This window comes from Barbus barbus (assembly GCF_936440315.1).
Source record: "Barbus barbus genome assembly, chromosome: 27".
Taxonomy (NCBI): domain Eukaryota; kingdom Metazoa; phylum Chordata; class Actinopteri; order Cypriniformes; family Cyprinidae; genus Barbus; species Barbus barbus.
In genome coordinates, this window is record NC_136755.1 from 4168949 (window position 1) to 4241037 (window position 72089).

Genomic DNA, 72089 nt, shown 5'->3' on the forward strand with positions numbered 1-72089 from the left:
GTGGACTGACGAGACAAAAGTTGAACTTTTTGGAAGGTGTGTGTTCCATTACATCTGGCATAAAAGTAACACAGCATTTCAGAAAAAGAACATCATACCAACAGTAAAATATGGTGGTGGTAGTGTGATGGTCTGGAGCTGTGTGGCTGCTTCAGGACCTGGAAGACTTGCTGTGATAAATGGAACCATGAATTCAGCTGTCTACCAAAACATCCTGAAGGACAATGTCCGGCCATCTGTTCGTGACCTCAAGCTGAAGCGAACTTGGGTTCTGCAGCAGGACAATGATCCAAAACACACCAGCAAATCCACCTCTGAATGGCTGAAGAAAAACAAAATGAAGACTTTGGAGTGGCCTAGCCAAAGTCCTGACCTGAATCCTATTGAAGGATCCTATCCTCAAAAAGGCGGTTCATGCTCGAAAAACCTCCAATGTGGCTGAATTACAACAATTCTGCCAAGATGAGTGGGCCAAAATTCCTTCACAGCGCTGTAACAGACTCATTGCAAGTTATCGCAAACGCTTGATTGCAGTCGTTGCTGCTAAGGGTGGCCCAACCAGTTATTAGGTTTAGGGGGCAAGCACTTTTTCACACAGGGCTATGTGGGTTTGGATTTTGTTTTCCCTTCATAATAAAAAAAAATCATTAAAAAACTCCATGTTGTGTTTACTTGTTTTATCTTTGAATATTTTTTTTATTAGTTTGATGATCTGAAACATTACATTGTGACAAACATGCAAAAAAATAAAAAGTCAGGAAGGGGGCCAACACTTTTTCACACCACTGTATAACATACATCAAATACCCCCCATATATATCATAACCTGTAGCAGATCAATACAGCTGGAGCTGTATGTGTGATGTGTGTAAAAAATACATATATAGCAAGACAAAAACTGGACTGCATGTAATAGCTTTACTGAAACACTCAATTAATTTCTCTTTTTTTTTCCAAGAGTTAATGATTGGATTTACATAAATCTGAACACAAATCTCATTTTACTGTTTGCAAATAACACACCTGATATTTAAGAAATATATAAGAACAATCTGTTTACACATTCACACAATAAATATAAAAAGTTGTGGATTTTTACAAAACTGAAGTGATACAAATGTAAGTGTTTATTCCCTTTCAGCTCAAATCATTCATCATTCATGTACTGTAAACTCATGCTCAAATCAAATAAGGTGGCACTTCAAGTCAAGTCAAGTCACCTTTATTTATATAGCGCTTTTTACAATGCAAATTGTGTCAAAGCAACTGCACAATATCAAAAAAGGAAAATAATGTGTCAATGAGTTTAAATAGTGTCTTTGCAATCAGGTCGACGATATCGCTGGAAATGAAGCGTCCCCAACTAAGCAAGCCAGAGGCGACAGCGGCAAGGAACCAAAACTCCATCGGTGACAGAATGGAGAAAAAACCTTGGGAGAAACCAGGCTCAGTCGGGGGGCCAATTCTCCTCTAGCCAAACAAACCAGCAGTTCAATTCCAAACTGCAGCAAGTCAGATTGTAAGGGCTCAGCTGGTTCCAGTGGTCTTTCCCGATGGCTGTCTATGTGGCGGGGTCCTCAATGGGGATCTGTCTCTGGCGCTCATCCAGGTGTCTGGCCTCCGCCTACGATCAGGGCCACATACGTCATCTCCCGGCACTGATCCTTCATCTCAGGTGTTCGGTCATCTCAGATCATGTAATGGTTGGATCCAGACTGAAGTTCTGTAATTCCTAGCTACCACCGGATGTTAATCCCGTGGCAGAAACGGAGAGACAAGAAGAGACATGATTAGCGTAGCTGCTCTTCCATCTAAGCAAAAATGAATTGTTCAAACCAAGCTAAAGAATAATAATATTGTACGTCTGATCAGATATAACTGCAGTACAAGATTATAAAATGCATTATGTGAATGCTTGGCTAAAGAGATGTGTCTTTAATCTAGATTTAAACAGAGAGAGTGTATCTGAACCCCGAATGTTATCAGGAAGGCTATTCCAGAGTTTGGGAGCCAAATGTGAAAAAGCTCTACCTCCTTTAGTGGACTTTGCTATCCTAGGTACTACCAAAAGTCCAGAGTTTTGCGACCTTAGAGAGCGGGTTGGATTATAGCGTGGTAGAAGACAAGTTAGGTACGCAGGTGCTAAACCATTTAGGGCCTTAAAGGCAAGTAATAATAATTTGTAAATGATACGGAACTTAATAGGTAGCCAGTGCAGAGACTGTAAAATTGGAGTAATATGATCATATTTTCTTGATCTGGTAAGAACTCTAGCCACTGCATTTTGGACTATCTGTAGCTTGTTTATTGAAGATGCAGGACAACCACCTAGCAGTGCATTACAGTAGTCCAGTCTAGAGGTCATGAATGCATGAATTAGTTTTTCTGCATCAGAAACAGGTAGCATGCTTCGAAGCTTAGCAATGTTCCTGAGATGGAAGAATGCTGTTTTTGTAACATGGGAGATGTGATTTTCAAAGGACAAGTTGCTGTCTAATATATCACCCAGATTTTTGACTGGGTGTTATTTTTGAGGACGTAACAGTGCATCCGTCTAGTTGCAAATTATAATCCACGAGATTCTGTGTACTGTTTTTTGGTCCAATAAGTAATATCTCTGTCTTATCTGAATTTAGTAGGAGGAAATTATTGGTCATCCAATCTTTTACACTTTTTACACAATCTATTAGCTTAGATAGTTGAGAAGTTTCATCTGGTCTTGTTGAGATATATAATTGAGTATCATCAGCATAGCAATTAAAACTTATCCCGTGTTTTCTAATAATATTTCCAAGGGGCAACATGTATATTGAAAATAGCAGAGGACCTAGGACAGATCCTTGTGGTACTCCATACTTTACTGGTGATAATTGAGATGACTCTCCATTTAAATGAACAAAGTGGTAGCGATCGGACAGGTAGGATCTAAACCATCTTAAAGCCTGTCCTTGAATACCAATATAGTTTTGTAATCGATCTATGAGTATATTATGGTCTATAGTGTCAAACGCAGCACTAAGATCAAGTAATACTAGCAATGAGATGCAGCCTTGATCTGAAGCAAGTAGTAAGTCATTCGTAATTTTAACAAGTGCAGTTTCTGTACTATGATTGGGCCTGAAACCTGACTGAAATTCTTCATAGAGATAATTTTTTTGCAAAAAGGAGCATAATTGAGTAGACACAACTTTTTCTAAAATTTTAGACATAAACGGAAGATTTGAAATGGGTCTGTAATTTGCCAGTTCATTTGAATCTAGTTGTGGTTTCTTAATAAGAGGCTTAATAACCGCCACCTTGAATGGTTTTGGGACGTGACCTAAATATAACGATGAGTTAATAATATTGAGAAGCGGTTTTTCTGCTACGGGTAACAACTCTTTCAGTAATTTAGTAGGTACAGGATCTAATAAACACGTTGTTGGTTTAGATGCACTGATAAGTTTATTTAGCTCTTCCTGTCTTATAGTTGTAAAGCACTGCAGTTTTTCTTTGGGTGCGATGAATGAAGCTGAAATACTAGACACAGTAGAATCTACATTTTATATTGTATTTCTGATGTTATCTATTTTATCAGTAAAGAAATTCATAAAATCATTACTATTAAACTGTGGGGGAATATTTAGATCGGGTGGTGTCTGTTTATTTGTTAGTCTAGCCACTGTGCTAAATAAGAACCTTGGATTGTTTTGGTTATTATCTATGAGTTTGCGGATATGCTCTACCCTGGCAGCTTTTAGAGCCTGCCTATAGCTGGACATACTGTTTTCCACACAATTCTAAAAACTTCTAAGTTAGTTTTTCTCCATTTGCGCTCAAGAATACGAGTTTCTTTCTTAAGAGAATGGGTATAACTGTTGTCCATGGCGCAGTACGTTTTTCTCGAACCTTTTTCAATTTGAGGGGGGTAACAGCTTCTAATGTATTAGAGAAGATAGTGCCATGTTGCTAGTCATTTCGTCTAGTTCATGCGTATTTATGGGTACACAGAGCAGTTGAGATAAATCAGGCAGGTTATTTGTGAATCTGTCTTTGGTGGCTGGAACAATGGTTCTGCCCGGACGATAACGCGGAGCCATATAACTAATATCAGTAATAGGCAGCATGCACGATACAAGGAAATGATCAGTAACATCATCACTTTGAGGTACGATATCTATACGAGTGATCTAATATTTAGGAGCACACGTTTTAAAAATTGTTTTTGTTCATTTATTTTGCGTTTTTCTGGTTTAATCACGGTCAGATTTTTTCTAGATCCTGCATTAAATTTATATTTTGACCTCGCTATTCGGGGAACAGACACAGTCTGTATAGATTGGACAACGCAAGTACTTCTATCTTTTAAGTGGGTAGAACAAAAGTCATCATAGCAGTTTTTTGAGAATTGGCTTACTAGTCAGATGGAGCGTAGCGTCCTGGAGATGTTGTCACAGGAGTTCTGCTCCGACTCTGCTGGGGTGCAGGCCATCAGCAGAGCCTAGGACGCTCCCAGAAAAGATTCCAATTATTAACAAAGAGCAGTTTCTGTTCTTTACACCATGACGATAACCATTCGTTTAAAGCAAACAGTCTACTGAACCTTTCGTTTCCTTGTCGATACGTGGGAAGCGGTCCTGACACGATGATCGTCGCCGTGGGCGATGTGCTGCGTACCGTCTCGATCAGGCTCCTGTAGTCCCTCTTCAGTGTCTCCGTCTGCCGCAGCTTGATGTCGTTGGCCCCCGCGTGCAGCACGACAGCACCGATGTTCTCGTTGCCCTTCAGGATCGCGGGTATCTGCGCAGAAACATTGAGAACACGAGCACCGGGGAAACAGTGAGTGTGCACTTTACCTTCAGCTGACGTAGCACGGACGTGCCGGACGATGGAGCCTCCGACGATCACAGCGTCGCGTTCCGTCTCGCGGAGGGGGGGCGAAGCAGTTCCGGGTGGAGATGAAGGACATCTGGGAAGATCGCGTTCTGGGTGCACAGGGTCTGTGCAGAGAAACACACGGAGTAGAGGTGGTGGGGATGTTAGAAGCGTGTACTTTACCTTCAGCTAGCGTAGCACGGACGTGCCGGACAAAGGAGTCTCCGACGATCACAACGTCGTGATCTGACTCGCGGAGGGGGCGAATCGGTTCCTTGTGGAGATCTCGAAGACGAGGGGGGGGGGGGGGGGGGGGGGGGGGTCGTCACCCGAGGCCTGGCTCGCGTCCTCCGCTGCTGCAGTACCCAGGGTCCGTGGTGTCTCGGCGCTGGAATGAAGGACATCTGGGAAGATCGTGTCCTGGGTGCACAGGGTCTGTGCAGAGAAACACACGGAGTAGAGGTGGTGGGAGTGTTAGCAGCATGCTGTATACCTACCCCGGACTTGTGAGCGTCAGCCCGGGATGTTTCCAGCGCGGCTCTCCGCTCTCTCAGCTGGGCCTGCTTCTCCACCAGGTCGCGGATCTGCTTCTCCACGGCTTCCAGCTCCAGCTGCACCGAATGCAGCTCGAACGTGTCCTCACCTGCACTCAAAGGTAGACACAAATCCGCCATTTAAGCAAGTAACAGTGAAACGATAGTAATGTGTGTGAATAGAGGATTTGCAATGTAAGCGAGATTAGCGGCAGCCACGCTGCCGATGCTAACGGGCTATAAGCTAATAGCAGACTCGAGAAATCTGAATAAAACTAGTGATAACAAGGCGCTCTGATTGGTTTTGTTCTAGAACGCTATAGTGGATATATTCACACGTTATAGAAAAACCGTTTGACTAAGGCTGTCAAAGCCCCACTGTCGTCATTAAAGCAGGTTCAGTGGCAAACGGTTCCGTATGCAATAATTTTATTGCATTGAAAGTCGAGCGAAATCACGGAATAAAAAGGCGAAAAAGATGAAAAAGGGCAAGGCCCTGTATGTGTGTGTGTGTGTGTGTGATCTCAGTCTGGGTGTGTGCCGGAACTTCAGTTTCATCAAACGTGAGTGTGTGTGTGTCAGGTAACTTTGTAAAATGTGTTGTGAGTTTCTGTTCCACTCAGTTGCACTTCATCCAACTGCTTTCTAACGTAGGAGCGTGTGCTGTGTGAATTATTTATCTCATTACTCATTCATTCTCTGCTGTGGTGTGGTTCGTGAGCTTTGGAGCTGCGTTGACTTTGAGCTTGCCAAAACATGAAAGGTGGCATTTCAATCTTGAATTGCTCATAGGGAAATTCCTTGTTACAGAATTTACTTAATGATGCATAGACACAACTAACAGTGTTTTTATTTTATGAATTCATCTTAATATGTATAAAATATCTTATACTACAGTCTAGTGGACATGGGAAGGCATTCAGGGAATTTGGCAGCACAAGCACATAAACATGACTATCCATCAGTCATAGCAGATGCTCACTGATGAGAACACAAATTTTTCATGAATATGAGCCTATCTTTTTTCCTGAGAAATAAGTTTGCTTTGAGCCAAACTACCCATTGGATGTTTTTGAGGATGCATTCCGTACTCTTGCTGTCTTTCAAATTTGGTCTGATATGCATGTGTATGCGCCAGTTTTGGAGTGTGACATGTTTTGTTATGGTCTCCTTATCCCAGCTCAACATTTCTTGCCTTTCATTTTCTCTTTCCCCCTTGTGTCTTCTGCAGCTGGGTAACCCTCATGAATAATGCATCCTGCTGCCTTCTGATAACAGTTAAAGCACCTGGTTGTCAGGAGGAGCTGCTATCATGTTTCTTGTTTCCATTTGGATCTATTAAATGTTTTCTCTTCAGCATTGGGGGATGAAATATTAATACACATGGTTATTAATTAGGCTTATAGTTACTGTATAGGCCTATAAAAAATCAATGGAAGTGTATTTGGAAAGTTAATGATTGATTGCACGATTGGTTGGTATTGTTATGAAGTACCTTTTAAACTAATAATAATTAAAAAAAATAATACATACATATATATATATATATATATATATATATATATATATATATATAAAATGTTTGTAATCAATTTAAGGTAATATTTCTACAAAAAGGTACACCACCAGTCAAAAGTTTTTGAACAATAAGATTTTAAATTATTTTTTTTAAATAATTAGTTTTTGCTCACCAAGCCTGAATTTATTTGATCCAAAATACAGCAAAAGCAGCAATATTGTGAAATATATTTACTTTAAAATAACTGCTTTCTATTTGAATATATTTTAAAATTTAATTTATTCCTGTGATGTAAAGATTAATATTCAGCATCATTACTCCAGTCGTCAGTGTCACATGATCCTTCAGAAATCATTCTAATATGCTGATTTTCTGTTCAAGAAACATTATTATCATTATTATTATTATTATACATTATTATTATTATCATTATTATCAATATTTAAAACAGTTGAGTATATTTTTGTCAGGATTCTTTGATGAATACACACCTGAACAAAATCTTAAGACCAGGGGAACATTACAAGCAATCACATTTCACTCTGGTGGATCGTAACCAGGTAGTAAGTACTGCTTCAAAATGCCAAAAGAAGAAACAGGAGCAAGAGACAAAAAAAAGAGAGCAGACAATTTATTGAAACTGCATTTAAACTCAAACAGGCTGTTCATCAGCTGATCACAAGTTTAAGACCATATCATTAAAAAGTTAAAGGTGCCATAGTATGGAAAACTGTATTTACCTTGGCATAGTTGAAAAAATAACAGTTTTGTACATGGAAATGACATACTGTGAGCCTCAAACACCCTTGTTTCCTCCTTATGTAAATCTCGTGAATGCAACAGGAAAATAGGCGAATCAAAACATAACACCGACTGTGACGTTACAGTCGGTATGACTAATATGTATGCCCCCAACATTTGCATATTACATTTTCTATGCCAGCCGGCAGCCGAAGCTGCACAGCCAAATCATCGGAAGTTCTGCAGGTATTGTGAAGAAAAAAGCGAGGACAACAGTGAAAATGGCAGATCATAGAAATAAATGTTATGTTCCAGGCTGTGCAGGGGATGTGAAGTGCAGGGATGGGTTGGTGTCTGCATTCAGAAAGGCACGGAAAGCAAATTATGCGTTCTAATAAAATAATGCGGGCCACGGACATGGTTAGCTTCTTGCTAGAGGTAGCCTGTTACATTACAGTACATACGATTTCACTTACTACAAAAACAGAGTAATGAGAGATGACTGAGGATGATGGCAAATTATTTACAGATCCTGAGCACCACTGACAAGCATCTGATCTTGTAAAATGTGTGGTAAGTACTACCACTACATAGTATAAACAGAGTACGTGCGATCGCGAATCTCGAAAGTAAAAGTGAAACTAAAAGTGATTGTGCATTCGAAAGCAGTTTCAATACCCCGCATATTAATAGTTCCATGACTGCAGCCCAATGACCATGAGACGGCATCTGCGAGAGAAGGGCTTAAAGAACAACAACAATGAAAAAAATGTTTTCAAAGGAAACGTCTCCTCCCATGCCACAAATTTGCCTGTTTGGAATTTGCAAGGGAGCACCAAACATGGGACACTGAAAGTTGGAAGAAAGTTTTATTCTCTGAGAGGAAAACAATTAACCTGGACAGTCCTGATGGCTTCTAACGTTACTGGAATGACAAGGAGATCCTACTGGAGATGTTTTCTACGCGGCACAATGGAGGAGGCTCCATCATGATGTGGGGTGCTTTTTCCTTCAATGGGAAAATGGAGCTTCAGGTTGTTCAGGGGCGTCTAACGGCAGCTGGCTATGTGGACATGTTTCAGCAGGCATCCCGCTTGACTGAGGGCCCTGATCTGTACTGTAATGACCGTGTCTTTCAGCAGGACAATGCTGCAGTTCACAATGCCCGTCTGACTAAGGACTTTTTTCAGGAAAGTAATGTCACTCTTTTGGACCATCCTGCATGTTCCCCTTCTTTCAAGTACCTGCGTTGTGTGTCTGTATGTAGCTAAACTACGGCAAGAGGATGGAGGAACCAGGAGCAGTGCGAACGTTGAGGTCATAGAACCTGACAAAAGTGAGCGGCATAGACCAACCTGCAACGTTACAAATATCCTGCATAGCCACACCCAACACGCTTCAACACGCGGTGGAGTGATCCTTGACCCCCAAGGGCGAGGGGAGACCAGAGGACTCAGGACATGGAGATGGCATCAATGATCCACCGACTGAGAGTCTGCTTAGTAGCAGGCAGACTCCTCTTGGAAGGACCATAGCAAATTAATAATTGGTCAGACTTCCTCGCACTGGACACATACAATCAAGCTTCTGCTGGTCTGGATCCCAGACGGTCCGTAGCACAGAGGAGGGCACTTTAGGGATGTACCCCGGCCTGGGGTATAGAAAGCTTTGGCCAAACCAGGTGCAAAATCTAGGAAGGAGGGGGCCACTGACAGGGCCTACAAGTCAGTCATAAGTGTCAGAACTCGATCTGAAACCTCCTCCAGTGGTTCAAATGGAGGTTTGCAGAGAGTCTCCTAGACCATGGCCAGGTCCCACGGGGGAAGACGAGAGTGTACCGTGGGCCTCTGCCTCAGCGCACAGTGGAGGAATTGTGTAATCAGGGAGTGTTTTCCCACAGACTGACTACCAAGAGGGGCGTGGTAAGCAGCTATGGCCACCGCATACACCTTCAAGGCCTGCAGGAACTCCAGCACTGAACCAACCGGGCAGTTAACTGGGTCGAGCTTGCGATCTCTGCACCAAAAAGTGAAAAGTCTCCACTTCAGGGCATATAGTTTCCTTGTTGAAGGAGCTCTGGATTGGAGGATGGTCTCAACAAGAGAGAGACCGGAACAAGCTACAAGTTGTGCCCCCTCAGGGGCCACACCCACAGCTTCCACAGCTCCGGGCACCTGAAGTATCATACACTCGGCCTGTGAGAGGAGATCCCTCCTGATGGGAATCTCCCATGGAGAGCCGTCGAGAAGTGAAATCAGGTCCGAGAACCATACTCGGCCCGGTCAGAATGGGGCTACTAGCAGCAGACGGACCCTGTCCCGGCACACTCTCGCCAGAACTCCCGAGAGCAGAGCAATCAGGGGAAAGGCGTGCAGACGAAGCCTCTGTCACGTCTGTACCATGTTATCCAGTCCGAGAGGAACTGGATGAGTCAGAAAGAACCAGAGGGGACAGTGCAATGTCCCCCGAGTCGCAAACAGATCCACCTGAGCCTGGCCAAACATTCTTCAAATCTGACACACCACATCTGGGTGGAGTCTCCATTCCTCAGGCCCTGTCTCAACAGGATGTCTGCTCCCTGATTGACATGCCCAGGGATGTGAACTTCTCTCAGCGAAAGGAGTTTCCCTTGGGCCCACACAAGGATCTGGTGCGCCAGCCTGTAAAGGGAGCATGAACGCAGACCTCCCTGGTGGTTGATGTAAGAGATCATGTTCGAATCCCACACCCCGCCCACACCAGATAAGTGGTCCTCTGTAATGGAGAAAGCACACTTTTCTTGGCATTCAGTCTCAACCCCAGCTCTCTCATGTGGATGAGAACGACATCTCGATGCCGAACCACCTGTCTGCTCCGACGGAGCTATAATCAACCAATCATCAATATAATTGAGTATGCGGATGCCCCGGAGTCACAGTGGAGCCAGAGCAGCATCCACACACTTTATGAAAGTGCGGGGTGAGAGTGCAAGGCTGAATGGAAAAAACTGATATTGGTAAGCTTCGCCCCCGAAAGCAAACCTCAAGAACTTGACTGAGCGGTTAATAATAATAATAATAATTCATTACATTTATATAGTGCTTTTCTGCTTTTTCTAAGCACTCAAAGCAGTCTACATTGTGAGGGGTGGTGTCTCCTCGTCCACCACCAGTGTGCAGCATCCACCTGGATGATGCGACGGCAGCCATAGTGCGCCAGAACGCCCACCACACACCAGCTTACTGGTGGAGAGGAGACAGAGTGATGAAGTCAATCATTGTAAGGGGATGATTAGGAGGCCATTATGGTCAGAGGCCAATGGGGAAATTTGGCCATTTTTGGGATTTTTAATGACCACAGAGAGTCAGGACCTCGGTTTAACGTCTCATCCGAAAGACGGTGCTTTTTGACAGTATAGTGTCCCCGTCACTATACTGGGGCATTAGGACCCACACAGACTGCAGGGTGAGCACCCCCTGCTGGCCTCACTAACACCTCTTCCAACAGCAACCTAGTTTTCCCAGGCGGTCTCCCATCCAGGTACTGACCAGGCTCAACCCTGATTAGCTTCAGTGGGCAACTAGTCTTGGGCTACAGGGTGATATGGCGGTTCAACTGACATGGATCTAAAATGGGACACAACTCTCTCTAACGTAAAAACGTAATATGTTATTTAAAGCAAATACTTTAATTTAGCTCAAAGGGAATCATTTATGATTGTATGACAGCTGATCACTGAGGCGGCAGCGATTCATTGACCAAACCATATCACATCAACTCTGCACTGGTTTTTAAATCCAAAATATATTGAAAACACTATTTAATAGCACAGTAACAAGATCGGCAGATTAAGACATTGACTTGTAAGCACAAAACACAAGATACTTCTCTTTTCAATATGAATAAGATTTTATTTATATAAACCGAAGACATAAACTAATCTAACACATGAACACAAGCATTCACACATTCACATGTTGCAGAAAGAGAGAAAGTGAGGAAAGGATGAGTTTAAGAGAATGAAAATGTGATATCCCAAGTTTACAGCAATATGTGCTATTGCATAGACCTGAACAACCATCAATCACTTAATTAACCCTCGCTTTGAGTTTCTCAATGAGGCTAAAATTTATATTAAATGCACCAGCGCAGCAAAATTTTGGAAGCTACTTGCTTGCATTGCCTTTGTGTTAAGGGGTTCCCTTGTGTCATCGTCGTTGCGGGAAAGGGGGTTTCCCGAAGTGGCTGATTGGCTGAGACTTCAGTAGTCGTTGAAGTGACGTCTTGGGAAGCTAATGGTTGAGGTTGGCTGAGGATGCAGAGTTGTGGCTGGTAGAATTTTTGAGGCGGTCACAGACTCGAGTTGAACTCGGAGACGAGGCGTGGCAGCAAAACTTAACCTCTCTCTGGTCATCACAGAACATGCCTCTTATTCTCCGTAGAACTACACAGAGACAATCTTTTCATATGCACTAAAAATCATCTTAAAGGAACTTATGAGTTATTTCTCTGCATAGAAATAACCTATATTATGTTTGTAACCCACACGTTAGTTTTTGATCTTTTAATCAAATATTATGTATGTTTTTTTTTTATCACTATTGAATAGCTAAAGGATTCAGATGTGTGTTTGGTATGTATGAGTTTGAAAAATCATGCTTTAAATGCTTCTTCCAATCAATTGTTTGTCAAATGTCAAATCATAGTCTTGTTATAGAAATCAGGTTCAAAAGTATACTTTGCAAGAGCCTGTAAAGTTCGGACCTCTGACTGAACAGGTGACATGTTCATTTATTGATTGGGTGGAGGAACAGAGCAACACCCCAAGCAAGGACAGTATCTAATTGGTCAAGACATCCAGATGGGACGGTCCAAAAGCCGAGTTTAAAAACTCAGGACACAAACTCTTAGTCCTCTTCTGCTCTCTTTTGCCACCGCGTTTGGACGCTGCTCTTTGAGCGTGCTCTGGCCCACGTGCCAGCTGCTCCCACAATGAGAAGAAAACCCACCTAGTCTCTTTACATCCCTTTATTCTTTTACTTTAATTTATTTTCTTTTCCGTAGCGAGTTTCGTGTACTCCGTTAACCTGTTAACCTTCAACCCCATTTAGGGCCTCGCAGGTGAAAATAACCTACCTGAATTAAAATGGTAACAGTTTGTGACAAAGTGTGCTTACACAAACAAATTAGGTATCTTTGGAAAGAAGAGACTCTGGGCTTTACTATCTATCATCCAGAGTTGATAATGCTCAAAAAGATAAAAAGTTATAGACACTGACGTGCCTTGAAAAATATTTTTCCACACTGAATGTTTTTTTATTTCATATACAAATACATGAAATAAGTCCTGGAGCAATCCAGAAAAGTAATGGATCGAAAGCCATGTGTCTCATCAGTTCATATTTCAAATTTGAAGAAGATACCATGAAAAATGAGATTCCTGCAATATTTTTTCTGAAACTATTTATAGTCCCCCCACCCCCCTGTTTGAGGAAAAATAACCACCAAATGGATTGCAGAATTATACAAGCTATTTTAGTCATTATACATGTTCCTGCATAGTTTTTCAATTATAAAATAATAGACAGATTTATTTGAGCACTAAAAAATACAAAAATAATTATTTGAGTAATAAAAAAGGAAAAAAAATAGAAAAAAATGCTTTGTATATAGTATGTATACTGAAGTATTCTTCGTTATTCGTTATTACAATGATAAATATCACTGCCAGACGTGAAGTGATATTGCCAGACATGGTCATAGAGTCAGTAAACACACGCTGATGTGCTTCCATTCAGATTATAATCAAACAGATGGGCCATATAATCAATAATAGCTGATCAATGAATCACAATGATAGCCGTCATAGAGTCGCTAATAAACACGCTGATGTGCGTCCATACAGATTATAATCATGCAGACACGGCCACATTCCCCACACAATACACACACACACATATAAAAAATGTAGAAGAAAAAAAAAACAGTTTTTTATGGATAAAGCAGATCGCTAAGTTATGCCCCGCTCAGATGACAGCGTGCGTCACAGAAGCGTCACTGCCGGCAGGAGGGAGCGCCAAATTCAAATAATCTATATTCCGCTTTTCTGAGACTTTTTTTTCCGTAGACGGTCTCATTATGTTTGTAAGACCGTATTCTACAAAATCGTTTTGTTTTTTTACCACCAAGACGCTGTTTTTGAGCGTAATTTATTCCATAACGGACGCGAACAATAACTCTCTGAAGAAATGAAACGTAAACAAAGGAATATTCATCCTTATTACAACGTTATTGTTTCGCTGGACTAAAAGTGCTCGCTGGGATGTTTTTCTGTGGACCCTTACCTCTCTAACTAAACTGGGATTTCAGCAGTGGACGCGTTTGTGGCTCGTTATTACAATGATAAAGGTACGTACGGCTTTTTTACTCTGCGTGTTTGGATGTGTACTGCTTACACAAATGTAGCAAATTTGTGCCACTCATTCCTTATAAGCTTTCCATCGAAAAACAGCGATCTGTCGTCGATGCTTGAGGCTTAGACCCTCAGAATGATATAGAGTTTGACAAGATTAACTTTGTCCCGTTTCATTTATTCTATTAGAAAACAATGACACATGCAAACAAAGAGCGTTCAGTGCGAGGTCGCTCTGGTGCAGGCTAACAGGTTAAAAGGTCTCCTAAGGAATTCCAGTCTTTGTCTTGTATGGAGGGAGACCGGCCTAAGAGAGTCTGTAGCTCGTGATTTTCTATCACAGGCCATCTCTTTGACCATCAGTCTTGATTACTTGCCCCAAATTTGACAGTCTCCTTCCTGAGTTGGAATTATCAATAAGTGTTCTTTTGTCTCAAGGTTATAAGCTATTCTGTGAAAGAGGCTTGCTGGTTAGTTTGCTTGCTTCAGAGTAGTTGGAGCTAGGAATCTGATTTACGGCATCCTGTTTCCTTGGGCCTCTCTGGAATTCTAGCTCCTCATGTTTCAATGTTCTGATCACATCTTAAATATGTCTGATTCAGTCTCTGATATTCTACATCTCCATCCTTCTTTGGAGCAATAAAGTATCGGCTGTAATACCCAGACTCTCTGTCGAGAGGAGGGACCACCTCGATGGCCTCCTTCCTCAAGAGAGTGTTTACTTGTTGTTCTAATACCGGAGCCTACTCGGGACCCACCAGGGTGGGAACGATCCCGTTGAAATGAGGCGGAGGAGAACCAAACTGAATTCTCTAACCTTTTTCTATGGTCTGCTGGACCCAACGTGAGATATTTGGCAGAAGTTTCCATGCTGCCAGAAAATATACTAAGGGAATCAGTCTCTCGAGACTGACCTCCGGCATAATAGGAGTGGCCCGTTCAGTGCCCTGAAATGGAGGACTGGCAGGGGACAACCAAACTAGCAACTCTGGAGATCTCTTTAGAGGCAGCGGGCCTCCAAGAGCCGCTACGTTTCTTGGCGGACACTGAGATGTGCACTTGCTGGAGACCGCTGTGCCCTGAAGCACCGGCAGTGGCAGGGGTTAACAGCACGGCCTCCTGAGGTCACTAAGGAGAGACAGGCACCGTGTAATGAGGTGTACACCGCTCTTCCCCAGCCGGGGCTGCCCTCAGAAGACCTGGAACACAACCATCAGGGCTTCTTGAATGAAGAATTCTTAGCCAAAAGGACAGTCCTCAGATCGGCCTTCAGATTCGAAGCCTTTGACCACAAGCTCTCTACGTGAGCCCCAGCTCTCTACGTGAGCGCCCAAACTCTGGAACAATCTACCTAACAATGTTCGGGAAGCAGACACACTCTGTCAGTTTAAATCTAGATTAAAGACCCATCTCTTTAACCTGGTTTACACGTAATACACTGTCACATTTCTATAACTCAAATCCGTTAAAGGATTGTTAGGCTGCATTAATTTGGTCAACCGGAACCGGGAACACTTCCCAAAACACCTGATGTACTTGTTACAATGTTAGAAGAATGGCATCTACGCTAATGTTAGTCTGTTTCTTTTTTATTCCGATGGTGGATCAGCACCTAGAGATGACCTCTACAGCCAGGACACCTAGATGAGCCCCAGAGACTGATCCCCAGTGAAGACCCTGTCTCCAAGACGGCCATCGGGACAAGACCACAGGAACCAGATGAGTCCTTTACACAATCTAATTCTGCTTTAGCCTAGATTTAAACTGCTGATTTTGTCTGGCCAGAGGAGAATGACACTATTCCGACAAACTATTTCCCTGTTTAAATACTGTAAATCTGATATTAAAGCCACCCAGCTTTATATCAAGCCGATGTAAAGCTGCTTTGACACTGCTTTGACACATTTGCATTGTTAAAAGCGCTATACAAATAATATTGACTTGACTTGGCTTGACTTGACTAAACCGATGTTTGCTTTTATCATCGCCCTTACACTTTTCTTTTGACGTTGGCAAGGTTATTGGAGATAGTGGCAGACAATGGTAAATAAGACATGCACACACAGAGCGCTTCGATGAACGACAGAAGCTGCCGCTGCTTCCACCGAACGTGCTTTCACAGCTTACTGATTGCTACGTCACCCCGTCCGTGACGTCTCGCCCATCCATTTGACTGATTACACAAGTGATTCAGAGCGTGGTCACGCTGGAGGCATTCCCAAAGCATTTCGACACAGCTTGAGTTCCTGAAGGGAAATGAGTGTTAGAATTGATCAACAAGAACGATGGGGCTACTCACTACTGAGTCCTCTTTTGACAGTTTTAGTTCAGTTGTGGGGGTTTTTGGGACTATGATTTTAAACATTTGATCAGCTGATGAACAGCCTGTTTGAGTTTAAATGTAGTTTTCAATAAATTGCCTACTCTGTATTTTTTGTCTCTTGCTCCTGTTTCTTCTTTTGGCGTTTTGAAGCAGTACTTACAAACAGTTTACAACCCATCAGCGCAAAATGCGAATACTTGTAATGTTTCCCCTGCTCTTAAGATTGTAGAAGGATCCAAAGATCAGCATCTGAAATAACCTGGATGTTTCCTTTCAGAGCACTGCCCTCCTTCACAAACCCCACAGCACGATGTGTCCAGGGATGAAGAAGCCACTCGAATGAGGAGCAATACATTCTCATACAACAGAACATCAGTCCAGTAAATGAATTGTTGATATTCTATGATATAATATGTGAAAGGATGCGGTATATGTATTAAAATGCCCTCTTGTTAGAGTCTTTAGGGCCTTCTAAAATATGTATGCTTACATCGTAACACCAAAATATACTGTACAATGTTTGTGTATATCAATATGCAATCAAAATAATTATTCTGCATTTTATCTCCAGCGCATCCTACAACATAGGTGCAATATACACTAGTTCCTACATGCAATATTATATGCTTACTGCAAATGTTCCTAGAGCAAAAACGATTTTCAACACACAATGGCAAATCAGCTATTCAATGTTTGTGTACTGAAGCTCTGAATATAGTGGTCCTAATGCTGTCACGTAATAGGGTGGCAGGGACTATGTGGACCTTGGGAGCAAAAACTCTTAATGGAGCATGCGGCATTACTAAAAGGACTTGAGGGTCGAGGGAATGAACTGAGTCATTTTGTTGTTCAGGGGCCGTATGTATAAAGCCACTCAAAGTAAAATTTTAGTCTTAAGTGAGTCAAAATTCTAAGAATGACGTAATTTTACTCTTATTCCTAGACTTAAGAATAAAGGCCGCACACTGAGTCTGAAAATGTCATCCAAAATTTTTGCAAATTAAAAAATAAATATGACCTCACGTTATCTCAATCACGTTTACACACTGCCTCCAAAATGTTCGTCCGTCATAAAAAATTCTGATCGGGTTCGATTTTTTTTCAGTTTTTCACATCCATAGCAAGCATTTTGAAAGGTGTTTTGACAGATCAGAGCCACCGTATAAGCGGACACCAAAATCCAGAATGGCGATGGTCAAGTTCATCCGCAGCACAATGCACTGTTTATACATCTTTGCACACTGAGTTCACAGAAATTGGTGGTCTTCTTTTTAATATGTGGCTCTAGTATCACAAGCAATGCATCAAACTGAGCCACTGACATCCTGAAGTAAATTTTGAATCGCCTGTGATAGTCCCGCTGCTCCTTAAGGAAAGGGAACTCTCCGTCCTCTCTATATCTCAGGATTGGATGGACCCAATATTTCCTTTCTTTTTCTTTTTTTAAGAAGCGAGAGGACAACAAAATCCTACTCAATGCTTGAAAACTCCATTTAGTAAGCTACTGTTTTGCGAATTTGTTCGCAACGGATTAATTAATATGTGTCGGACTCAGTGTGCAAGGTTTCTGTGCGGGACGAATACAAATTTGTAATTTAGGATTACGAATACGAAAAAACGCATGCGAAAATTTCGGACTCAGTGTGCAGATACCTTAAAGGTTCCTATGTGTTAAGACTAGGTCTCAGCTCCTAAATTATTTAAGAGTGATGTAAAGGTAACGAGTAACAAGATGGCAGCAAAGACGAGGAAACAAACACTTTCCAACGAAGATAACATATTGGAGTTATATGATGATATGGAGTTGATAAAACAATACAAACTTGATTGTCAATATAGTCAATTTGTTTTTGTAACTGACAAAATAATAAATGTAACAACCTCTTCCGCTTTACAAGTGAATGCTCTAACTGTAGAAATGAAAGTAGTAATTATATTCTTTGGCTGGAAAATTGTAAAAATGCAGCAATGCACCGGTGATGATACAGTAAACAGGGTCTTACATATTGTGGCACTAACCCCACAAAACACAACAGTGGCCAAAAGTGATGTTGAATAATTTTTTTCAAATGGGTGGGTTCAAACAAAAGGTGCTATCTTCTAAGTTGTGTATCAGATCCAGATGAAAATACCTGTAAATAACAGCTGAAATGTTAATCTCTCATTTCATATTCATCTTTTGATGTCGAACCCAAATGTTTTCAGTCTACAGCAAAAATAAAAGAATTGGCCTTACTATGCCAATACTTTTGGAGGGCACAGTATATATATATATATATATATATATATATATATATATATATATATATATATATATATATATATATATAAAGCAAAAAAAGACATTTTATATCTGCAAAACTAATTATTATTGTTTAGAAAACAAACAACTATGATTTTGTAGTCATATAGCCTAGTATGTATGATTTTATAGTAGCTGTTATGATTCTGTAGCCATAGACTCACTTATGCTTTGTACTAAAAAAGGATGTACTTTGTACTATAAAAAAATATATATTTTATATCTGATAAACTAATTAATATTGTTTAGCACGCTGTTAAATCTATTTATGAACATTAAACAATCTTCTAAACATTCTTAGATTGCGTAGCATACATCATATTGTCGTTTGGGAAAACCCCAACTAAACGTGTTCAAGTTTGTCACAATATGACACAATATGTCACTTCCTAGGTGCGTAGCTATCTGAGGATATCTATGTGCTAGCTCAGGGACTCTGCTTCCCTTCCTAGAGTTTTAAGTAGCGGTCTCCCTGAGCCCTTGCCTAGAGTGTGCTATCTCCCCTGCTAGGGTGTAAGTCGATAGCCCACTCTTGTGGCAGCCTCATAGGAGGGCTTACCAGGTTTTTCAGGCTAGCTGTGTGGGACCAGCTGCTGATAGCTCAGTGATTGCTCCCCTTCTTAGGGTTTTAAGTGGTGGTCTCCTTGAGCCCTACCTAGACAGTGCTGTCTCCCCTGCTAGGGTTGTAAGCAAACAGCCCACTCTTTGTGGTCTGGGTAGTCTCAGTCAGTCCCCTTCTGGTAACCTTCCTAGCTACATGGCTATCTGAGGATATCTATGTACTAATTCAGGGACTGCTACCCTTTCTAGGGTATTTAAGTAGCGGTCTCCCTGAGCCCTTGCCTAGAGTATGCTATCTCCCCTGCTAGGGTTGTAAGTAGATAGCCCACTCTTGTGGCAGCCTCATGGGAGGGCTTACTGGGTTTTTCAGGCTAGCTGTGTGGAACATTAAAAGTGGTCTCCTTGCCCTACCTAAACAATGCTGTCTCCCCTGCTAGGGTTACAAGTAGACAGCCCACTCTTTGTGGCCTAGGTAGTCTTAGTCGGTCCCCTCCTGTTCTACTATTCCTAAAATCCATGTTTATGGTAAGCGCACACGCTAGCTACTGTGCGCTTTCTAAAATCCACATTGTGGTAAGTGTGCACGCTAGGTACCCTGCGCACTTTCTAAAATCCTGTATGATATGGGTTAAGCACTCAACTTTGTTCCCATTCTCTGAGTTGGTTCTGGCCCCGGTTCACTTTGGGCCCCACTCCACTTATGTATCTCTGGCGATACTTCTGAACAGGTCTTCCTCTCGTTTTAAGAGAGTCATTCTGCTGAAGCTCCACTTAGGCAGTACTGTTAGTATGTAGGCTCTATTGTGAACCTCACTAACTGTCTCTAGCGCTGAGTGTAGTCAGGTCTCCTCTCGTTCTAGAGAGTCGTCATGCTGAGACCTCCAACCTTAAGAACTCCCCTACAAAAAGTAAAACTTCCTAGGTACATGGCTATCTGAGCATATCTATGTGCTAGCTTAGGGACTGCTCCCCTTCTCTGGGTTTTTAAGTAGTGGTCTCCCTGAGCCCTTGCCTAGACTAGGGTCCTTGCCCTTGCTCCTGCTAGGGTCATAAGTAGATAGCCCACTCTCTGTGGTCTGGGCAGCTTCACAGGTAAGTTTACCAGGGGGTTTTAGTTTTTGGTCCGGTAGCCACTTCCTAGGGATATAGCTATCTGAGGATAGCTATGTGATTGCTTCCCTTCTGGGGGTTTTTAAGTAGCTGTCTCCCAGAGCCATGGCTTAGACAGTGCCATCTCCCCTGCGGGGTTTTAAGTAGATTAGCCATTCCTTTGGTCTGGGCAGCTCTTTAGGAAGGTCCTTTTTCATAAGATTCTTTGGATATAGCTATCTGCGGATAGCTGTGTCCTAGCTGGGATTGTTGGTAGCAATCTTGAGAACTCCTCCGGGCTTCCAGCCTCTCAGTGGTCTTATGTATCTGGCTACTATCGTTCACATAGCATAGCTATCTGAGGATGTTCTTAGCTTGGTTAGGGTGTTCAACCTTATCTGGTATTGGGCTCCCTTTTTTTTCCAAGTTATGTGAGCGGCCTGAGGCGTCAGTGGCTTGGCCACTTTCTGAGGAAAGGTTTGGTGTATGTCTGTCACCTCCTTGGTGCTCTCTCACCAGGTGGACAGGCATGAGCCTCGGCATGGCGTGATTGGATATCGTTCCCCAAAGTGTCCACCAGGACGCAGCGTTGCGTTCCCTAGAAGGGGAACGTCTCGGGTTACGCATGTAACCATGGTTACCCGAGAGGGAACAAGACGCTGTGTCCCCTCTCTATGCCTTCGGCCTGCCTGTTTACGTCTCCTCAGACAACTGAGTTGGTGATGCATTCAGCAGGTGCCCATTTATACTTTCGGGTACCCGCCTATGACGTCATGGGCCACGTGGACCAATAGGATTGGAGTTGTTTTACACATGCTTCAGGTACCGGTCACGCAGACAGCGTTCCCCAAAGTGTCACATACACAGATTTACCTTTAATTTCAGCAAGCTGAGAGCTCACTTAAATCCCTCATTTAACGATATTTATAGTTTGATTGGACATGAGAGGAATTGGTGATTTCTGAGTGGGTGAGCTGTTTACATACTTAGTAATTAGTCTGGGCATTACAGCAGTTTGATTAATTCAGTCAGATTTGTGGATGCGACATGCTCACAAACATAACAGATGTGATTTATTGTGCAAACAACTTATTATCAAATCATAGTGTGATAGGGCCATTGCTAGAGACGTGCTTCATCCAAAATCACATCCCATCCGGATAGGTACTACATTTGGTCCAAAAACTGACATTGTGACTCTTAAAAGAAAAACATATTCTTTATAGTATGCATGAGTGTAGTATGAATGAAATACAGTTGTACTACATCTGCTGTGTTGGCTTTGTCACATGCCATTATAAATACAGTGCAAGGAAGCCAGTAAACAACTGATTTGCTATATATATTTGCTGTGATATTGAGGATTATGAAATCTGTGAGGTTTTGGTTTTAAGCTAACATTTTGGTGCAGTGGCAAATTTGCTTTAAGGTGATGGTCACAATTAAATTCCACATTTAGATTTTGGTCAAATCACAGGCCCCTTAACAGGGAAGGTATTTGAAAGTCATGCCATAATAAATTTATCTTTAGTCACCCAGCCCAGTGTGCAAGCCACAGCCAATTATGGCAAGGGATGAAAAACTGATGTTTGAACTTTGATGATAATGGAGAAAGGCGATATTAAACACCTCACTGCTTGCTGCCCAGGCTCAATGGACAAATGTGCCTCTGGTGACATTTCTGCAAAATTATATTATGTTGCTTCTTGCATGTTTCATGACACTTTCAAAGTGAAATGTCAAGTAAGTGGTCATTCAGTTTATAAGAGAAAGAGGAACCAAGCCAGAGGGGGGCCAAGCCTCTTCAGATGTTCGTTTTTATCCATACCATATTGTTTTCTACTATCTAGACAGTAGAAATGATAGGGTAATATTGGAAAACATGGAGTTCTGCAATAATTTGCAGAACCTTCATCTTTAACTAACACTCATGCAGATGCTGGAGCTGCTGGTGAAAATTATACACTGATGCTGAGAAAGGCATGTGGCATTCAGGTCCGATTTGAAAAATATATCTGCCTACAGTAAGGTCCAGTAAGGTATGTAATTGTACCTACCTGCAAATAGATGCACCTTCAGTTTCCTGAATGACAGATGGCATTTCTGGTAGGTAGAAGTGTGAAAGACACTAGGGCTGTCTGACAGACGTCAGACTTAGGCTTTTAACACAGGCACAACACTAGCTCATGCCACCTGTGGAGGTTCTTCTCCGATTACTGGTCATTATAGACTGCATACTGATGTTTTTTATTTATTTAATTATTTTTGTTTGTTTGTTGTTGTTTCTTTCTTGTGTGGATGCAGTTGCAGTGTATGTATTGGGAGGAACTAATAAATGTTGCTGCAATGCTCTATTTCATTCTTTGTCCATTGCTTATTTTTATTGCATGTTTCATTGGAAGTCTCATTTCAGACTGTTCAGTTGCATTATTGAACGTTTTACTATTTGTTACCTAGACGCAATGGAAAAATGTGCCTGTGGCAACATTTCTGCAAAATGATAATACATTACGGCTTGCATGGTTCGTGACACTTCCAAAGTGAAATGTCCAAAAAACAGATGAACTTGAATGCAGTAATGTTTTATTAGATTGGTCGTTATACGTATCATGACAGTTCAGAAATTAAATGTCCGGTGAGTGATGTTAAACAATAAATGCTCTTTATCGCCTTTGAAAATAATATAACACTAACACATAATAGTGTTGACAAAAGCACATGTGAGATAAAAACACATTTGGCAACTATGCCATTTTAGCTTTCTTTTACAAGTCTTTGATATTTGTATTGCTTCACAGGACTTCACATCACAAGTGCAATTCTGTATCAGGTGAGCTACCAAGCAAGCTTACTATGTCAGAAAAGTCATACGTAGGAAGCTGGTCATAACGTAGTATTGTGCAAGGAACTGTGTGAAAGTATGTTTTTTATTCATGGCAAATCTGCACTTTAACCAAAATTTGTGTGAAAAGAAATAGAATCTGTTGTTGTTTTACTGCCACAAGTGTTCATTACAGCTATAAATTGTAGGTTGTGGCACATTCAAATAAGCCAGTTTTGACTATAAGCATTTTTGTGTGACTTATTGAACGTGTTGCATTAGTATTTGACACTATGGTGGTTTAATCATTTCTGAGGAGATCAGTTACATTGTAATTTACAGTTGGGTAACAATGGCTTACTGAAAGGATTTAAACAGTGGCTTAGTGCATATGTTTTAGACACAGGAGAATAAGCATAAATATACATGACAACCCAGTCTTAATAATATATTCCCTTTTTCTCCTTTGTCCAGCCATCCCTGCTTCATTTCATCTTACTCAGCCTCAAGCTTTCTTGTTTTCTTTTGTTCATGGACTTTTAAGAATCTGAGAATTTCATTATCTATATTTCATCATAAGGATCTCTCATTTACATTCTTTTAATGATCTGTCCTCACTTAGATCAATGAGACGTGTTTTGTGTTACTGGATTATGAACATAGCTGCATGTTGCTAATGCTCTTCATTAGGTGGCATGTTGAGCTCATTTATCTTCACTGGGATTTCTTGCCATTCAATAGAATGAGGAAATATACTGTATGCCTACTCTCAGAATGAATTACCTTTTACACATCACTGTGGAGTGTGCATTGCTCGTTCCAAAACATGCCCCATTTATTTGGATGATGCTGATGCCGTTGTAGATGTGGTTGTTTTATCAAGAGACTTGTTGCTTAAAGAGAATGTTCTAGTGTTTTTTGAATCCATTCAGCTAAATCCCCTGTGTAAAAGAACCTAATTTCCATTAGGTTGTCCTCAACCAAATGGTGGAAAGGCCTAATTAATAAGCTTGCAGCAATTTGAAAGTGATACAAGAAAGTCACCCTCTCAATTAAAAAAGAAGCACTTCAACAAGTGTCAGGAAACAGTCATGTGCTTCATTATGGTGTCATCACACAAAGACCATCATGATCTATGCTTTTGCGGTTTGATTTGCTCATACAAGAAAACCAAATGACACCACAAAATGAATGCAACCCACAAAAAGTACAAGAAGTAATAAAATCAACTAGGGGGTATTCCAGAATTCAGGTCTAAAGACTTGACTATTACTCAGAGAAAATGCAAAACCCAAACTTGAGGGTAAGTATTCATAGCAACTTTAGTAAGACAGGAGCAAGTAAGCAATGTTTAATCAACTGGGGGTTCATATATTTTGGTAGTCAACACTCACACAAAAAGCCTTGTAGCATATGCTTTTATTTATTTTAATATTATTTTTTTACAAGGATTTATACAATATAAGCAGATCTTGTGCAAGCTAATGAGAAATTCTACAATTATGGCCTGTGGACTGACACAGTTATGCACTGAGCACTGCAGCACGCCCGGTCTAGAGATATGCAAACAACATAAATATACCTTCAATTCTGCCAAGTATTAACAGCAGCAAAGATAACAGGAATCAGACTCTTTTGATCAATGCAGTTTTTTTTTTTTGATTGCTTACAAGCATTGTTCAATACTGAAAACACATTTTCAAAACTGTTCATACAATCTGCATTACCAACATGAATCTTGGCCAAACGGTTCATTTCACCTCCAAAACGCACTCAGACCAACAAAACACTTCATATATGTCTCAAAATAAGCTTGATTTCCATGCTATTTCTTTATATACCAAAAACAAAAACCCATCAACATTTACAAAATGTACTTGTGAAAAATAAAAATAAAAACATAAAAATAAATATAAAAATTTGAGAATAATATATATATATATATATATATATATATATATATATATATATATATATATATATATATATATTATACTAGACTGATGATGTTTTTTTTTTTTTTTTAATTCTGAACCAATAATCAAAAAAACATCATCAGTCTAGTATAATGAGGTGCTGTATGTGCAGTATCGGAGTCCCAGCTGCTGCAGGAGTCTTTCTGTGTGGAGTTTGTATGTTCTCTGTGTTGACGTTAGTATCCTCTGGGTTTCTCCCACAGTCCAGAGACATACTGGAGACTGTAGTGAGTGTGAATATGAATGTGTGAATATGAATGGACTGGCCATCTGTCCAGGGGGTTTTCTGCTTATGACCTAGGAAAGGCTCCAGCCTCCTGACCCTTCATAGGACAAGCACTAGGGAAAATGTATGGAATAGATGGATGGATGGATTGATGTACAGTACTGTGACGGTTGTACTCCTCCCTCTCTCTGCCACTGTTTTTCCCCACCAATGTATCTTACCTGATCCATGTCTCCAAACAAAATCATTCCAAAGCAATCCATTTATCAAAAGAAAAAAAAAAAAAAGAGAGATAACCAAGAAAGAAAGAAGAAGAAGACGAATAAGAAGAAGAAGACTAAAAATAGAACATCCGGCTTCGCTTACAGCTGAAATTGCATGAATTGTGTTTGGAAAAATTATTATTCAATTTCATAATAAATATTCTACTAAGATTTTATATTTCAATATAATTCCTGCAGAAATGGACAGAGTTTGCCATTGTTCAGATTTGAATGCGCTTTTATCAGTTGTGATAATGTGCTGAAAATGTATAGTGTTTTGCCAGTTGTGGTGTATGAATGACAAAAAAGTTTGTGGATTTTGAAAAATGTGGTCATTGCATGCATTTTGTCTGAAAGCAATGAAAAATGATTCACAGTTTGGTCCACATAGACTTCTGTATCGCTGAATGAGACAGATTTGAAAATGTGGCTTCAGTATTGAACAATGCTTGTTAGCAACTGAAAACAACTAATAAAAAATGAAACAAAAAAAAAAAACCTGTGCAGATCACTTCACAAAAATGTAGAAGCTTCTCATGAAAGATTTAACAAATCCATAAATTATACTGAATATTCTACTAAATGGCAGGTACCATGATTTCAAATACAACATCAGTTCAGAATACAGAATAAGCAGTCCTTATGAGTTTTATTGTAAGTGTATAGATGATTTTGCATTGAATTCATACATATTAACTTGTGTTTTTAAAGGGATAGTTCACCCAAAAGTAGAAATTCTGTCACCCTCATTTTGTTCCAAACCTGTATGAGTCTCTTTCTTCTGTTGAACACAACAAGACAAGCTTAATAATACTTTTTTAAACAAACGGTTGAGTTCTATGGGGGTGAATGTTTGGTAACCAATATTCTTCAAAATATGTGTTCAACAACCAGAGGTGTAAAAAGTACTCAAAACCTTTACTCAAGTGAAAGTAAAGATACTCAGGGAAACTTTTACTCAATTAAAAGTACAAGTATCTGGCCAAAAACATACTTCAGTAAAAGTAAAAAAAAAGTACTACTTTAAATTGTACTTTTTTTTTTTTTTTTTTTTTTTCTGACAGACATTCAGAAGTTTGGTTAAAGGGAGAAAAGAAAACAAAATGCAATGCAAACACATATCTAGTGCAGTAATAAGAATTAAAATGCACCACAGCGGAAGACACACACACACACACACACACACAAATTGCAGGGAAAGGGATTAAAAGGAAACTCCATCCTTTCCAACCTCATGCCATCCCATATGTATATATATATGAATGAATGAATGAATGAATGATGTGTTTATATAGAGCTTTATTGTGTATTGTTGTACACCCAAAGCGCTTTACACTCATGTGGGGGTCTCTCCACAACCACCACCAGTGTGCAACATCCACCTGGGTGATGCGACGGCAGGCACAGTACAATGGCGCCAGTGCGCTCACCACACACCAGCCACATATACATATATATATATATATATATATATATATATATATATATATATATATATATATATGACTTTTATTTATCAGATGAACACAAACTAAGATCTAAATCATCTAAACTAAATAATCTCTCTTCTTATAAGACAAGTATGGGACGTTCAAAAATGACACTTCAAAAACTACACAAAGGGAATATTACAGTAACTCATAAAACCCCTATTAATGAATTAATATTTTAAACTTGACCGTCGTGTTCACTTTGTGTGGTTTCTGAAGTGATCCTGTCCCCTTGCATTACACGGACTAAAAATCTTTGCTTGTGTTCATCTGAAGAAAGAAAGTCATAAACATCTGGGATGACATGAGAATCTTAGTTTTTTTTAATAACAATCACTTTTAATAACAATGTGATGACAAGCTTAGAAACATATTCCAGACAGAATGCAAGAATGGGCTGAATTAATGAGGAGAGTCATAGAACAAAAACATACAATATTAACGTTTTGAAAGGCCACTTTTTTGTGTGTTTTCTACGCCACTGTCTAAAAGGATAATTCATCTTTTAATTGTTTATTTGGGCTTTTTCTCAGCAAATATTGCAACAAAATTATGACTAATTATATGAATTAATGAGCAAATTATGTAATTATTAAAATTAAAAAAATATTCACTGAGAGTCCAAATTCCTACTCAATGTGTCACATAATGGTATTATTAAAACAACTTATCCACTACCTGGTAAGAACATCACAACATGAATTACAATTAAGTAAACATACAATGTTCATTTAAACACTTTTTTGGAGATTTGTAACATTTAATAAAAAGAAAATCCCACAAAAATATTAATTATATTAAAATTTTCATCACTGATTTTATTTGCACTCAATCTTGTGCATTCAGCCAATATATTACACAGCTAATGGCTCTATCAAAACAGAAATAATAATGAATAAACTTTTTTGGGGGAAACAACTTAGTACTGTTTTTTCTTCAGAAATGTAATCAAGTAAAAGTACATGTAGTCAGTTTAAATTGTACTTGAATAAAGTAAAAATCCCTCAGAATAATACTTAAGTAAAGTAATCAAGTAAAATTCCTCAAGTATTTTACACCTCTGTCAACAACATGAGGGTGAATAAATGATGGCAGATTTTTTTCATTTTTGGGTAAACTGCCCCTTTAACGCACAATGTTTTAAAACAGCAGTTCTCAATTCCAGTCCTGATGCATTTTGTATGTCTCTTTGTTATTTGCAAAGGCATATGTCATCATACCTCAAACTTTTATGCACTGCTGAATTGTATGCAGGGTGTTCCAAATGAATGCATCGTGTCAAGTGAACATGCTCAGGGAATATGGAGCATTGAGAACCAGCTCAGTTCATGGAGCATGAAATTTGGAATCGAGGACCTCTGTTTTAAAATATATGACTATGAAAATTGTATGTTGTAGAACAAAAAGTGTATGTCTGTTCTGTAAACCATGGACCCACAAACTGATGCCTAAACAAGCCCATAAATAATTTGACCATGTACAAATCAGATTATATTTCTGCAGATGTTTACTGTCTTGCAGTTTCTAACAAACAACTTTTTATATATTTCTTAAAAATGCAACACAAACACAATTTCACTAAAATCACTTATCAACAACATTACAGCTCAATACATTTGTTAGTATCATAACAAAAAACAGTTGACTCAATGAGCTAGTACAACGAGAAAATATCCAGAGGCAAAGCATCAAAAAACACTTGAGTTGTGAGTCATAGGCCTATACTATTTTTGGTTAGACCAAAATCAATCCAGTTAATTGACTGAAAAGATATACTGCAATTAAAATTTACCAAGCACTTATGAGGAATGTTCAATCCACTTCTTAAATGGAAAAAATTCATATCTTGAGATTTTAAATTAAATTTAACAAAATGGAGCTGCCAACCACAATTAAATAATAAAACGTACATATCTACAGACATTCCTCTTTTGCTACACTTCTGACTTGACTGTAAAAGCACAGTGATATATATATATATATATATATATATATATATATATATATAAACGCTTGCTGTTTTAGTAGGAATATTAGATATACAGCTTATCAAATTGCATTAATTACAGATCAAAACCAAGACATTCAGAAATGATTGTAGGGTCGAAGAACTGCAATGTTACGTTCAACTAACACACATAAAGGCAGTATATATAATGTTTATCTAAATAAATATATATATCAGGAATGCCAGAGAAAAGCTTCCTGTGAATTCTGACCTTGCTTCTGGACACAATCAATATTTCTTGTAAAAGCAGAGCCAAGCCACTTTAATGGAATTTGATGTGACATTTAATGTATCATTATTCCAACACTCTTAAATGGTAATTTATTGTGTTTCTTCAGTAGGGTTTACTTTCCGCTTCAAGTAAACCTTATTGGGAATGTCCTGAAATGGTGGATTTCAGATGTCTGTCATTCCACCTCTTCACTGTAATTGAAAAAGGAATGGCAACATTAGAAAATAAGTTTGTTCAGGGTGTAATGGACTAAGTTGGAGAGGAGGCCACAATTGATACAGAGTTTGGTATCATTTCCCATGTTTGTTTCAGTTTTTTTCTATTTCCCCAAGGCTTGTCCACTACCAGTCCAATATCTGAGAGATGGAGGAAATGAAATATATAACCAACTGCTGAAAATACTTTTCATTTTTGAGCCAGTTTCCTCCAAATGGAACCCATCTTCACTATTTGCTTTTGTAGCCTGTCTTGGATTTCATTTTTGATTGTAACAGCAGTTATTTTCCCTCACAGTGAATTGAATCATCCATTGTTTGTAGACTTTTGGTGAATGGTCCTTCATCCAGATTTTTGGGTTATGTCCTCAAAACCTGTAACATTTCAGACCCTGAAAATCCACCGGACCCCGAAAGTCTGTTTTGGACATTGGTCTCAGAAGAGGCTCATCGTTGTGTTAGCAGTTCTTCCTAATGAATACTGGGGCCAATCCACAATACAAAGTAAAAAATGGTGCAGGAGAGGAGCTTATGAACTCAATCTCTCTGGTTATCTTCTGAATATGCAAAACTTGAAATAGAGTTGAGTACTGTGGAGCTTTATGCTTTCCAAGATGTAGGAAGTGGCTCTTCCATTCTGTTCCTAGAATTCAGTAGTGGAGATTTGAGTCACCTCAGATTGAAGGTCCTGCTGAACTCTTCTGGACTGGGACCCCCGTGGGATCCTCTCCAGGCCTAGTCATACTGGCTTCTTTCCTGTCTCCGAAAGTGCACAAACTGACACTGGCTCCCTTGTGGCATTCCTCGCTCGGTTAAGGCTATTCTGGTCAGCTCTGGTTCGGAAGGGTGGGCAGAAGTCTCGGAAGCATCTCTTGAAATTCTCATCCAAGAAAGCATAGAGGACAGGATTGAGGCTGCTGTTGGTATAGCCAAGTGCGATACACAGGTGCCAGCTGGCAATCACAAATGGGTTCTTCTGGTTGACGTCTACAAGTGTTTTGACAATGATGAAGATGTGGATAGGTGTCCAGCAGATAATGAAGGCGGCCACCACTACCAAGACCATTCGAGTGATTCTACGCATGTTTCTGTCCTTCTCCTTTGAGCCTGAGAGAATACGGACACTTCTCAAACGTAGGATCATCAGACCATAGCAGATTGTGATGACTAGCACTGGTACCACAAATGCAAAGATAAACACACAAATCTTTGTCACTGTGTCCCAGTACCAGTCTGGATCAGGGAACTTCAGCATGCAGACAGTTGCACCTGTTATGGAATAAATTTAAACAGTTCTAGAATCAGAATCAGAATTCTATTTAGATTTTAAAGAAGATTAACTTTTGATTGCTTGTTTTTTATCAAGACACATCTTCCAACAAATAGAACTAAAAATCTTGCATTTAAATACGTACTCACCTTGGTTTGTCACTCTGGTAACTGCCATTATCATGATTGGCACTCCAACAGCAGAGGAGAGAATCCAGATGCACACATTGATGATTTTGGCATTGATTGGGGTGCGAAATTCCAGTGCTCTCACAGGGTGGCACACGGCAATATAACGGTCCACACTCATCATAGTGAGGGTGAAGATACTGGTAAACATGTTATAGTAGTCAATAGCTATGACAATTTTACATAGAATTTCACCAAAAGGCCAACTGTTCATTAGATACTTGGCACTCTGGAATGGAAGTGTACTAGTGGCCAGAGCATCTGCCAGTGCCAAATTGAAGATGTAGATATTGGTGGCGGTTTTCAGCTTTGTGTATCTGTAGACACAAAAACAACAGAGCAGTTTGTTAGGACACATGTATATTGGCTAATGTGGTCTTATTCTGTCACTTATGTCACCTCATAGCAAGAAAGTTCTTGGTTCAGGTACCAGCAGAGCTAGGAAAACTTTCTTTGTGGAGTTGCATGTTCTCCCTTTGTCTATTAGGAGAACATGCAAATCTGTCTCAAATCGCCAGGTGATCTGGTTTCCCTCACAATCCCTGCCTGTGGGGAACAGAATAGCAGCTAAATATGGTTGTACTAGTTTTCACCACAAAAACATTTAATAGTCGAACGTTTGGTTAGAAGTTGGTTAAATTCAATGCCATCCAAGTGACCTGTCTCCAATTCTTTCTTATTTTGTACGACCTGCTACCTTTGAAACCCCAGACCCTTATGTACACTGCCTATAAACTCGACGTAACAGGAACCACACTTTTAGGTAGGTTTTAGGTTAGGTCCAACTTATTTTAGAGAACAGGAGATCACATCAGCTAACCATGCGGTACCTCAAGGATCAGTGCATGGCTCTTTCTGTTCTCACTATTCAGAAACTCACTGGGCAGAATAATTCAGAACAATAATTGTATAGAGATTATTGTATTGTGGCCGAGTATTGTATAGCGTATATTCTAGCGATAGCTACTCTACGGAGCCCACTCAGTTGTTATGGGAAGTCGTGGCCTAATGGTTAGAGAGTCGGACTCGTAATCCAAAGGTTGCAAGTTCAAGTCTTGGGCCAGCAGGGATTGTAGGTGGGGTGAGTAAATAACCAGCGCTCTCTCCACCTTCAATACCACGACTGAGGTGCCCTTGAGCAAGGCACCAAACCCCCAACTGCTCCCCGGGCGCCGCAGCATAAATGGCTGCTGCTCCGGGTGTGTGTTCACGGTGTGTGTGTGTTCACTACTGTGTGTGTGTACTTTGGATGAGTTAAATGCAGAGCACGAATTCCAAGTATGGGTCACCATACTTGGCCGTATGTCACTTCACTTTCACTTTAATGCCATTCAAATCTGGCAGGAACCAAAGGTTAGTGAGCTGAATGTTTTTTTTGTTTGTTTGTTTTTTTCAGCTGATTTTTGAGCTGGCCTTTGATCAGTTTTCTGTATACCACCTTTACTATCTCTTTTAATTCTTGTGACTCGATACCTGGAAACATCAACCAGGCAAGTACACATTTTGCATGTCTTAGAGTCTCTACTAACAAGTTAAAGAGTTAAATCTGCTCTGTTTGAGAGTTCAAAAAGTGTACTGTTGGAGTGCCTTCAAAAACAGGGTTGGAAAATATTGGGCTATTCTTTGTGGCCTGATGGACAAAAGACATGTGCTAACCAGCTCTTTGGAGTATTGCAGCATCTGGGGGCTGCAGAATCTGTATTGCAGCATCTAGGGAGTATTGCTGCATCCTAAATTGTCTTATTTAGGGACAGTCATGGCCTAATGGTAACCCGAAGGTCGCAGTTTTGAGTCTCAGGTCCGGCAGGAATTGTCGTGGGGGGAGTAAATAACCAGCGCTCTCTCCACCCTCAATACCATGACTGACTTGAGCAAGGCACCAAACTCCCAACTGCTCCCCAGGCGCTGCAGCATTGGTGTTCACGGTGTGTGTGTGTGTGCCCTTGGATGGGTTAAATACAGAGCACAAATTCCGAGTATGGGTCACCATACTTGGCCACACGTCACTTCACTTCACTGTTCTCTATCGTTATACTGGGTAAAGAGCTCGGGAAATCTTTGGTTCCAGTGCCAAACCAGAAGTGTCCAAGAACCCTCATGGACTTCGGTCCAATTGTTTTCACATTACACATCATGAAATTGTTACCCACAACTGAGGCATCTAACCTCCAATTGCTCCCTAGGCATGGTAGCAAAAATGCTTGCCAACCGCAGTGAGTGTTCACTACTCAGTGCTGTGTGTGCACTTTGATGGGTTAAATGCAGAGGACTTTATTGTTGAGTTTGTGCAAGTCTAGTCAAATCTCGAGTCATTGAGTGAACAGCATAGAGCCAGTAAGTGGCACCAAGTGACTTTATTTATAAGTCAGCAGACTATTCAACCAATTCACTCAACAACACTTATTCATTCAGAAATGAAACTTTGGGAACCAAACAACAGGGACCAAACTGCTGCTTCATTTCACTGAGAACAAGGATGACATTTTTTTTTTTTTGCACTGGCCAGTGCTGATGCCAATCATGTGAAATCACCTTAGTCATTGAAAGGATACTATGACATATGTATTGCTTTCATAAGTGAACATGGCAAAGAATGAAAGCGCTATCAGACCCAGGTAAACACGTCTGCTCAGTAGATCTCTATTTTACACAATACTCTATAAAATAAATACTAATAAGCCCAAGCCATCATTGATAATTATAAAGTGGCATTTTAGAATTTGTAATAGAAGCTTGCTCTCTTTGGTTTGTCCTTATTTATTTACTTGAACATACTTGTTCCATCATACAGTTGCATAAAAGCAGTATCAAACACACAGTTGTGTGATTGCACTCCTGCTCATGTAGGACATATGTGAACAGTGTATTGTACAGTTTATTGTATTGCATAGTGTCTATTGAACATTTTCTACATTTTCTATCCACTCATCCATCAAAGCACTTCAAAGCATATCTCCTTGTGGTGATTATTATTATTATTATTATTATTTTGTATTCCTCCGATCTTAACATTAATTTTAAATAAGTAAAAGGATCTGCTAAAAGAGCAAATTTATGTAAATGCATCTTATTAACAATCATTCAAATATGGTTATGGATACTAAAGACACCCCATCCCCCTTCCCCTCCCCCATCTCTTCATTATCAACTATTTTGCTGTCATCTTGCGTGCATCATGTGCTTGTAAAGTGAAAAAATAGTTTACCCTGAGACAATATCATAGAAGAAACATTTAACGTTATGCAGCAAGTGAAAACTGTTTTTGTTCCAAATATTTATTCAAGGTAGCACAATAATTTAGCCTTAATAAATCAGATTAATTAGAATGCTTTGCTAAGAGCATAACAGTAAATATAAATTGTTCATGCTTTTTGGACTAAATGTCAAAGCTTTCAAAGCACTCTATCACCATTTCCGTATTGTGTATATATCAGGTGGAATGAATAAGCAAAATAAGCAAAACCATGCAATGGAAAAGAAAGCACCAAATATGTAGGTATATTGTTTTTGAAATGCAATTTATAGTATTCAATTGAAATATGACTCAAAACACAGCAAATAAATGTTTCATCTTGTGCTAAATCTAGGCCTGGTGCAGGTCAATGAGGTGTAACATAACAGCTACAGTTATTAACATGAACACAGCTGGTATTATATAATAGTTATGCAAGTGCAGATCTCATATCTTGCGGATCATACGCTGAATTGTGCTACAGACCACAGGTTGTGGGCAGAGGTTTTTTTGTGAAATGCTGGAGAGATGTGATTTCCAAAAGGAGAGGAGCATTTTCACGGACTACGCTTATTACAGTTCCATTTATTACTCCCAGTTGTATGTCAGGTTGGCATGAACCTTAACCTCAAAACCGCTGGAGATTAAGACTCACAGGAAAGTCTTTTAATCATACATGGTATTTGAGGATGTATTTGCAGGGTTTTTTAGTGTTAATTGGACAGGACACAAGAATGGTATCAACATTGAATTAAATTCTTCCTTTTGCCCAAGAACAAAAGAATACTTTAAAATGTGGTTCAGCAAAAAAGAGAAAAAACAAATTTAAAATAAATTTTAGCCATCCCCAAGGCAGACAGTTTGGTTTTTCCCAGGTATCTGGTAGTTATGTAAATGTCTATGAATCACATTCAGTCCGTAGAGAGAGCTCTAGAGAAAAACCATCTCATCTCATGCCTATTCCCAGAGCAATCGTCCAGAACAATTGGTAGTGCAATATAGGCTCTTGCATTCTCCACTTTTTTATCTTCATCTGTAGCTATCAACACAAGCCTGCTCATTGCTCAGCGAGATCTAAAGCATTTGCAGTACTGAAGGTGTCTGAAAGGAGAAGAGCATGAGAAAAAGGCATGAGCTGGCTTTGGCTGAAAAAGAACAATATCGCTTAATTTGCGTTGATGGCGACATTCAGTTTATTGTATGTTTTTATTCTTAATGTGTGTAGAAATAAGCTGCTAAAATGACAAAAAAAAAAAAAAAACTTGTCTTTGGTGAATGTCAAAGTTCAGCTCAAAAGCATGAAAAGCAAATGTACTGTAATGACAGTGTCTGAGATGTTCCAATTACAGTTACAATCAATATGTTACAATCATATTTTCTACATTTCCTTGTAGTGACTTAGAATGTACAGTACTTCAACTATTTTAATATGTCTTATTTAGAAACTAAAATGCAGACAGTCCTTTATAGATATGGATATAAATGTAACTTGCCACTTTCAGCTTAGTGGAGCTTAAATGTGAAAGATGTTAAAAAATATAGAAGATGATAATGATTAAGCTGAGGAGATAGTTTGGTATACCTGCAATCAAGTAATTACATCTGTAATAAGGCCAAAAAAGGTTCATTTAAGCCTGCTGGTTATGTCATTGTTCTACAACGTTTTAGTTTAGAAGTTAATTAGAAGGGGTAAACAAGACCATTCAATTATGATTAAATTATGCATATTCTTTATTATACAAATTCTTCAGATAGTGTTCTATTCTTTGCCACATTAATTAAGACTTTTCTTTTACTTGAAACATCACATCAGATATCATCTTGCATAAATATTTCCCCCCTTTTTTTATTAATGCAAAAGTATGCTTCAATATCTTCTAAAACAAGTCAATAAAGCTGAACAGCATGTGCTCTATTGTGTTTTCTCTTGTTAACCTTCACTTTGAATCACTAACAACAGCTGAAATCTTCCTTACTCTGTTCTAACCCAGCAGTCAAGTGTGTTAAGCCACTGTCAAGTAAGCATTCATCTCTAGACGTTTCAAACATTCAGCTGCCTGTGTCCTCAGACCACAGGTCATCCAAATCTCTTCATCCCACGGGTGTTTAGAGGAACTGCTCAATATCTTACGACCTGCTGCTCAATATCTGTGCCAACCCAGCAGTCAAGCGTGTTAAGCCACTGTCAAGAAAGCATTCATCTCTAGACGTTTCAAATATTCAGCTGAGACACAGGCTGGGTGGATTCACAGAAAAACTGCAGAACTTTTTGTGATCGTGCAGTACTTTAGCACACACACACACACACACAAAAAAACTGTTGTGATGTGTACTCAAATTTAATGTTGTTCTGCTAATTTTCATTGGCAAAATCTAGTTATTTCAATAAAAAACCCATGGGATATTACATGAGGATGAAAGACTCCCTTAAAATTTGGCAACACTTTATTTTGATAGTTCACGTCAGACAAGTAATTTTGCAACTAATTTGATTTGCCACATTGAAAGCTACTTTGTTTGAAAGGGACGTCTTCCGCTATTTGTCCTGGCAAGATGTTGCACTATTTCTGCCTGTGGAAAGCATGTGGTAAATGCGATGTTAGCTGAAATAAATATTTGTGTACATTTTGTATTATGGCAGTAATTTTAGGTAGTTTTGTGTATTTTTGCGACTTTGAAGCCCCCTACTGTTAAGTGAGCAGAATTCACTGTCATAAATATGCCACTGCATAACTACAGCGGATCGTTGTACATGTGCATTTGAATGATTTTGAAACTGATATTTCAAAGTAAAAGAAAACTTACATGCAGTTGCTTTATCAACATGATCAGAGAGTGCAATTCATTCTCTGTGAATTCCCCGTCTGTTTCCAAGATTTCCATGATGTCTTGTATTGTTTGCATGTTTAATCTAAACTCGAGAGCTCAAATAAACTGCCTTACAAGTGTTTTGTGCATGAAAATGAACAACAAATGTGGATTAATAATCATGGGCTTCCAAATTTTTGGATTAGCATCCCTTAGCAAATAATTTCAGCTTGTATTTTAGCCCCATCAGTGCAGTGTCAGATGAAAATGCCTCCTGATGTCTGTGATCATGCTGAGTGTGGGAAGATGAATTATAAAAAGTGGTTTTGTTCAGAATTAGCTCAACGTGAGGTTTGTTCGGCTTGACTCTCCCATGAACATATCCGTTATCACAGAGGACCAGAACAAAACCTGACAATACATATCATTTTATGATAATACATCAAAGATGTACAATGTATTTAACTTAACCTGTAAAGGTTATATGCATTTCTTAATGAAATGTCAAATGGTTTAAAGGTAGCACTGCTGTCTCACAGCAAGAAGGCATCTGGTTTGAGTCCTGACTCCTGACTGAGTCAGATGACCTTTCTTATGGATAGAACTTTTATATTTATTTTTATCCTCACAGTCTGAAAGACTAAATTGTGGATTTATTTTATTATTATTATTTATATATTTTTTTTTAACAATGAGCACATCTTTCAAAAGTTTATCTGCATGCTCTGTGTTTACACACTGTTTTAATTTATGTTCAAAAAGAATGGTTACACTTTATTTTGATGCTCCCTTTAACACATACTGTATAAGCAGGGCTCGAATTGAGGGGGGATGCAAAATGACAAAAAACATCCCCTCTGTAAAAACACATTTTTATTAATTTTGTGTTTTACATAAAACTTATCATGCACATGAAATGTTAAAATTCTCTAATTATGATCATTTATGAACTAAATAATGGTGATGGGCCGATCAGAACTTGGTACTGTAGCAAGCTGCGCACAAGCGGAAGCAATTTCGTCATTTTTCAAGCAAAATCGTTAAAGCGCAATTTTTGAAGTCCTTTAAAAAGAAGACAACGGAAGGTATGATTTTTCCTTGATTAGAATTTAAATACATTATCCTGATGTATGTGTGACTGTAGGAGAGCTGACATTATCCAACTTTGAGAAAAAAAACACGTCTTGAGAGTCCAAAAGCATTCACTGCGTGATGAAGCCTGTTACAATACAGTTAGAATGCCCTCATAATTCCAGCAATGAAACAAAAAATCCCCATGTATGAGTTTTTACGTTTTTATTATTCATTGCACAAGCAATGTACTTTTCTTTATATCAGCACATGAGCACAAGGCCACAAGCACAAATGTGCTATTAGTTTTATACAACAGTGCATAGCAACACGGTGTTTCATTTCGTGAATGAATAATTTTTTGAAGGAATTGACTGAGCCAGTGATTCAGCGGTCCATTCAGATGGTCTCACTTGTTTTGTTTCTATTGAATCAGCCGTTTTGAACGAATCGTTTGATATGAATGATTCAGTAAGTTATTTATTAAACCAGGGACTTGCTGCCACCTACTGGCGGTTTTATTGTCATATTTATTTATCCACGACAAACCTAAATCAGCCAAGGTGACAGCACAAAAACACATTCGGCAAAATATTGTTTGATTATCAATATTGACCAAAATTCCTCTATTTCAGGCCCCAGAAGAAAAAAAAAACTTTTTACAATTCGACCACATATCTACTAGCTCTCAATAGAGTTTTGGTGGAGTATTAGCAGACTGTTAGGGTTAGAATAAGTTAACGTACTTGCAAAGTTACTGATAGTCAGCAGAATGTCTGTTGGGCCGCCATCTCAAAAAAGAGTTAGCAGATATTAATCAGACAGTCTAATACTCTAATGAGAGTTCGTTGACATGTAGGTGCAACATTACTTATTGTCAACAGGATGTTCGAAAGCGACCATCAAAATAAAGTGTTACCCATTTTTCTGAACTACATTAATCTTAACTTTTTTTTAAGTCAGTTTCATCTACTCAAAAGAGGCCTTCTTTGTGATGTCAAGTAAACATGCCTGACAGAGATGAATCTCACATGCCAAGAGATTCCTCCCCAGGTGTTTCACCAGAGGGCACAAACAAAGTGATGTAGATAAGCAACACGCTCACCATCCTGCACCACCTAAGCATCACTTTTATAACAAATGTCACTCTAGTAGAGGATTCCATCACTTTACCCAAGGCTAAACTTTAAAATGTTAAAAATAATGGAAATTCTGTCATCACTTGTTTACCGTGGGGCAGTAAAGGAGTTTTCTGAATATCAGAGCAGCTCAAAAATGACAAAAGTACCATAAAATCCAAGTCATCCATTTGTGCACTTTATTCCAAGTCTTCAGGAGCCGTATGACAGCTCAAAAGACTGCAATTTAATCTTCATGCACCAATAATCATCACCATCTACCATCACTCTCAAATTGTATTATTTACACTTATGTAAGCATTCAGAAATTGTAGTCTCCAGAAGTGTTATTAAACAGGTCTGTCTTTTTAAATGAGACATGATTTGCCTTCACTGAGGATATCATAGGAAGATTTAGAGATTTATGCTTTGGAGAATTTGGAAGACAAAATATTACTCAACTGGACTAATGTTTTTTGTCATTTTTGTGAATAAATGATTATCACTGCTATAGTCATTTATCTGTCTGTTCTGGTTTGAATATTGTTGAGAAGTTGTTTTGTTTAAGGGTAGGGGTGGGGTTAGGTGCTTAAAATATATATATATATATATATAATATAATGAAAGCTCTTCAATAAATATATTTACTACATAAATATAATAAAACATATTGCAGTTGCATCATGCATGATAACATTCACAGACATTTGTCTATGACAAAACACAAGGGACAAGGGAAGTCTTAGCCAGAATAACAATTCAAGGGTGCAGAACATTAGTCACAACAGTGATGTTTCATTTATGGGATGATAAAAGCCAAATGAAGGAAAGCTGAGTTGAGTTGACTAGCATTGTTATGTTTAGGTATGATGTATTAGCAGCTACGGTCACAAGTTTGTCATTACCAATAGAGTTCAATGGAACTTGCTACCATAGTTAGCTAACGATGCTTTTGGGAAACGCACCCCAGACCGGATTTAGTGTAGCTCATAAGCCACTGTCTCATAAAATGTAATATAATCCAGTGCAATGGCAACATGTTGTCACGATGTAAGACAACATCTGTATTGCAAACTTTATTGCTGTGATTGTTGTTTTTAGCTTAGGCATACCACTGCAACATCATTGACAACTAGGGATCTCCATAACTGAGGCCGATGCGATAAGCATCTTGATGCATAGCCAACAATGCGATACATTAAAGATACATATGAAGCAACTACCAATGCGATGCAATACGATTCACCAGTATTACGATCCAATTTCAATTTGATTCAACACAATGTGATTCAATGCAATACGATGCAATGGAAAAAAAAAAACATGCTGCTATGCAATTCAATTCAATATGGTACAGATAGTTCAGCCATGCTAATCTATATTCTGTGTGACTCTCAGGACACGCCTCGGTCTCTGTAGTGTTGTGATATATCATATTCACGTAGCAGCAGTTGTGATGAGAGAACGTGCTTGAGAAACAGTTTGGAGAGGAGAAATCAATATACATATAAAATATTGGTCACTCTCCAAATATATATATCACTCTCCAATATATAAATAGTTTTTTACTGATGCAAATTATGTAAGAAATGATGCATCGTGATACAAATACCAACTTGTACTAATACACACACTTTTTTAAATCGATGCATCGCATCTTACTATACCAAATTGAAACAAACTGCAGATATTCGGTAAAACGAAACAGTCACAGGACACACAAATTGGATCTGAACAAGACAAGTGCACAGTGTGGACAATCAAACATTTAAATCAGATTCCAATCAGATGCACACAAATCGGAATTGGACTGACAGTGTGAACAAAGCATTTGTCTGAAGAAGATTATTCTATTCCTTTTAAAATAATTTTGGCTTCCAGTATATAAGCTGTAACATTACAGTTAGCTCAATGTCAAGCTCAGGCTGATTCAGTACACGTTCTTATATTTGTTCTTTGTGTGTTCATCTGTTCCATCTAATTTATGTTCTGCTTACAAAATCAATCCAATTAATTTTGGTATGTCAGTAGTAGGTCCCTCTGGCTCATGGCTGTTTACTGTGCTCAATTCTGAACACTGTGTAACTGAAATGCTGATATATCCATTTTAAGCATCAGTACATTATGTTTCTCTAGGAGAACAACCACCCTGTGTATTAAAGCATTTATATCCATGATAAGTCATGCTAATTAAAATTCCAGGAAATTATTCAACCAGTTAAACAATTAACAGGATCATTAAATTGCTAAACTGAAATCCCAATAGTGTTTTTTTCTCAAAGTGTTTATAAGAATCTTAATTATTTTACTGACAACCTGACATATTTAATTGCGAGTGCGTTTTGGGAGTATTTTTTTTTTTCTTCTGTACAGTACTTTATTGTGTAGTCTAAAATGGATAAACATTTCAGTACACACTGACAGCATCTGCTGATATTTGTCAAAGAGATCAGTGCTTTTGTTGTTTGAAGTCACTGTGTAACTCATACACCCCTTTCATTATGCTCATTATGATTCACATAAACAGTTCATGGTTACCCATAGGAAAGAAAAATCAAAAGTGAGATCTCTTTAACATCTCAAATATGTAAAAAAAAAAAAAAAAAAAAGCATGTGTGATGTAGTTGAGATCTCTTCTAAACCTTTAAAGGGGACCATTGTGAGAGTGTTTTTGAGACAAGTTTGAGAAGCAGGAGACTCAAGCAAAAGTTTCCATTCAATCTTAAGGTAACCTCATTTCTGTCTAGGAAAACTATTTGAAATGTTAAAGAGATCTCTTTTTTTATTTTATTTGTCTTCCCTCTGGTTAGTTTCAATGTCATTTATCCACACCATTTCAATCAAAAGACAATACATGCATTGTCATATTTGAAATTGTTTTATGTAGACAGTGTTTTATTGCACAATGATTTAACAGAGGAAACCATAATCTATATGTACATAAATGCACATATGGGCTGTATAAAAAAACTAACAAAAAACCAACAACAACAAAAAAGGTATTGCTCTTATACTAAACATCTTGCACATGTCCTGACCATTAAAGGTGAAAAGCAACATCTGAGTAGTCAAACATTTTTATAACGGAGTCTTGCAAGAGATTACAGCAAGGCAAAAAGAGCTCTCCCATGTTTCTCAAACGTTTCTCTCCCATTGACATTTTGGATTCCTTTCTTTCAGAACTTTCTCATGTCTCAGTTGTGCCTACTTTTATTTCTCCTGAGGATTTTTGGGAGAAACATCTGAGACACTGTTCACTAAAATGACTAAAATGAGAAATACATAAGAATCACAACTAAGTTTCCTGAGGTTAGAAAGTGCAACCACTGAGCAATACAATATTCCCATATTGGAGTCTTGATAGAGATTGCAGCAAGACAATAAAGAGATATTCTGTTTCTTCCACCACATTCTCAGTTTTGACTCAAATTTGATTCAGTTTTCTCAAATATTTCTCATGTCTCCATTTGTATCTACTTCTATTTCTCTTAAGGAAGTTTAGGAGAAACTAGGAGAAACATCTGAAATGGGACTCAAATGGACTCAAACTTTGTTCACATAGGGCAGTGGTCGGGCAACAGGCGGCCTGCGGGCCAAAAGTGGCCCGTCAGCAATAATATCTGGCCCGCGCCCGCAGCCAGATTATTTTGATAGCGGCTGGTTCTGAAATAGATCTGTCATGACAGCAACAGTTACTCACAATCAGAGTATGTGAGCGGAGCGCGAGTGGAGCGGTGCGACTTTGAATGGAGCGAGGAGCGGATTTTTTAAAAGTCGGAGTGTCGTGGTTTTCACTCGCTCCAAGAGCGCTCCATCACCGCTTCATCACGAGTGCAATTCATGCCAACGACCCGTAATATAACCGCATATTTAGCAAGAATTCACGTTAAACATATTTAGCTAGCTTGATAGAAAAGGATCCCTCAAATCAGAAAGAATGTGAAGGCTATGATGACTGCGGGGACATGAGCGGGAAGTTATATTTTTCAAGGAATTTGTTCCTTCTGAATATTTTCAGCTGACAGCTTGCTTTTTTTTCTCAGAATTGCATGATATAAACTCGCAATTGTGAGTTAAAAAAGTCATAATTCTGAGATATAAACACAATCCTGAGAACATATCAGTCTTCCCCCCCCCCCTCAAAACTGGACTTTAGCTCGCAATTCTGACTTTATAACTCGCAATTGTGAATTTATATCTTACAATTCTGAGAAAAAAAAATCAGAATTCCAAGAAAAAAAAGTGTGAATTGCGAGTTTATATCTCACAATTCTGTAAAAAAAAAATCGAATTTTCAGATAAAAAGTCGCAATAACCTTTTTTTTTATTTTTCATTCAGTGGCGGAAACGGGCTTCCATAGAACTGTGATATTTCAAACATACTGAAATACTTTAGCCGTGGAGCGGTGTTTCTGATATCAGTGAGCGCGGAGTGATTATTAAATGCTCGGAGCGCGGAGGGGAAATCGTTGACGTTCCACTCCGCTCACATACTCTGATCGGACACCGCCACACAAATGTGGCTTTTTGTTAATGACTGTCGCAGGATTTTACACAGAGTAACAGCTCACTACCAGCTACAAAATACATTGTAACAGTCAGTCACAGGAAATTCTGGTTGCATTTTTCATCAATTAGTCTCTTAAATTATCCTTTGATTATGTTCTGGCCCGCCATCTAGTGGTGAAATTTTTAACTTGCCGACCCCTGTCCTACGCTGTTTCATGAAACTCTCATAGTTAATGAAGCCCAAGTGCCACCTACAGGCCTATTATGTGAAGTGTAGGCTGTCGAAATGGTGATGTGAAAGGACTTTATTATATTACCATTTTTGATAATAATGCAGCATTATGAAAAAGTCTTATGCTCATCAAGCCTGCATTTATTTGATCAAAAATACAGAACAACTGTAATATTGTGAAATATTACAATTTAAAAGAATGTTTTTCTATTTTAATATACTTTAAAATATAATTTATATCTGTGATTCAAAGCTGAATTTTCAGCATCATTACTCCAGTCTTCAATGGATGGTCCTTCAGAAATCATTCTGATATGCTGATTTATTGTCAGTGTTGGAAACAGTTGTGCTGCTTAATGTTTTGTTTTGTTTTTATTTTATTTTAATTTTATTTATTTATTTTGGAACCATGATACTTTTTGGGGGTTCATTAATTAATAAAAAGTTAAAAAGAACAGCATTTATTCAAAAAATATATGTTTTCTAACATTGCTGATCTTTACTATCACTGTTTCTATTAATTTAAAAAAATCCTTGAATAAATCCCTGAATAAAACTAATTTCTTTAAAAAAAAAAAATACTGACCGCAAGCTTTTGAACGGTAGTGTATATTGTTACAAAAGTTATATATACAGTCAGGTCCATAAATATTGGGACATTGACACAATTCTAACATTTTTGGCTCTATACACATACTTAACAAGTGGGAGGCACATATGCAAACTGTTGTAATTCCTACACCGTTCACCGGATTTGGATGTAAATACCCTCAAATTAAATCTGACAGTCTGCAGTTAAAGCACCTCTTGTTCGTTTCATTTGAAATCCATTGTGGTGGTGTATAGAGCCAAAAATGTTAGAATTGTGTCGATGTCCCAATATTTATGGACCTGACTGTAAATATATATATATATATATATATATATATATATATATATATATATATAAAATGCTGTTCTTATTTAACATTTTATTCAAAGAATCCTGAAATAAGCATTGCATAAAATGTATTTTAAAATATATTAAAATTTTAAACAAATAAATGTAAGCGTGATGACCATAAGTGAATTATTGCAAAAAGATTAATGTATCCAAATTTTGACCTATATATATATATATATATATATATATTTTTTTTTTTTTTTTTTTCTCACATTGCAACTTCTTTTCACATTTGAGCCCCTGCCCCTGAGGAACTCACTGCACTCAGGTGCCATGGAGCACGCGCTATTTTACGGATTAAAAATAAAAGAGTAATAAAATATAATGTAAGGTAGTAAATAAGTGTAGAAAAGCACTGTCTGATTGCTTATGTGCATCAATCCGAGTGTAAACGGTGAGAGATGTTCAGGCAGGTGAAAAGCGTTTGGTTAATGGTGAAATGGTCTATGGCAAGTTCCTCAAAATAGCAACACGCCAACAATGCACCTGAACACACCTCTTTTTTCCATGGGCGCACAAAACACTGTAAAAAAAAAAAAAAGAAAAGTTGAGCCAACTCAAAATTTTAAGGTAACCAGCTTCAGCAGAGTTCTCTCAACTTATTTTTGTAGGAGATTCTCAACTTTTTGTAGTATAAACTTAAAACAACAAGTTGAAAAAACTCAAAAATCTGCTGAAGATGCATTAAAAATTTAAGTTGGCTCAACTTTTTTTTTTTACTGTGTGGGCACAAATGCATTTGCTATTTAAACAACGCGGCGCAGGACGAGAAAATGAGAACTGCGTCAGGCTGAAATTAGCAAAAACACTTGCGCTGTGACTCGCGCCGCATTGCGTGCATGATAGGACCCAAAATGTATCAAGTTCCTCAGCTTTCAGAAATATATGGATGAAAAAAATGATTGCCATTTACTAAAATAGACACTTGTACAATTATGCTGGAGGCATTTATTAAATTTTTTATGCTTTTCTTTTTCATTTATAAAAGTTGTAATTTATTGAACCATGCTTGAGACATCATAGGACAATTTTGAGATTTGGCAAAAAAAAAAAAAAACTAATAACACAGCAACTTTTATAACAAAACGTCCATGTAGGACAAAGAAATGTTTAACCATTTACTGCATTTTAAATAACGACAATATTAATTATATTAATTTTTATCTTGTGGGACAGTGAAAATGCCATATGTCAACAACCCGTATATACTTGTATGTATTTCTGTAATGTAATAATTCTTAAATATGTGCATAAATATTTACATTTAGCAGATGCTTTTATTTAAAGCGACTTATACATGCGCACAATAGAAGCAATCAAAACAACAAAAGAGCAATAATATGCAATATATAAACACATAGAGTAAACACATATTATGTAAACACAAACTTTTATTTTGATGCTTATTTATTTATTCACTTAAATTGAATTGTTTATTTCATTTTAGTTTTTAACAATCATTTGTCTTTCCTAGAAAAACATGATTCTCAAAGTCTTAGTATCTTTAATCTTAATATGAACATTTCAGAGTAGTTCACAGAGTTAATCTTGATCAAATACAAACCATAATAATTGTTGCTTATGTTTCCACTGCACTCTTAATATATCTTTATCAGTGTGCAACTTACAATTTTCTAATTATTCAAAGTGAAAGCACCTCGTGTTAAAGCTAAGCTCTGCACTACTCTGAATCAGAGAAGAATTAGCGCTCAATTAGTATGTTGATTAAAGCTGTCCGTGTAGAAGCACTTCAGTAGCAGGAGAATAGAACAATTACTGTCATTGTGACAACCCACAGCTGCTGCGGCTCCTTTTTACACAATATCATTTTCCAGACATCCCAGCGACTTGAAGACACTCGCTGTGGCTGTCAACTACAAGCTGATGAATTAAAAAGATATTCCGCTTTGCACAAAAAAAAAAAAAAAAAAGATTTTTGTAAAGAATAAAAGGCTATTAAAACGGTGAGTCAAGGCCCACAGTGGTGTTTGATAGATCCTTAGTTTAAAAGGGTGAGGTTAGAAATGTAATTTTTTTAGCACCTCCTCTTTGCCTCCACTCACTGAGAGCATATATTACCTCACAGAGAGATATTTATCACACCTGAATGCCACACTCTGGAATGAAATGGATCAGAGTGCATACGAAATGAGTTGAGCCGTCTCTTGAGATAGCAATGGTTGTGCCTATAATGCTATTTCCATCCAATAGTCCCGGAATGAGGTCATTTCCTGTCTTATGAAATTGATGGTTTCCGCAGGAGCACAGCATTGAGTATCTCCTCTCTCAAGACTTGACACCTGATAAATAAGCAGACCTCTAGCACAGCACCCGTCAGCAGCCCAATTAACATGGGGGGAGATGCACATCTATTACAATCAGGGACAGCACCACCAATCAATACCTGATAACATATATTTGTGTTCATCCACCCCACTCATTGCAATCTGAAAAGAAAACAGCTTTTGGCAATCATCTACGATTGCTGATCCCCGGGGTCTAAAGCATGAAACTAATTCAAGAAGTACAGTAATGCATGACCTTCGTGCTGTGGGTTTACAAATGCTGAATTTGCTCTATTGATTCATTTTTCACAATGTGCATTTGCTCCTTTAAACCGGATATCTGATTCACACATTAATTTAACACACCAAACTAACCCAGAAAGTGAAGCAGGAGAGACCAGGGGCAAGTTGTCACAACAGTAACTATAATGTTTACAGTGCAAAGACAAATTACACAAATACTTGTTTTCTATAGCAGTGGTTTTGGTACCACTTTATTTTGCGGTGTCCTTGTTACATGTACTTACTATTATAATAACAATAAATTACACATAATTACATGCAAGTAACCCTAATCCTAACCCTAACCATGTAGTAAGTACATGTAGTTAATTAAAATGACTCAGTACTTAAATTTTAACTTACACTGTAACAAGGACACCTTCAAATAAAGTGTAACCGTGGTTTTTATATGTTGTAATCAGGCACCTACCTACTTTGAATATGCTATGTTATTTTATTTCATAATTCATCATATTTTTATAACAGCTGTTATAAAAACAAGTAAACATAGTAAACCCAAACTGGCAGACAAGAGTGGACTATATAATAATAATTTAACAGAAAGGCAGGTCGGCACATGGTTTTTATGTTGTAATGTGATACAGTTCACTGTAAAAAAAACAACAACCTAATTTTACCGAAAATAACTTTACATTTTTTACAGTAGTTTTCTGTTATTTCAAATTACATTCAAAACTTAGTATAATTACAAACCATATCTGTAAATTAACAACTTGATTGTTATTTTAAGTATTATTCCATTAATGACAAATTACAGTAATTGTAATTTTTATACAAAAACAATTATTGGATTATTTATACAGTATTTTTTCTGTTTTCTTAAATTATGTACAAATATACGTAAAATTACAAAAATAATCTGCAATTAAAAAATGTATGTAGTTCATTATATTAAAGGTTTATGTCCATTCTATCAATTTAATGTTCTTTTTTTTGTAATTATTAAGTAAATCCTATTGGTTTTATATTTAGGTATATTTTTACATTAAAACTCTGTAATTTTATATAGAATAGAAAGTCAGACTTAAAATCTACAAATCATGTAACTGTGCAATAAAAAAAAATATTGTATTACATTTTTATTTTTATATAGAAAAAAAAAATAGTGAGTGTATAAAGTACAGTCTGACGGTTTAAGAGAAATGTCACAGATAGACGCATGTAATCACAAGAATTTATTGCAGAAATGTCAAAAAGCAGTACCACAATATAGTAGTCCCAATGACGATGTGTTGCAGTCGCAGTCCTCTCTGACAGAATATAATAGTTTAGTGGAGGAGGAGGGCATAATTTAAGTTGTTAAATGCTGAAAATACTATCCCTATCAATTCTGTGGCAGCACGCGTTTCTCACGCATCACCGGATCAAAAAATAAAATACTTGTATGATCATTTTATTTAATGCTTGTGCATGACAGCATATTAATAAAGGTATGTGTCACATGTTAAAACCAAATAAATATTGCATGACAAGTTAAATGATCTCTTAATTTTGAAATGATATGTTTCATTCTGTTTTGATTACCATTTCAAAGATTAAATTTAAACAATACTACACTTATGTTTATATGTTTATTGCAATATGTTATTCCATCATTGCCACACATGGCCCAGCTCTGGCTGAAAGGGTATATTGCAGACAGGAGGCCAGCAGTGCCAGCTTGAGGCCACATTTGTGCCAAGATTGCTTGCTATGTGGGAAGGACCACAATGTTCATGATGGAACATCACTATTAGGGCCAACCTATACAATGTCTTTACTTTTGAATAACTAAAAAACAGATAGTCACTTTCTATGGTGAGAAGTTCGACATTTTCTGTTTACTTGTCTCATATCACAAATGCTATAAAGTCCTACTGCAGTCAATAGCTTGCAATATATATGCTATGAAATAAAAGTATGTAGGCCTAGACACATTTTGTAACTTGCATGCAATTATGGCAGTATTTTTAAATAAATTTTATGGTGGACAGAGGATTAACTAACAGGCTGTGTAACAATGAAGGGCCAAATACAGAAAATACCATACAGTAGTTGTACAAAAAGGGTGATTATTGCTCATGTATAACCGCACAAGTAGCCAAACGTACACACACGCACGCGACTGCCATGATTTTGCCAAGTAAAGCATAGTTCTTAAATCAGCATATTGTATAGTCCCTCTGGCCCTAAACCTAACTAAACCCTAAAATCAGAGAGAAATCACAGGTGGTGAACTCTGAATAGCACAGATGCATCTAACCCTGGTTGTAAGCATAATGTGAAATCACCATTTGATCAATTAATTAAATGTAACAGTCTACAAATAAAAATAAACAAAACAAGCAAAAAAAAAAAAGACATGTAATCTTTAATTAAGTTATTTTTAATTAAGTTAACTGTAATCTTAATAAGTTTTTTTTTTCTTTGTCATGGTTAGGCAGTGTTGCGTTAATCTGACTGTCACTCAGGAATCTAGCCAATGACAGCGTGTGTGCCATTTTCCTGGTCAAATTTGAATATACACTTTCACAGCAGTGTCAGTTTGTTAGTATGAGCTAATACTGTTAGCAGCGGCTGGGCGATATATATGACCATGTCACACAGAAAACTGCGCCTCACTTGAATGGTCAAATACAGACAGTCATCTCAAAATTCACTTGACTTAAACACAGTCGCTAATGTCTGGAGTCAAGATAAAAATTCAGGTGGAAACCCAGTGACGTGTCAGTATACTGGATCTGTGCATTTTGTTCTTAAAGTGACAGCAGTATAATTTAGCCTAACGTTACCTGCAGTCGGTCATAATTTTAATCAAACAACAAAATACTATAGAGAAAATGTATTTAACTTGTCTTTGTTCTATTGCATTAGTCCTATTGTTTGTAATTTGCTACTTTAATCTTATGCATGTGATGTATAAGATATATTGTGATATATTGTTATTGTGAAGTAAAATGTCCTATATTGTGAAATAATATGTTCATATCGCCCACCCATAGCTAGTTTTAAGATCAAACCCATAAGAAAAAAGTGATAGACTTTGAAATGAGTAACCTGAGAATACTGTATGTAAACCAGGATTATGGATCAGATGTGAAGATTTTGTATGGAGCTGGTGAGTACATTTTTGCAAGCCATGTCTCTGCCAGTATAATGAAAGTGAAAGTGAAGTGACATAAGGCCAAGTATGGTGATACTCGGAATTTGTGCTCTGCATTTTAACCCATCCAAAGTGCACACACACACCGTGAACACACACACACAGCAGTGAACACACACCCGGAGCAGTGGGCAGCCATTTATGCTGCGGCGCCCGGGGAGCAGTTGGGGGTTCGGTGCCTTGCTCAAGGGCACCTCAGTCGTGGTATTGAGGGTGGAGAGAGCGCTGGACATTCACTCCCCCCACCTACAATCCCTGCCGGCCCGAGACTCGAACCCGCAACCTTTGGATTACAAGTCCAGCTCTCTAACCATTAGGCCACGACTTCCAGTAAATAGATTATAGAATAATAATGTGTGTGTGTATGCGCTTCCCCCTCATGATCCAGAAGTTTTGGAAATGAAAATCTTCTATGACATGATCTTCAGAGGAAGTGAGTATTCATGTCTAACATTAAGAAATACTAATATACATTTATTTTTAAAGGAATTTTCACAGTATTGTTCTTCCATGTTTTTAATTTGTTTTAATACCAGACAAAACAGGTGTCTTCTGACATAATCTTTTTTCTTTTTCTTTTTTTTTCTTTTTTCCCCCAGCTAATCCATCTGAGGACTGCTGTGTCTGTCACTTCTGGCCATGGACCTTTTGTTGCATGTTTTGGTTTTACTTATTACACTAATATAGCTAGAATTCAGAATTAAAATACATATGTTTGTCTACATATATTATCAGAGCTACAGTGGTGCCCAAACTTATTAGAACACTACTATTTATACCAGTTAAAAATGGTTTTAAGTCAGTTATTTCTATGTTTTGCTGTAGTGTGTCAGTAGGGAAATATCAGTTTACATTTCCAAGCATTCATTTTTCCATTAATTGTAATTATCCAGCGAGATTTTAGTTTGCACAAGGAGTCTGAAAACAGCCAGTGCTCCACACAGAGATCTGATCTCATTGTCAAAATCAGAAGAACTGTGGCAGCGTCTCCAAGATGCTTCAAGAAACCTTCCTGCAAAACTAAATGTGTTAGGCACTTGTGTAAAAAACCTGTAAAATGAGGATGTTGTCAAAAATAATGCCATACATAAATTATCTTTATCAATTAACTTCTATTATCTAAATTAAATCAACATTTAGTGTGACCTTGTGCACTTGTGGTTGGTTTTTCAGGTAACTTTTCAGGTAGGTTTCTTGAAGTGTCTTGGAGACGTTGCCACAGTTCTTCTGGATTGAGTCTGTCTCAGTTTGTTCTGTTTCTTCATGTCATTCAGACAGACTGGATGAGATCAGATCAGATCTCTGAGTGGAGCAAACAAACATATCTCTGGATTATTACAATTAATGGCAAAATTAATGTTTGGAAATGTAAACTGATATTTCCTACTGACACACTACAGAAAAAGATAGAAATAACTGACTTAAAACCATTTTTTTAGCTGCTGAAAATACTAGTGTTCTAATCATTGGACACCACTGTATATGGAGCCCACAGGAGTCAGTAGAATATTGTGTATTAATATAAAATGTATGTTATGTACTCATGACCTCATCATGAGAGTAATCCTAACTGATAAGATAGAAATGCAATTTTTAGCTATTCAATTCCTCCTGGGGGCTCTGAAGACATGTTTATGAAGAATTCATTGATAATGTTATTTTACATCTGAATAATAAAATTACTTGACAATCTTGTACATATATCGGTTTAGTATTTTTTTTTTCAATTTAAAAGGACTAGTTCAATCCCAGATTAAAAATTTGCTGATCATTTATTCACCCCCTATGTCATCCAAGATGTTCATGTCTTTCTTTTTTCTGTCGAAAATAAATTAAGGGTTTTTTTTTTTGAGGAAAACATTCCAGTTGACTCCCACTGAAGTCCACTACATGGAGAAAAATCCTGGAATGTTTTCCTCAAAAACTTTAATTTCTTTTTGACTGAGTAAAGAAAGACATGAACATCTTGGATGACATGGGGGTGAGTAAATTATCAGGAAATATTTATTTAAGTGAACTTGTACTTTAAATTGAATACATTTAATTCAACATTTTTATGAAACTGTTCTATGTTCTTCGTCAGTACAGTATTTTAAATGTAATTGTGCTGTATTTCTTAAAAAAAAAGAACTACATTGTACAAGTTTAATATTTGTACAGACTTTGTATTTTGGAAAATCGTGGCCTATAATGGTTAGAGATTCGGACTCGTAATCCAAAGGTTGAGTGAATGTCCAGCGCTCTCTCCACCCTCAATACCACGACTGAGGTGCCCTTGAGCAAGGCACCGAACCCCCAACTGCTCCCCGGGCACCGCAGCATAAATGGCTGCCCACTGCTCCAGGTGTGTGTTCACGGTGTGTGTGTGTTCACTGCTGTGTGTGTGCACAATGGATGGGTTAAATGCAGTGCACGAATTCCGAGTATGGGTCACCATACTTAGCAGTATGTCACTTCTCATCACTTCATTTTGTCTTCAAAATAAAACTGAATTTTCCATCTTGAGCATGCTTTGACACTTTATTGAAGGTTTTTGATTGTAATGATTGGTAAAATAACAGTGTTTCTCTGTAGAACATTTAGTGCTTTCGTTGTAATAATAAAGGTTTTGCACTGTAAAAAAGTCCTGTAAAAAACGGTCGAATGACTGGCAGCTATGGTTGCCAAACAAAAAACGTAAAATTAAAGTAAAATACCATAATTGAAACAAGAAAAATCTCTAAAATATATATTTTTTTTCTGTAAAACATTTAATGAAAATTTCTGTAAAATTATTATTTTTGCACTTTATTTCAATTGATTTAATTCTATTTTATTGTAATTTTAAGGATTTTGTTTGGCAGCCGTAGCTGCCAGTCATTTCACTGTTTTTTTTTTTTTTACGTTTTTTTTATTTTTTTACAGTGTTTATTATTTCTCATGACCATAACAATGTGGTGATATGTGACCCTGGACCACAAAACCAGTCTTAAGTCGCTGGGGTATATTTGTAGCAATAGCCAAAAATACATGGTATGGGTCAAAATTATAAATTTTTCTTTTATGCCAAAAATCATTAGGATATTAAGTAAAGATCATGTTCCATGAAGATATTTTGTAAATTTCTTACCATAAATATATCAAAACTTAATTTTTAATTAGTAATATGCATTGCTAAGAACTTCATTTAGACAACTTTAAAGGCGATTTTCTCAATATTTTGATTTTTTTGCACCCTCAGATTCCAGATTTTCAACTAGTTGTATCTCGGCCAAATATTGTCCTCATAACAAACCATACATCAATGGACAGCTTATTTATTAAAAATGTATTATCTTAAACTGTTATTATTTAATGCTATATCTGACTGTTTGCTGTATTTGACTATCTGTATTACTAGTATGGTTTGCAACTGCAATCGCGTGTCCTGACGTGGCAAATGTCTACTGTTCATCTATGTATGTATTGATTGCTTATTCTTTTTGTCATTGTGAAGTGTTCTTGAGCTTGGGAAAGGCGCTATACAAATTAAACATATATATATATATATATGTATACATATCGATGTTTACATTTTGATTAAAAGCTTCTAATGGGCTACTTAATGGCAGGTTTCCATTGTGACAACTTACCCCATATAGTGTGGCAACGTGCGTCACTAAAATGTTATAAAAGGTCAGTGTGTATTTAATAAACGCTCTCGGTTACTCACGTAACCTCGGTTCCCCGAAATGAGGGAACGAGACATTGCTTCCTTCAGTAATATTCGAGGAAAATGTATTTCCCAAAGCAAAGCAATGTTGAGTGACCGAATTGAAGGGGAACTGTGGTTTATATTATTGTTGTTGATACAAGGCAATAATTGTGGACAATGGTTCAGTTGAAACTAAACTAACTATAGACTCATAATTAGGATAGACAGACAGACAGACAGACAGATAGACAGATAGACAGACAGATAGATAGATATATAGATAGATAGATAGATAGATAGATAGATAGATAGATAGATAGATAGATAGATAGATAGATTTCAAACGCGTTTGTCTCGCTTACCTGACCACTCCATACATCACTAGGATGTTTCCCAAGAGTCCCACCACACAGATAACGGAGTACAGAGCAGTGATGGAAATGGCGATGATGATTCCCGCGGGGCTCTTTACCGGGTGAGGCTCGGTGTAGTTCCTCTCGTCGGGAACGAAGCCCATCACCTCGTCAGGGAAAGTGACATTAAACGGGTTAATGGAGTAGAGGTCGGACATGTCGGCTTCGGGGATGACGGATGGCTCCATCGCTTCAGTGTCGCTGCCCAAAGTTGCGCTTCACGGTTTGAACTCGATCTGAAGACGCTATAATGTGAGCTCGGGTTGCGCAGGAATCGTAAGCGGTTAGTATAAACTCAGGTCCAGCCGGGGTGAGTGGCAGGAAGAATGAAAGTTTCCCTCTGTCCAGCTGCTGTCTACAGGTGTGAGATGCGCTCTGCGCTCTGAGCGGATCTGGTCTTGCGCTTTCTTATGTGAGGGAGGGAGAGCTTCACTACGTCAACCTGCTTAATTCGGATTCCCGACATATAATGAAACTCCCCATAGGATTCATTACCGAGACAGATAGCCTATTTGACAGCAGCCACAGAAAAAGCAGATAACTAAAGGGTGAAACTGCTCGCAGTAAAACACTTACGTGACACTCAGCAATGCTAGCAGTCTATAAAACAGGTGCATCTGTGTCTCTTTATTTTACTTATGTCTGTAAATATGTAAAACCTGTAACATTACTAAATAGTTTATGCTAGATTTTTATTGCTCAGTGTTGCTCAGGAGACTTTGCAATTCTCACATCTCTCATTTTAGTATAAACAGTATTTCATATGTTTGATTTATGATTTATAAGCTTGTTTTCTTGTGGGGACCAAAAAATGTCCCCCAAGGTCAAGTGGGGGCCATCAATCAAATCATTTAATTATTACACAAAATACGCTGCCACAATTTAGGCTATGGGTGTTGTGGGTGTTTTCAAGTGGGTTGCAATGTAGTTGCAGAGGCTTTCTGAGTGTGTTGTTGTGTAGTTGCTAGGATGTTCTGGATGGTTGCTATTGCATTGCTAGATGGTTACTGGGGTGGGTGTTTACTGAATGGTGGCCAATCTGACAAAGTCAAACCAGTCGTATGGTTATGCTGTTATGCTATTCTGATCTCATATGTCTCATAGCCTCCTTCACTGTAAGTATATTTTTCTTCTCCTTTTTCATACAAAAATATTTTAATAAAATGTCTCTTAGTTTGCCAATGTGTCTGAAAGGCTTTCTGACTGAAAAAAGATATAGATTTTAAGACCCCATAAAAGAAGATAAGCGACAGCAAATAAATGAAGATTGTACCTCCTTGACTGGCTTAAGAATTAATGCAAACCAGTACAAACAGGACACAAGTACAAAAACTAACTGCACCCCATTATTCACTGTCAAGTAATTATGTCTTCCTTGACTTTTGCCTTTTATTCAAGATTGTGATCAAGGTTTGAGTCTTCAATTTAATTTATCTGTTAACAACACTGTTACTATCTTAATCATTGCAGTCAGATGATAAATGTCATATCTTTTATCATTATTGGCTTGAATGAGCAGTAACAGCATCATTGTCATTTCAGCCATGACAGTGATTAGTTCAGCCAATCTGGGAGATTAGACTAACATTTCCATGTAATGTTCAGCGATTTATTTCTCCAGTCTGAGACAGTCCATGTTGTAGCATTCTCTATACATTGTATATTGAATGCTACATTGTATATAGAATGTTGTTTTTTTAGTGTGCCTCACTAAAAAAATAAAATTACACTTCTTCTTTTTTGTTTTCTTTTTTCTTTCAAACATGTTTTCCATAATTGTAGATGCTGATCTATGTTTTAGTGTCCATTTTTCGAACAAGTTTGCTTTTCTTTAGTTAATTGATGCTATTTTGGTGTCATGACTGTGTGAGCTTGCTCCAAATAAGTCACTACTGTGCAGATTCGGGCTCAAAACGAATCAGTACCATGCAGACTCAGGCTCCAAATGACGTCATTGGAGCAAGATGACAGCATACATACTTTGGCTATGTTGACTTCATTTTTCTACAGTGGAAGGAAGTAGAAATGCGCTGTCATCCATCCAACATAGGAGGACCACTATTGTAAGACACATGCCTTAATATTCAACCTAACCATTACAAGGCACCCAAACAAATGTGACTGAACCTTATAAGCTTTTCAAACCTTTAAAACACCATCCAGTGGGGCCGATTCTGAATCCCTGGGTTGCTACGGTTACAGAGCAGAGTTCTAGGTTATAATGGCTGAATTAAAGTGCAATAGTGTTTCTTCCTTCGCCTCAAACTGTCAGATGAAAAGGATGCGCGCTGCTATACTGTATTGGTTATTGGTTATTACTAAATTGTTTCAGAATCAAAAAGCTTCTTAGGCTACCGTGGCAACAAAAATGACTTTTGAGATGCAAAAAAAAAAAAAGGAAAACTGATTGAAAATCATTGCCAATAAATGAAAGACATAACAGACTCAATAAGTTAACATAAGTTCACAATTATGCAGCGGTCTTTTGAGAGAAGCTTGTTTGTTAATGCTTGGATCCATAGGTAGCGATTTAAACAAAAACATCAGCATGTGCTATACTGTGCATCAGTACATGAATGACACTTCAGATTGTGCATTTGGGTGAGGAAAGATGAGCTATTTTAGAAGCAATCTGACTTTTAATTATAAATTGGTAAAAAAAAAAAATCCTTACGCAGGGACTTCAGACATACAAAATATAATGATGAATTGGGGGTGGATTTCCTTGACTTGAACCATTAAGCAACCATCCAGAAAACCCCTGGCAACCACTCACACCTTAGCAACATACAGTAGCAATGCTTTTGTAGCACCTCTCACATTTCACATATTCTTTTGCTAATCTAAAAATCCAGTCTTATGTATAGATCTCGTATATGTAGGCCTATTGACTGCAAAGTGCCTGCAGTCTCTTTTGTTTGTTTTTACCCAAAAAGCAATGGTCTCGGCAGCGTTCTCAGAATTAATCAATAAATGTATTCTGGAGAGCAGTATATGTGAGTGCTGATGACTACAAACTAAGACAAGATAAATAAACCCACAAAAAGATTTGCTTTTAAATGGCACTTAGTCGATATTGGCCATTTACGGAGTATGTTATGTTTAAAATGCATGCATACAAAAAGCCACTTAATTGTCAGATTTTCTCAGAGCACTAAAGAGAATCTTTCTTTCAGAGAATTTTTCTTTAAACATTTTCACCATGACTAACTCAATAATAGCTTATGCTACATAGATCTGATTTTAGGCTTTTAAAAATCTATCTGCCTGCCTGCCTGCCTGCCTGTCTGTCTGTCTGTCTGTCTGTCTGTCTGTCTGTCTATCTATCTATCTATCTATCTATCTATCTAAACAATGAAGTATAAGATCAGTAATTTCTCTAGTTCTGTTTCTTCATGTCATTCCAGACAGACTGGATGATGATCAGATCCGATCTCTGTGTGGAGCATGGCTGTTGTCAGACTCCTTGTGCAAACAAAAATCTCACTGGATTATTACAATTAATGGCAAAATGAATGCTTGAAAATGTAAACTGATATTACCTACTGGCACACTACAGCAAAAGATACAAATAACTGACTTAAAACCATTTTGTTTGGCTGGGGAAAATACAAGTGAAAATACAGTACAAATACCACTGTATCTCTCTCTCTCTCTGTCTGTCTGTCTGTCTGTTTGTCTGTCTCTCTCTCTCTCTCTCTCTCTCTGTCTGTCTGTCTGTCTGTGTGTCTGTCTGTCTGTCGTCGTCTGTCTGTCTGTCTGTCTGTCTGTCTGTCTCTCTGTCTGTCGTCGTCTCTCTGTCTGTCTGTCTGTCTCTCTCTCTCTCTCTCTCTATATATATATATATATATATATATATATTTATATGTCTGTCTGCATATAATATACATAATTAACATAATTAACACACACACACACACACACACATACACATTATTAACATATAAGAATATGCAGGTTTCATTCATGTGTTTCAATGAGCCTCAGCCACATAAACACTTTTGCACACACACACACCTGCTGTGTTATCTGCGGCCAGAATGTGTGAGAAGTCAAGAGTGTGGCAAATCTGTTTTGACGTCTTGCTCATCTCAGATCCATCTGTTTTTCTGTGTACTATGTGTGTCTGCTGGCATAATGGACAGACCTGGAAAGCTCACACTTTCTCTCTCTCACACACAAGGTTTTGTAATACATCATCCAGATCCAATAAGGCACATGACTGGATATGTAGACATCACCCAAACCCAAAATGCATTTTTGACTCACTTTATTTCACATCACCTCTTTATTTAAGACATTTTTCTATTCCTTTTTTTAAAGCAAAATGCTCTTTCTCATGCAACATCTTCTTATTAATCCAGCTACCCAGCTACATGCTCTCTTCTCCTCTCCATGTTGCGTTCTGGATTGTCTTTCTGTTGTCTCCAGATGGTGGCCCACTCAAGAGGTGTATATCTGCATGAAACTGGCAATAAAGCCTGGCAGAGGTGCAGGACACCATCAGTAGTATTATCTCTCATCTGGGACAGAGCTACTTGCCCAGTGCTTTAACACGACATAAAGTGTGGTGGCTGAATGATGGTTGGCTTTTTCAGGATGGTGAAATCTTTCTAGGAAGACATAACATGTAAAATTTAACATACTTCACTAATCCATATTTAAAAAATATATTTCAGTATTACATTCCAAGTCAGTGTTGCCTGATTGGGTGAGCTGGTTTTGATTGAATTTTGTGGGGACATATGTGCTAAGGGCAGGTCAAAAGAAACGTCTCAGGTTACGTACGTAACCCCGGTTCCCTGAAGGGAACGAGACGCTGCGTCGATCTTCACGCCTTCAGCGTGACCGCGCTCTGAACTAGAGTGTAATCTGTCCAATGAAAGGGCGAGACGTCATAGGCGGGTGACGTCACCGACCGGAAAGTATAAAAGCACGTGAGGCGGAGCCGGCTTTGCTTCCAGGAATGAAGCAAGCGCCTGCAGGGATGCAGGGAGTATGGCCTCGAGATGCAGCGTCTCGTCCCCTTCAGGGGAATTGCTCGAACTGGACACATACAATTAAGCTTCCGCTGGTCGGGCTCCCGGAAGGGAGGAGGACTGAATGCCTGCAGCACGATGGGCTGTGGTCTAGAAGAAGGGACTTTAGGGACATAACCCGCTCGAGGGTAGAGGAAGGCTTTGGCCAGACCGGGCGCAAAGTCAAGAAATGAAGGGGCCAAAGAAAGGGCCTGTAAATCCCCAACTCTCTTCAGAGAAGAAATCGCCAGGAGAAAGGTAGTCTTTAAAGTGAGAAGGCGATCAGAGATCTCTTCAATGGGCCCAAAAGGAGGCTTACAGAGAGCTTCTAAAACCACAGCCAGGTCCCAGGTAGGGACCCGGGACCGTACTGGAGGCCTCAGCCTCAGCGCACCGCGGAGGAAACGTGTAACCAGGGGGTGTCGACCCACTGTAAGGCTACCGAGAAGGGCGTGGTAGGCCGAAAAGGCCGCCACGTAAACCTTCAGATTGGAGTGAGTAACCCCTGTGGAGAAACAGGCCTACAGGAACTCCAGCACTGTACCAACCGGGCAGTTAACTGGGTCAAAATGGCGATCTCCGCACCAAGAAGTGAAAGATCTCCACTTCAGGGCATACAGTTTCCTCGTAGAGGGAGCTCTGGACTGGAGGATGGTCTCAGCAATCTCGGTTGAGAGACCGAAAGCTACGAGCTGCGCCCCCTCAGAGGCCAAACCCGCAGCTTCCACAACTCTGGGCGGGGGGGAAAGATTGTGCCCCTCGCCTGTGAGAGGAGGTCTCTCCTGACGGGAATCTCCCACGGAGAGCCGTCGAGGAGAGAAATCAGGTCCGAGAACCATACTCGGCCCGGCCAGAACGGTGCTACTAACAGTAGGCTGACCTCGTCCTGGCGCACTCTCGCCAGAATTCCCGGGAGCAGAGCGATCGGGGGAAAAGCGTACAGGCGAAGCCCCTGCCTCGACAGGATGTCTGCTCCTACAATGAGATACCCAGGGATAAAGATGGCTCTCAGCGAGCGAAATTTGCCCTGGGACCACACAAGGATCTGATGCGCCAGCTTGTATAAGGGGCGCGGACGCAGACCTCCCTGGTGGTTGATATAAGAGACCACCGCTGTGCTGTCGATGCGCACCAACACATGGTGATCGCTTAGGTCTGGGAGAAAGTGCTTGAGTGCACGAAACACGGCCAACATTTCCAAACAATTGATATGCCACATTAGGCATCGCCGCGTGACCTTGATCATGCGAAGCGGGTTTCCCCTCGGGGAGAACCCCTTGGTCTTGAGCCAACACTGTAGGGGCCTCATGTACAGCAGGCCAAAAGGTATCACGTTGGACGCAGCTGCCATGAGCCCCAGCAGTCTCTGAAACTGCTTCACAGTGAGTGACTGGCCTTCTTTCACTCTCTTGACTGAGGTGAGAATCGACTCGATCCGAGCAGGAGACATACGCGCCTGCATCGTGGTCGAATCCCACACTACACCCAGATAAGTGGTTCTCTGAACCGGAGAAAGCACACTTTTCTTGGCGTTCAGTCTCAACCCCAGCGCTTCCATGTGCGCGAGAACGACATCTCGATGCCGAACCGCCAGTAGCTCCGATTGAGCTAGAATCAACCAATCGTCAATATAATTGAGTATGCGGATGCCCTGGAGTCGCAAAGGAGCCAGAGCAGCATCCACACACTTCGTGAAAGTGCGGGGTGAGAGTGCCAGGCCGAAAGGAAGGACCCGATACTGGTAAGCTTTGCCCCCAAAAGCAAACCTCAGGAACTTCCTGTGAGTGGGAAGTATGGAGACGTGGAAATATGCGTCTTTTAGATCTATCGTGACAAACCAGTTCTCGGACTTGATCTGAGACACGACCTATTTGAGTGTAAGCATCCTGAACTTCAGTCGCATGACTGAACGGTTCAACTGACGCAGATCTAAAATGGGACGCAGCCCCCCATCCTTCTTTGGAACAATGAAGTACCGGCTGTAGAACCCGGACTCTCTTTCGTGAGGAGGGACCACCTCGATGGCCTCCTTCCTCAAGAGCGTGTCTACCTCCTGTTCCATGATCAGAGCCTGCTGGGGGCCCACACACGTGGGAATCACCCCATTGAAAGGCGGCGGCGGAGCGCCGAACTGAATACGATAGCCTTTCTCTACAGTACGCAGGACCCACTGAGATACATCTGGCAGTAGTTTCCATGCTGCCAGATGGTCTACTAAGGGAACCAGTCTCTCGAGACTGGCCTCTGATGTATTTAGAGCTGCTGGCACCAGGAGCTCTAGAGACCGCCGCAGGGGTGGCGAGCTTCTCAGCTCCGCTACACTTCGGGGCGGAAGAGACTGAGAAAATTGCTCGCTGGAGACAGCTGCGCCCTGGAACTCTGGCAGGGTTGGCAGACTGGTCTCCCGAGGGCACTGGGGGGAAACGGACACCCGCTCCACCCCAGAGGGGCCTGCCCTCGTAAGCCTGGAGCCATGCTCGTCAGGGCTTCTTGGCCGAGGACCTCTTCGACTTAAGTACGGTCCGCAGATCCGGCTTAGCCTTAGCGGTCCCCGACCCAGAACGTTTGCTGCCCCGATCCCACCTCGGTGGGGCACGGGTAGCAACGCTCTGTTTCTGTGCCTCCATGTACGAGGAGCTGGCACGCGACGAGGACTGCTCCCGCCCAGCAGTCCTTCGAGCTAGAGAACGGCGAGGGAGGAACCGCTGAAACACCGCCGCTTGTCTACGGGCCTCCTGGTACCTGTCGACGACAGAATTGACGGTGTTGCCGAACAGGCCAGAAGGCGCAAGCGGGGCGTCCATGAGGAGGACCCTGTCCTTATCTTGTAGGTCGGACAGGGTCAACCATAAATGTCTTAAACATAAACATAAACATAAATGTCTTAAACATAAACAGCCACCAGTGCTGCCATAGACCTGCCGATGGCACGGGCGGTCTCTTTGGTGGCGCGGAGAGACAGATCAGCGGTTCTACGGAGCTCAGTAATATCTTCAGGTCCGAGCCCCTCTCCCTCATCTAGCACTTTAAGCAGATCAGCCTGGTACGCCTGCAGCACCGCCATAGTGTGCAGACACGCACCAGCCTGACCCGCAGCCGCGTACCCCTTGCCCACCAGCGCTGAAGTTGTACGCAGCGGCTTAGTAGGCAAGGTCGGAGCCTTGAACCTCACTCATCCCCGCCACATTACCATAATTACCAGAGGCGGGGATGAAGAGACGTGCCGAGAAAGGATGCTCCCACGATCTCGACACCTCGGTGTGGAGATCGGGAAAAACGGCAGGCTCCGAAGTGGAGGTGACGGCCTGACACGCAGAAATCTGTCATCTAATTTACTTCTCTGCGGTTTGGCTGAAATCTCAGTGGACCAACTGATATTCAATTTGGCTGCCGCGCGAGTTATCACCTCCACTAACTCCTCATACTGGGGCGACTGAGGGTGCGAAACCTCATCGACACTCTCCATCTCAACCTCCTCGAGGAAGAGAGGAGAAGCGTCGAGCCGCGCCCCGGCGGGGAAGAAACCGCGGAGCGGGCTTCCGACGCCGGGGAGTGGCCGCTGGGTCTGATAGGCGGGGAAGGAGATAGGGCATGGCCCGTCTCGCTTCCTTCTAGCAGATCCATCTGCGAACCCCACGAGTGCAGCCGCCGCTCCGCCTCGGCGGAAGCGGGACCAGCACCGCGGGGAACGCTGGTGAAGGCTCCCTCGCGAAAGAGAGCCTTCCGGGAGCGAAGTGCACGCAAAGACAGAAGCTCGCAATGAGCGTGACTTGCTCCCAAGCAGACCACACACAGATTGTGAGTATCCCCTGCAGTGATATGACGTCTTCAAGGGGGAACACATGGTCTGAAATGCGATCTGCTGTAGCCCAAGTGCTTTATTTGCGGAGCACTTTTTGCCATGATCAAATGGAGCTTATGATGTGATCTTTAGAGACAGACAACACTAAATAAGGCTCACAACAGGCAAGGACAATACACACAGACAGAGAGGCGATTGCTGAATGACAAAAAGCAAACGCTGTCTCCGCCTCACGTGCTTTTATGCTTTCCGGTGGGTGACGTCACCCGCCTACGACGTCTCGCCCTTTCATTGGACAGATTACACTCTAGTTCAGAGCGCAGTCACGCTGAAGGCGTTCCCATAGCGTCGATCGACGCAGCTCGAGTTCCTGGAAGGGAACCTAGGTTACACTTTACTTCGATAGTCCACTTTAGACATTCTACTAACTATAAGTAACTTTGGAACTACATGTCAACTACTTCTCATTAATTTGCAACTACATGTCTACTAACTCTCAGTAGGGTAGGTTTAGGGCTAACCCTAAACCTACCCTAACAGTCTACTTAGTAGATATTATTAATGAGAATTAGTTGACATGTAACATGTATTTACAAAGTTACTTATAGTTAATGGAATGTCTAAAGTGGGCTATCGAAATAAAGTGTAACCTTTTTTTTATTTTAATTAATTTATTTATTTAAATATAGGAACATTTACAATTTTTTTAGAATATTAGTGGCATTTATTTGTTTTTTTAATTGGTGGTAATTTGTACTTGCTCTGAACAGAAGGGAACACATTTAGTCATCTAGTCTGTCAGTATTCTGACTGTTTTAATGAACTGTTTAAGACAGGAGAGGTTTTATTTATTTATTTATTTATTTTATTTATTTATTTTTTAAAGAGCAATGACACGATTAAGCAATTTCTTCATTATACCTGTAGGTTTCGGTAACACTTTATTTCGATAGTCCACTTTAGACATTCTACTAACAGTAAGTAACTTTGCAACTACATGTCAACTAACAGTCATTAGAGTGTTAGTAGACTCCCTGCTTAATATCTTCTAACACTTTATTTTGATGGGTCCACAACATACAACATACTGACTATTAGAAACTTTGCAAGTATATGTCAACTTATTCTATTAGTAGAATAAGTTGACATATAATTGAACATTTTCTCATAGTCAGTATGTTGTATGTTGTGGACCCACCAAAATAAAGTGTTAGAAGATATTAAGCAGACAGTCTACTAATACTCTAATGACTGCTAGTTGACATGTAGTTGAAAAGTTACTGGACTATCGAAATAAAGTGTTACCCAAAAAAAAAAAACTGATTGTAACAATGCCACTGTGGGGAAGAAGAATATATATATATATATATATATATATATATATATTATATATAATGTAAACATTTTTGAATAACCATTATATTTTCTTATAATTGACAATCTGCTTTGCTTTCAGCCTTTTGATGTAGAAACACAACAGACATTTCATGTGATGTTCTACTTGTAAAGACTAGTCCATTACAGGCCATAGTCTACTAAAATTCCTTTAATAAAAACAAACTTTGAAGTTTATTCAAAGAAGTCGTGGAAAATTGGTTTTGATTCATCTTAGCACCTTTTTTGAGAATGTAAAAACGCAGCAAGTTTCCTGTAAAGGGTAGGTTTAGGTGTAGGGTGATAGAAAATACAGTACAGTATAAAAACCATTACGCATATAGAATGTCCCCATAAAGCATGGAAACCCAACATATGTCTGTGTGTGTGTGTGTGTGTACGTGTACGTGTGAAGTTAAAACAGCCTAGAAGGGCAGGCTATATGAACACTGATTTTATAACAATTTAAGGAAAATTACAGTGCAAACTAAACAATAAAACACTGTAATAGAATTCATATAAAAATACTCTTTATGAAATGGACTGCAGCAGTCAGAGTTTTCTATTGGGAGAAGACTGAATTTGTGAAGAGGGTTTCTGGAAACACCAGAATGTTCAATGCCATAGAGATTTGCAGTGTCAGAAGATTTTTACAAATATTTTACCTTTGTACCCCTTATACCCTTTATATGATATCATTTATATGGTGGCAGGTTATACTCTCAGATGAAAATGTGCAAAAATTGCACCTTTAAGGTACAACAGCTTGTAACTGGGGCAGTATCCTCAAAAGGACACCTCTGTATCTTCTTTACCCCTAAAGGGTACCTTAGAGTAGTAATATGTGTCCTTAAAGTGGAAGTGAAGCAGTCAGTTAAGTTTACATTATTTAGTAAAGTGATTTCCACTTTGATTAAAAAAATATATAACAAACATGATTAATGTAACCATTTTAAAAAGAAATGCTTAGGCCGCTTAGATTGCAATGGCGGCAGCGCGTCTCTGCCATCCAGCGCGTCAGGAAGCAGCAGGCAGAGCAGCGATGATCCTGTAATCACCGTGTCGGAGGATGAGGTTCGGAGGGCGCTAAAGAAAGTGAACGTCAGGAAAGCAGCCAGACCTGATGGGATAACCGGCCGTGTTCTGAGGTCCTGCGACGATCAGCTCGCTGGTTTGTTCACTTCTATCTTTAATGAGTCCCTTGCTACCTCCGTGGTTCCCACCTCATTCAAAAAATCCATCATTATCCCTGTGCCAAAGAACAATAAACCCTCTTGCCTGAATGACTATCGCCCAGTTGCCCTCACATCTATAGTCATGAAGGTTTTTGAGAGACTTGTAAAGAGCCACATCTGCTCCTCCATACCTGATACTTTGGACCCTCTTCAGTTTGCCTATCGCCCAAACAGATCTACGGATGATGCCATCTCTCACGTCCTCCAATCTTCCCTCACACACTTGGACAGCAACAATGGGAATTATGTAAGGCTGCTATTCATTGACTATAGCTCAGCTTTCAATACTATAGTCCCCATCAAGCTGGCTTCTAAACTCACAGACCTCGGCCTAAACTCCTCACTCTGTGACTGGATTCAAGACTTCCTCACCGGCAGACCTCAAGTGGTGAAAGTTGGCCAGTTCACCTCAAACTCCATCACTCTGAACATAGGAGCCCCACAGGGCTGTGTCCTGAGTCCCCTGCTCTACTCTCTCTACACGCATGACTGTGTGTCCTCTCACAGCTCCACATCCATTATCAAATTCACTGATGATACTGTGGTTCTGGGCCTCATCTCCAACAACGATGAGACCGCATACTTGGACGAGGTAGAGAGACTCACATCATGGTGCCATCATGGACAACTGTCTCTCTCTGAATGTGAGCAAAACTAAAGAGCTGATCGTGGACTTTAGGAAGAGACAGCAGCAGCCCTACACTCCTCTTATGATCAGTGGGACCCCTGTCGAGAGGGTGAGCAACTTCAAGTACCTCGGTGTAAACATCTCCGAGAACCTGACTTGGACTACACACATCCAAACACAGGTTAAGAAAGCCAGGCAAAGACTGTACCATCTGCGACAGCTGAGGAAATTCAGGGTCTCACCAGCAATCCTGAAAACTTTCTATTCAGGGACCATAGAAAGTGTATTGACTCAGTGCATCTCAGTGTGGTATGGAAACAGCTCCAATCAGGACTGCAAAGCTCTACAGAGAGTTGTGCGCTTAGCTGAGCGCATCTCAGGGTCTGCTCTCCCCTCTCTGCAGGACATCTACCTCAAACGCTGCAAAAATAGAGCTGTCAAAATCATTAAGGACTCAAATCACCCCGGTAACCATCTATTCACTTTGCTTCCATCTGGTAAGCGCTTCTGTAGCCTGATGGCAAAAACTGAGAGACTTAGGAGGAGCTTCTTCCCCAGGCCATCAGGCTCCTAAACTCTAACTCTGTGTCATAACATCACTTGACTCCATGTAAATATCACTATATCGATAAGTTATTCATAATTTTTATCTACCTCATATTGCTGCTAATTACATACCCTGTAAAACTTTTTTTGCACATTCCTCTTTATTACTATTTGTCAACAACATACTGACCTGCACATTTATATTTACATTTTTTATTTTTTATATTTTATTTTATTCTTTTATTTTTTTCTACTTTTCTTTTTCTCATATTTGTATTCTATATAATTGCACTGTCCTTGGAGCGGACCTGACCTACATTTCACTGCTGGTTATACTCTGTATAATTGTGTATGTGACAAATAAAAATCTTGAAATCTTGAAATCTTATATTACTATACTGGCCATCGGAGCGAACCAACCCCGTGACGTCACACACTGTGGTACTGCAAGATGGTGGCGCTCTTGCTGCTAAAGCTATAACAAAACAACCTTTTTACAGATGGTTACATTAATCATGTTTGTTATATATTTTTTATTAAAATGGAAGTTATTTTCCTAAATAATGCAAACTTGACTGACTGCTTCATTTCCTTTTTAAAGGGGTCATCGGATGCAAAATTCACTTTACAATTGTTTGAACATAAATGTGTGTTGGAAGTGTGTTGTATACGTCCATCCTATCATGATAAAAATCCACCCAGTGTTTTTTTTTTAAATCCCTATTTTAAAATCCCCTTTCTCAAATCAGGCTGTTCTGAGACTCCTGTCAGAATGAAGTAGCTCTGTACAGGCTGCTCCCACGAGAGTTGATTGACACTAGCGTCTTACCTTAGACCCGCCCTGGGTGAGCTGAGAGCTGTCCGCCATTGTGTCAGCTCTGGTGCAGGGGAAGACAAGATGTCACAGATTAAGCGATTGAGGTGTTTTGTTGTTGGATGTAATAATGAATATAGCAGTTGTCATTTACTCCCGACATCTGAGCCGCTGAAGAAGCAGATTAACATTATTTTCGCTTTGAAGTGAATGTGCCGATCCCCTGATCTACATAAATGCATCTATGTTCACCCGAATCATTCGTGATCCAGCTTTATCTACAGAAGAAGTGAGTATAAGGGTTTTTTATGAATCTTTGCAAATCTCCTTTCCTAATAATGTGCAGGTTAACCAGTTCCGCGGCTGAAGTTTAGTATGCTCCATAGATATATATACCTAGATGCCTCATTATGGACTCTTTCTATGGGCCACGATACGTAAGCAATCTGCCATTTTTGGAAACGTCTGCGAATCTGCGAATACTGTGTGCGTCTATAACAGCAAGTTATACGCTTGTATGTCTTTCAGTGTTGGGGAAAGTTACTTTTAAAAGTAATGCATTACAATATTGCGTTACTCCCTAAAAAAGTAACTAATTACGTTACTTAGCTACATTTTATGGAAAGTAATGCCGTACATTACTTTTGCATTACTTTTTAAATATGAGCAGGGCTTGATTGTTTTTAATACACAAAGTTCTAATTATAGCAAATGTAAAAGCCCTTTCACACCAAAAAGTGTAATTAATAAACCTCAGGCTGAAGGAAAAGTAAATTCACATCTGTACAGTAGAACGCAGGATAAGAAGGTTCAACACTCTTCAGCAATAAAAAACAATGAAGCACAATTGTTAGCTTATTAGTATGGTTGAACTGGATCATCAAAGGTCAGCAGCAAAGACATTGGTTAATAAAATGGGATAAGATACATTTGTGTTGTTTAACATTTAACATTTAATTATTGCAGGTTTGCGTCATATTCTGAGTTTGCATTTCACTGTTTTAATTCATTTTGATGAATACTAAATCTGTTTTTTGCAAGTGGGATGAATTAATGCACATTCACATTTAGTCTAGAACTACAGTAACAGCATGTTCACACAGCGCAATGTCAGTCAATAAATGGGAAAAAAAATAACTGACGTTACTTTTTTGTAAATTAAAACAGTAATGCGTTACTTTACTAGTTACTTGAAAAAAAGTAATATTATTACGTTACTCGCATTACTTGTAATGCGTTACCCCCAACACTGATGTCTTAGAATATTCATTGAATATTATGGTGAACGCGAGATGGTTGACAGGAATCTACACATATCTATGATCTGCTCGTCACTCCACGGAAGAGAGGGGCGGAGTCAGCAGAGCTCACTAGCATTTAAAGCAACATGAACTAGATCAGCATGCAGAAAACAGAGCTGATTTTGACAGGGTAAAGGTGTTTTTTTGCACTACCATTTGAGAAATTTTAACCAAAGTATGTTACAGACTTTTCATTAAGACCCTTGTAAAATGGGCATTCGATGACCCCTTTAAGGTAGTAATATGTACTCTTATGATATCATTATGGAACCTTTTGGGGTAAAGAAGGTTCAAATGTGACCTTTTGAGGGCACTGTCTCAGTGAAAATCTGTTGTACCATAAATGTGCAATTTTTTTTTTTTTTCTGAGATTATTCCCTGCCACCATGGACATGGAACAACACGAGAGTGTGTTAAATTATATTAAGCTCTCTGCCAAAATATCTCTGTGAGTCTGCCTGCCTGTGTTTCCTCTCTTTGCTATTCACTTAATCAAGGTTGTTGAGCCATAGGTCCGCGAGAAAACAGGATGCATTTGGAAAGAAGTTATTCTTCTACCAGAACTGTGTGCTAATATTTCATTCTATATGACGTTTTTGTCTTGTGTACCACACATACTGTATGAGGTGTATAATTTTCATTGGATATTCCATTGCACTATCCCTTATTTACGATGTGACTATATAATCTAAGGATGTAATAATAAACCTCGAAGGAGTTTGTGAACAGAGACTCGACTCTGTTTTCCTAACTCTTCCCATGGTCCCATGTCTTCATGAATGATAAGGAACTGAGAGTGTTTAGGTGGTGAGAGATAATGAGGTTAATTTATTAACATAGTGTGAATTGGTGAAGCAATGCCATATAGAAGGAGTGGAGAAAACACATTTTTGTCATTATTAGATAATTATACAACCTGTTTACTATATTTAAACTCCTTTTGAATATGTTGGTGTTGCAGAGCATTGAGGTAAATCTTTGTGGCACTGTTGAGCAAGTCAGTTCACTTGAGTGCTTTGTAGATAAATCTGAGGTAAAAGAAACCGGACTGTCCACACACAAACCAACCATTTTTTCACTTGCACTGTCTATTAAATACTCTTCCACAAGACTCCAACAAACATTCACACATTATAAAAAAGAACCTGGGTGTGTTTCCAAAATTCATATTTCTGTGTTTAATTATAATTAGGCCTCCTTTAAAAGCTTTTTAAAAATACCACCTGGTTTTCTGCAGTAAACTGCACTAAAGTAATTGTTTGTATTAAAGGAAGGTCTGGGCAGTCACATCCCCCCACCAATAAGATATGTCAGCTCAATGCAATCTCCATACTTGCTTACTGCTAAATGAAAGTCATTAGTGCACCTGAGTCAAAGATGAATCACTCACCAAATATGCCATTATAGTGACTCTATGCTGGCTGTTGGAGAAATATGGCTCTTTTAGCACTAGAGCTGATAATTACCAGACTGTGTTTTCCCCCTGCATTTCTAATGTGGTTATATGGCTCTTTAAATAGGAGTGGGACTATCGGAAAGCATGGTTTAATTACCCTGACCTCCCATGTCCCATCAAAGTAATGGCCCATTTAGTAAGACCCTGTGTCACTTTCTTTGTCACTGTAGTCAGATGCTGTGTCACAGTATAATTTGTGATATTAGTTTCTCATATCCAGGCAATACAAAACATTATTTCATACAGTTAACACCAGCAATGTCACGATCCAGTAGAGAGTGCTTTCAAGGGACATGTCTAGTGAATATGCTGTATTATCACCAAAGTCATATAATTACATACAGATATTGCTTGCTGTTATAAGTTTAATAAACAATGTTATTATTGTGTAACATACATTTAATACACAACAATACCAGTTACTACTATTTTTCAATTTTTGCTTAGCCAATATGAAAATATTTCCAAAAGAAGCTCAAACAGACAATTGTGCATTGTGCAATTCTCAGTAGTGGTGTTTCGTTCAAGGACGAATCAGTGGATTTGAACTTATCGGTTAAGAAAAGACTCACTCCTCAGATGCTTGTTTTACTTCCTAATGAATCAGTGGATTTGAACTAATCGGTTGAATGGATGATTCAATGACTCAGTTTTAGTTTCAAATTTAAAAGTATTATGTATCTTTTTTCCCTATCATTTCATACAATATTTCTGTTATCAGCATTCACCATTGAAATCATTAACTTTCTAATCTTTATGCAACTGCAATTAAATGCATTTATGCAACCATAATGTAAATGCTTTAATGCAACTTCTGAGCAGCATTGCTAGTGCACTTTCACTTGTTGTGTCTTATTATTCCTCAATAATTGTATTCAAGTTTCTATCCACTTGTTTTTCTTATAATGTGGTTATTGTGAAAGTGTGCAGCTTTTCCAGATAACATACACTGGCGTTTCTCAACATGTGGTTAGGGATATAGGGAGGGGAAGCAATATTTTTGAATGGGAGGCATTTGGTTACACCAAATATTCTTGATGAGATTAGATGAAACTTATAACTACATGCAAAATAATGTAGTCATTATGTACCATGTTACACAGAGTGCATCAATATATGCATTAAAGCGAATGTTACAAATCTATTTGTCATGTTGCCGGATGTTTATTAAGCACTTCAGAAAT

The 72089-nt window shown here is 39.1% G+C and overlaps 1 protein-coding gene across 1 annotated transcript; it reads right to left on the minus strand.

Moving 5' to 3' along the window:
- Positions 1-30283: 30283 nt before the first annotated feature.
- On the minus strand, positions 30284-54919 carry oprd1a (opioid receptor, delta 1a; the record flags this gene model as incomplete). The annotated part of the gene is made up of 3 exons (XM_079380894.1): positions 30284-30813; positions 30964-31319; positions 54681-54919. The coding sequence occupies 3 exons, from the start codon at positions 54917-54919 to the stop codon at positions 30284-30286; spliced, it is 1125 nt and encodes a 374-aa protein (XP_079237020.1).
- Between the last annotated feature and the right edge of the window lie 17170 nt (positions 54920-72089).